Source organism: Haemorhous mexicanus, chromosome 19 (genome assembly GCF_027477595.1).
Source record: "Haemorhous mexicanus isolate bHaeMex1 chromosome 19, bHaeMex1.pri, whole genome shotgun sequence".
Lineage (NCBI taxonomy): Eukaryota > Metazoa > Chordata > Aves > Passeriformes > Fringillidae > Haemorhous > Haemorhous mexicanus.
This window is the reverse complement of record NC_082359.1, coordinates 484-71,723: the sequence shown is the minus strand read 5'-3', so window position 1 is coordinate 71,723 and position 71,240 is coordinate 484. Positions and strand designations below refer to the sequence as shown.

The 71,240-nt window shown below is 45.2% G+C and overlaps 3 long non-coding RNA genes across 10 annotated transcripts; all 3 read left to right on the top strand.

Moving 5' to 3' along the window:
- Window positions 1-5,799: 5,799 nt before the first annotated feature.
- On the top strand, window positions 5,800-11,001 carry LOC132336348 (uncharacterized). Of its 2 annotated transcripts, XR_009488859.1 has the most exons (6): window positions 5,800-7,471; window positions 7,666-8,533; window positions 8,692-8,765; window positions 9,161-9,284; window positions 10,015-10,151; window positions 10,261-11,001. It is a non-coding gene; the product is annotated as an uncharacterized LOC132336348 (long non-coding RNA). The 2 variants fall into 2 exon arrangements; XR_009488858.1 differs by having other exon boundaries at window positions 7,666-8,765.
- A 7,926-nt stretch (window positions 11,002-18,927) lies between these two features.
- LOC132336333 (uncharacterized) lies at window positions 18,928-22,888 on the top strand. The gene is made up of 2 exons (XR_009488856.1): window positions 18,928-20,504; window positions 20,588-22,888. It is a non-coding gene; the product is annotated as an uncharacterized LOC132336333 (long non-coding RNA).
- Window positions 22,889-39,661: 16,773 nt separating this feature from the next.
- On the top strand, window positions 39,662-51,450 carry LOC132336278 (uncharacterized). Of its 7 annotated transcripts, none has more exons than XR_009488840.1 (11): window positions 39,662-41,076; window positions 46,383-46,504; window positions 48,060-48,087; window positions 48,196-48,360; window positions 48,444-48,524; window positions 48,602-49,686; window positions 50,276-50,303; window positions 50,393-50,433; window positions 50,535-50,578; window positions 50,661-50,701; window positions 50,783-51,450. It is a non-coding gene; the product is annotated as an uncharacterized LOC132336278 (long non-coding RNA). The 7 variants fall into 7 exon arrangements; XR_009488843.1 differs by adding an exon at window positions 50,028-50,075 and having other exon boundaries at window positions 48,196-48,524; window positions 48,602-49,664; XR_009488842.1 differs by adding an exon at window positions 50,028-50,075 and having other exon boundaries at window positions 48,196-48,524.
- The last annotated feature ends 19,790 nt before the right edge of the window (window positions 51,451-71,240 follow it).

The window sequence follows — 71,240 nt, the reverse complement described above, 5'->3', positions numbered from 1 at the left end:
GTGCAAGCTCTCAGTGCTCCCCAGGTCCCAGTCCAGAGCAGGTTTGAACAGTTCCAAGAAAAGGGAAAGAAAAACAGTCCAGAGAAAACTCGGACTGCCTCAGCTAGCTAAACTAACTAAAAAGCAAAAGGAGTGCTGTGTTCTGCCATGTCTGTGCCCAGACAACAACAGTGGAGTTCTGTGTTCCAGCAGACTGTGGGGGAGAGTGCTGCTGTTAAGAAACTCCATGCTGTTTCTTCTCCCTGCCTGCGCTGTGAGAGCCAGCCTTGAAGGCATAGAATATAACACCCAGCATAAACAGAACACCAGACTGGGATGCAAGCACCATAACGTCACTGCAGGACACTAACAAAACAATTTTCTTGATTAAATTCCTGCAATCTAGATTGCTAAACATTTTTGACCACAATATACTCATTTTGTTTGAGTGAATCTTAGTTCATCACCTGGTGTAACTCTCCAAGGAGCCTCAGGAGCTTTCTTTACTCAAGAGTGGTGAATCCAAGCATTCTGCTCTTGGATCTTAATTACAGTAAAAGTGGTGAGAAGCACTTGGAACTGTCCTTCCCACTGCAGCTCCAAGGTCTTTTCTGCAAGACACTTGATATACACATAATCCCCAGGCTGTATGTCATGCACTGGTCCATCTAGCCCTCTGCTCTGGGTTCCAGCCAGGTTTTTCAATTTCTCTGAGTTGCTTCCTTGGGGCTACCATATAAGCAGTTAGTCTTTCTTCCCCAATTTGGGTGGATACCCCTTTCTGCCCACCATATGTTCTCCCGTAAAGCATTCCCAAGGGGCTCAGCTTTTCTTTAGTCTGGGCTTAGTCAGGAGTTGCAGCAATGCTAGTGGTAGGGACTGTGGCCAAGGCAAATTAACCTCCTGTCCTAATCTCACAGTTTGTTGTTTGATCAAACAACTCGTTTTCTCAACTTGGCTGCTTGACTCGGTATGGTATGGTGTGTGAAATTCCCAGCCTATGCCCAGAAGTTGACTGACCTGCTGCACTACTTTAGAAATAAAATATGGTCCCCTATCTGAGAATATTTTGGCTGGAACTCCAAAGCGTGGTATTATTTCTTGCAACAGCACCTTGGTTTACCTGCCAGGCTTTGGCAGTCCTGGTAGGGAAAGCCTCTGGCCATTCTGAAAAGGTATCTGTTAGTTCCAATAAATATTGATACCCCCCTTTTCTTGGTAATTCTGAAAAATCAATTTGCCACTGCTGACTGGGTCCATGGCCCTTTCCAATTTGGCGCAGGTTTGGTTTAGGGGTATCCTTGGGTTAGTCTTGAGGCAAAGTTCACACTGTTGGGCTGTTGAATGCAGGGTGCCCCTGTCGCAGGGAATGATTGGCATCTGACTCCATTGATTCAGAATGCTGAACAATTGCTTTATTAAACTATACTATATTACATTATACTATACTATATTAAAGAGATACTATACTACAAAGAGATACTAAAGAACACTAAAGAAAAACCTGTGACTGTCTGCCACAGCCAGGACACAGCTTCAAGTGATTGGTTAATTAATATAGACAACCATCACCAGAATCCAATTACCAAATCCCTTCAGGTAAACAATCTTCTGAACACATTCATAAAACACACATGCAAAACACATGTGTTCCGAACACATGCGCAAAACAACAGGAGCAGAGAATAGAGATAAGAATTGTTTTCTCTTTTTCTGAGGTTCCTTGCTGCAACTCCCAGGAAATATCCTTGGGAAGTTGTGCCTGCCTGCTCTCTATGAAGAGAGCTGTGGCTACACCGGGCCACTTGAGTAACAGTGGCATATAAGTTCCTGGCAGTGATTCTTTCAATCAAATAATTATACAAGGCATCAATTCCCCAGTGTATGTTCCACTGTTCCTCTCTTACTAATGGCCATAGTAAATGGGAGGGGATAACCAGTTTCCTTTCTGCTGTAACAGCCCATCCTTCCTGGTTATATGTTCCCTTTTGATCCTCAATTAGTTTTCTATCCTTCTGATTATACACTGGCTTACCTTCTAGGGAGATTTGGCCATCAGGAATTAAGGCTCCTTCTACTGTTACCTCACCTTTTGCTCTCTTTTGCCTCTCTGTCCGCCAGCTCATTTCCCTATTCCAATTCTGAGCTCACTTTCTGATGTGCCTTAATGTGCATGATTGCCACCTTCTCAGGCATTTGGACTGCTTCCAATAGTTGTATTATTTCTTGTGCACGTTTGGTGTTCTTCCCTTGCAAATTTAACAGATCCTTTTCTTTCCAGATAGCCCCATGGGCATCCACTACTCCAAATGTATATCTTGGATATGTATAAATGGTTATTTTCTTTCCTTTTGATAACTCTAATACACAGGTCATGGCAATTATTTCTGCCTTCTGTGCAGAGGTACCTGCTGATAATGGTCCTAATTTGATTAGGTCCCGTGATGTGGTAACTGCATACCCAGCATGTCGTTTTCTATTGATAAAATAGCTGCTTCCATCGGTGAACCAGGTTTCTGCATCACCCAAAGGAGTATCCTTCAGGTCTGAGCAACTGGAATAAGTGGTTTCAATAGTCTCCAGGCAGTCACGAGGCTCTCTTTGGTTCCCACTAAGAAAAGAGGCTGTGTTGACAATGTTAGTTACCACTATCTCTACATCATCCTGTTCTACCATGATAGCTTGATATTTCAGAAGCCATTGTGGGGAGAGGCAGTGGCCACGCTTTGTTTCCAGTACTGAGGATACTGTATGAGACACTAGCACAGTCATTTTCTGGCCTAGGGTGAACTTATGGGCTTCCTGAATGTTCAGTACAACTGCAGCCTCTGAGGCAACCTGGCCATCCTTTGGCTGCTGCATCCAGCTGTTTAGAAAGATAAGCAACTCCCTGCCTGTATGGGCCCAGGCCCTCTGCCAGTATTCCCAGGGCAATTCCCTATTTCTCATGAGAGAAGAGAAATAATGGTTTACTCACATCTGGAAGTCCTAAAGCTGGAGCTGATATGAGGGCCTTTTTCAGTTGACCAAAGGCCTGTGTGGCTTCCTGTGTCCACTGGAGATCTCTCCTTCCATTTGCAATGAGCGAATATAGAGGTTTCATGAGTACTTTGTAGTTGTAAATCCATAGTCTGTACCATCCCATCATGCCCAGGAAGGTTCTCAGTTCTTTTATTGTTTGAGGTTTCGGGGTTTGGCATATTGATTCTATGCATTCTTTCCCTAAAGTCCGTTGTCCAGCACTGACCTCATAACCCAGGTAGATCACATTTTGTTTTACTACCTGAGCCTTTTTCTTTGATACTCTATACGCCTGAAGCCCCGAAAAGTTTAGAAGGCTTACTGTCCAGGCCATGCACCCTTCCTCTGTAGGGGTAGCTCTTAGGATGTCATCTACATACTGCAATATTTTCCCTTCTCCTGGTGGAGCTTCCCAGGATTCCAAATCCTTCACAAGTTGTTATCCAAACAGGGTGGGCAAGTTCTTGGGTCCTTGGGGTAAGACTGTACATGTGAGCTGAGTTTTTTGTCCACTTTTGGAATTTTGCCACTCAAATGCAAAAATTTTATGGCTGGCTTCATGTAGAGGGAAGCAAATGAAGGCATCCTTCAAGTCTAAAGCAGTAAACCAAGTTAATTCAGGTGTTAAACACGTTAGCAAGGTTTACAGGTTAGCCACCACAGGGTAGAGATCCTCAGTTATCTTGTTAACAGCCCATAAATCCTGCACACCCGGGTATGATGCATAGGTTTGCGGACAGGATAGGAGTGTTGAAGTCAGATTGGCACTCCAATAATCCCAGCTGAAAAGAATTTCAATTATTGGGCTAATTCCTTCCTCAAAGAATACTGTTTCATTCTAACCGGTTGTTTTCCTCTCTTAAGCTTAATTTATATTGGTGGTGCATTTTTCACCCTCCCTGGTACATTGGATGCTCATACTCCCAGAAACACTTGATGCAGGATCTCCTCACTAATTTCCTCTTTAGCTTTAATGGCTGTCAAAATTAAACTCAGCACTTCTACATATCTTTGCTCATTCACTTCCAGAGTAACCTCTCAATTTTTAAATGAAATAGTTGCCTCCAACTTCTCCAATAAATCTCTCCCTAGGAACGAATGCAGGGAATTTGGCATTTGGTATGAGAATTTATGGATGCCCCACTGTTTTCCATATTTGTATTTGAGTGGCTTGCAAAAATATGCTATTTCAGATTGGCCAGTTCCTCCCCCTACCCTATCATATTCATTCCCCACTGGCACCAAAGTTTTATTTAAAACTGAAAATGTTGTCCCTGTGTCCACTGTAAGTTCCACCTCTTTTCCCTCCTTCCCCAGTTTCATTTTTATAACCAGTGAATCCCCTGGGGTAAGGTCCCCCGGTCCCCTGCAGTCACTTTTTGTCCAAGCCACCACCACCTCCTTTCCCTGGTTCCCTCTTCCATTTCTTTTTTGTTCAGGGCAGTTGTTTTTCCAGTGTCCAGATTTTCTGCAATTTGCACATTGATCTTTGCCCAGCCAGGGTGGTCCTTGCCTAGGTGGTCCTTGTCTCCACCTTCCTTTGCCTTCCTCTTTTACTGCTGGCATTAACTTTCTCATCCCTTGCTTATAACCTTCTTCTTGATTGTTGAAAACCCTTCATGTCTCATCCAGCAAGGCTTCCAAATTCCTTCCCTCTGATCCCTGGAGCTTCTGAAGTTTCCTCCTGATATCTCCCTAGATTGCCCTAAAAATAAATTTATTAGGTGCTGTAGCCCTATCTTGGATCCAGGATCTTATGGTGTATGGCGATGCATTGCGTCTCTCAGGCGATGTAAAACACAGAAGTTCTGGGTGAACGATTTTGCCTATAAAAACGTGAAGTTCTATTGATGCAGGGCAGCCCCCAACGTGGGAATAATGTGCTCTGACTCCATGATTTCAGAAGGCTGAAGGAAATGCTTTATTAAGCTATTCTATATTACACTGATACTATACTATAACTATACTAAAGAGTTACTCAAGAAAACCCTATGACTCTGCAGACAGCCACAACACAGCTTTGACCCAACTGGCCAATCAATCCAATCAACCATCACCTTTGGTAAACAATCTCCATAAAATGTTCCACATGTGCCAAACAACAGGCGAAGTGAATAGAGATAAAAATTGTTTTCTCTTCTCTGAGCTTCTCACTGCCTTCCCCAGGAAAAATCCTGGGAGAGAGAATTATGTCTCTCTGTTCAGAGAATGTGCATACCACAAAGTTCTAATAAAGTTTGCTCTTCTGCCTTCTGACCATTGAGTCAAATGTTGCTTTCTATCAGCCGTCCCTAACTCAATAGCTACAGAAACACCCTCAGCAAACCAGAGGTGCCACTTCCTAGAGGACCCCTGGAAATGTGTGAGCCAGGATAAAACCCCTTAATCTGTCATATTTCATAGCAAAAAAAAAAAAAAAAAAGCCCATAAAACAGATTCCTCATCATTTTTAATAGATATTACTGATTAATTTCTATTTTTATATGTTTATTTTGGTGATTAGCTATGATTTCCTCTAGGAAGGCAGCCCAGCTCAGCAGCAGTGACACCTCTTGACACCTGGTGACACCTGCAGTGGGCCAGGACAGGCTCTTCCTTCCACAACCCCCCTCCCCCATCTCCAAGGTGCCATCTTTCTGCTGACATCACAATGCACCTCCCCAGTCTACCAGTGACATCACAAGGTGGGACCCCCCCCCCCCCCCCCCCCCCCCATGGTGACAACTGGGGGCTGCTTGGCACTGCCTGTAGCCTCAAGCAGGGTTGGGGGGTTGTTCTGGTGGGTGTGGGAGCTTTAATGGGAGGGCCCTCAGGGACAGGCAGGCAGCGGCTTATCGGAGAGGAATTTGGGGAGTACGATGGAGCGGTGCTGCACCATCAGCATCAGCAAGAAGCAGAGTTACTTGTTCCCCACACTCCTGCGTCTTTCCACCAAAGGTAAGGGTTTTGGGAGCCCCCAGGGGCCAGAAGGAGGGTTGGACAGGGTTGGGGCTGCTTTGAGTGTCCCGTGGGCACAGCATGTCCCCCTACCAGGGCCAGCTTCTGAGCTGTGGGAGCTCTGACCTCTCGAGGTGCTGGCTCTTATTCGAGGTCTGACAGCTCCTACTGGGCTCTCAGGAGCCAGCTGGATCTTGGGTTGCCGTCTCCTTTTAGGGGTTAGATGACCACAGCCCTGGTTCTGAGGCCTTTTCACACCCCCAGTTCCCCCAGTTCTGCCCCAGCCTTGCTTTGGGAGTAGAGAGAACCCAACTCCCTTGGGGAGTAGAACCAGGGGCACAGTCCAGTCCAGGCTTTTTGTCAGCCCCATCTATCACTCCACAGAGCTCCCCAAAATGCCATGAGTGCAACCTGATGCCTCTTTCTGTATTTTCCAGAGGTGGTGGCCATCTGGAATTTTGTGTCTGCCTACATCCTAGAACAGATGAAGCTGGACAAGGTTGGCTGGTGTCTTGGACCCCTGTGGTCCCCCTCCCCAAGCATCGTGGCACCACCCTGGAGAACTCATCTTAGTGTGCCCTGATCGGCCAGGGGTGGAGAGGCCTAGCAGAGAGATACAGGAGGTTCCTGCTGGGTCTATGCCAATGATCATCCCTGGGAATCTTTCCCTGGGTTGGAATGGCTTGGGTTTTTCTTTAGCTGAGGAATTTTTGTGAATATTTTGAAGAGGGAAAGTAAAAAAACGGAGAGCATGGGTTTTCCCCACAGTTTTCACATTTCCTTTTGTCAGAGTCTGGATTATAACAACATCTCAAGACATCTTGCTCTTGTAATGCCACTGTCTGTGTCTGGTGGGAGGGGCAGGCAAAGCTTTGCGTAGTGAAGCAGAGCCCTGTCCCGCCCCCAGCCCCCAGATGGGCTGTCAATCATAGCACCTATCAGCAGTCCCACCTGGGGCACCGGCCCACAAAGGCCCAAGGACTTAAAACAGGCTGACCACAAGGTAGCCAGTATGTGGACTGTGCCTTTTCTGGGACTCTGGGGGAACCTGGGAGCTGGTAGCTATATGTGTATTTTGCTTTACCTTTTCTGTCTCTCCTTCTAGTCCACTTTTCATGAAACCTTTTTGGGTAAATGCTAAGTAATGGGATGATTGATAAGTGGGTTTATGTTGAATTTGTTAGTTTTTTTATTCCTTTGCCAAAATTTCCTTAGTTTTCTATATTTTTGCCTTTTGTGTGATTTTTCACCTCTTGAGAATAGCTGGTGGGGATTTCTCCTTTGCTCCAGCTAGAGTAAAGGAACCTTGAGTTTAAGCCCTGGATTCAAGGGTCTGGGATATGACAGCTATCTCAACTGTTTTGTTTTCTCCCTGAGCAGGGTGTTCTTGTCCCAGGTCTTGGGACCTTTGCCGTGGTCCCTGAGCAAATCAACAGCACAGAAGAGGTGTATGTGGTTCGAAGACCCGTGTTCCAGCTGGACATGGACATGTCCTGTCTACGGGAGCTGGTGTTCCCAACAGTGATGATCCCTGGTGAGAAGGGATCTAGCTCCACATATGGGAGCACTGTGTGCACTCTGCTCTTTGGGGGAGGGGGGAATTGCCTCCAAAGTTGGAGGACAGCTTGAGTTGCCCCCAGACCAAACCTGTCTTTCTGGCATTTTCTGCCATTAATCTCATGTGAAAATTTGCTCAGTTTGGTAGTGACAATACTCTCCTCTTTGCAGGTGACATCATGATCATGCCACTGGATTACTGGTGGCTGTCCCAGACCAATTCCCTCCCACCTGATGTGGTGAGGGGCTGCGTGGAGGAGACCATTCTCTTGTACTCCTTCCAGCTGAGGGACAGGCAGCGCCCCGCATTTGCCTTTGAGAATATTGGCATCCTGTCCTGCCAGGACAATGTCCTGTGCATGCAATTCCACTGCAGCTGCATTGCAGGACTGGAGAGTCAGGACACCTGGGTGGCTCTGCTGCTCACGGTGAGCTGGAATCTGGGGGCATTGAAGTGCTGGAGAGTCCCCAGAGAAGGGCAGAGAGGCTGGGAAAGGGTTTGAAGCCCAAGTCTCATGAGGAGCAGCTGTGGGGGCTGAGCCTGAAGAAAAGGAGGCTCAAGGGGGACCTTTGTTGTTCTCTGCATCTGCATGAAAGGAGGGTGAAGCCAGGTGGGGTCAGTCTGTTCTCCCAGATAACAGAAGACAAATTGCACCAGGAGAGGTGGTGGGATTTTAGAGAAAATTTCTTCATGTAGGAGGCTGTCCACCCCTGACACAGGCTGCCCAGGGCAATGGTGGACTCTTCATCCCTGGAGGGATTTAAGAGACATGTGGATGTGGCCATTGTTGGACTTGTTGGCCTCTAAGGGTTCTTCTAATTGGTTCTTTGATTCCATGATGTTCACGAATGAGATTTGAGAAGAGGAGTTTGGAGAAGTAGCTCCTATAGGAGCAGGAGACCAGTCTGCTTTCTCCGTGGAAATCTTCTGACCCCTCCCTGTCACTCCGCAGAGGCTAAGTATGCCAGGTTCAGGTGTCAACAATGGAGTGACCACTGTTCAGGGTGTGCAGGTTGCACAAGCCCACATGTTCCCCAGGTGAGTGCATTTCCTTGTTGATTTTCTGGTTCCTTCATTGCCTGAAGAGTGTGGGATCTGCCATTCCTCAAGCCTGTGGCATCATTTGCTTCTGGAGTTGGCTTACTTATTCTTGTGGTTCCCTTCCAATTCAGGATATTGTCATTCTGTGATTCCAGGTTTCAGCTCACTGTGTCTGATGCTTTTTCCACCCAACATACAAAGGCTGCAGAGAAACACAGTGTCAGAACAGGTATGGAATGGGTTCCTGCTGCTCCGTCATGCATGGGGTGATCACAGCTGTGATCCACACAACCTCACAGACTGCTTCCAAGAGTTTCCTCCTTTCTCAGGGGAACAAGAGCATCCTGAAAAGTTTTCCCTTGTACTGTCGTACCAGAGGCCAGGCACAAGGCAGCAAGAGCCATTGTCAAAACCGCCTACTAGGTGAAACTCTTGTGGGAATGGTTTGGAGGGATCCTTGCGCCCTGGGTGAAATCCCCCTCTGACACTTGGACTGTGTAGCAAGTCCATGGGAACAACCCTGGCTCCTGACTTCTCCTGAACACCTGTGGAGTTTTGGCCCTGAGGGAAACAGGTTCCCTATCTGCCCCATGCTCATACTGATGACTACTGGTATTTCTGCAGTGTGCTCACCCCATGCCCAGCCAGCTCTCCGAGGATGAGGGAGGCAGGTGGACAGGAGTTAGCTCCTCCAGTCAGGCCTGACATCACACTCCTGGCTTCTGAGAACTGCCAGAGAGCACTGCAGGTATGTGCCAAATGGATCAGACCTGAAGGAAGCCCCTCAAAAGCTGAGCCTAATCATGCCTGACACCTCCAGGAGGTCTGGCATCTGTATGCAGGATGGGAGCATGGGAATTCCCACTGGAGAGAACAGAAGGTGGAATGGGCAGCATGGGAAGCCTGGGCTGCTGGGGAGGACCAACAGATGCCGCAGGTAGGGGCAGAGACCCTCTGTGTCAGGTCACCCTCACTGGACATAGAACCCCTCTGGGACAGTGGCACAGAGGGTAGAATTGGAGGTCAGGAGGGACCACAGAGGACTAATGAGGCATGGGACAGGTCCCTTGGAGAGGGGCTGGATGTTTCTGGAGGGCTTAGGGTGTCCCAGGGGGCTTTTGGGCACTCCTGGGCTAGTTTGGGAGTAGTCCCTAGGGACTGGGGGTGGACTTTTAGGACCCCAGGTCATAGGAGTCCCTGGGGACCCAGATTAAGAGAGGCGTCTCAGATGGAGTTAGGGTGTCCTGAGGCTTCAAGGGGTCTTTTAGGACTCAAAGAGATGGGCATCCCAGGGGTGCAGTTGGGGGTCACCCAGGTGCAGGGCAGGGATTTGCCTATATATCCTGCAAGGGAGAACTCTGGGGGGCAAAAGCAGCCATCAGCCATGGTGGAGTGCCAAGTCTCCTGGCTCCCACATATCTAGGGGTCCTCTGGGAAGTGGCATTTCTGGTTTGCTGAGAGTGTCCCCTCCTTGGCAGGTATTTGGTGTTGGAGGTGCTTGGGCTTCACACCATCCATCCCAGCCCCCAAAAAAAGGGGTCACCGTGAGGCGGGGGATGGCTGGAACCCCCCTCCCCACAGAGAAAATGGCAGAGATATTCCAGCCTGGGACCAGGTGGGTGAATGCAGGACCAGGTGGGTGGATGTGGGACTGCGTGGGCGCAGGGTGGGGTGAGGGGAGAGGCAGTTAGCAGCTCTGGGATGATGATTCCCTGTTGTTGCAGACACCTTTCCCCACGAGCCATCCAGGTGCTCCATGGGCTGGAGCCACATCAGACACGGAGGAACATCTTCATGTTTTTGGCTGAGAACAACCGACGGCGGCAGGAGCAGCACAGGCAGTTCTGCAGGTAATTCCACAGGAATGGAATTTCCTACATTCCTCTGCTGAAGCAGCCCTGGGGGACAGAAGTGGGATCTGGAGGCTGCCTGTGGGCTGGACTCCCCTGGCACCCACTGGACACCCAAAATCGGCTTCCCATGTGGGACAGAAAAGTCCTGGCTGAAGACAGAGGGACCTTGATGGCAGGCTGTCCCCTTCCCAAACGTGAGAGCGTGTCCTTCCCTGCCAGAGTCCTAACCCACAACACCTTGTCCTGAGTGGGGACACCTGTATGGGACACCCAGGGTCTCAGCCCAACCTGGCTTTGCCTCAGCTGCACCAGGGACCTTCTCATGGGTGGGGAAATCACCAGAGGCATCTCCATGGACACCTTAACGTGACCTGATCCCAGGTGCCCTGAGCCAATCCTACAGAAAGTCTTTGCCTTCTGCCCGCCTGTTTGATCGGATGCCTCTCTCTCTCTCCCTCTCACCTCAGCTCCAGGTGCTGGTCTAGCGCATGAAGGGCTGGGGCTGGAGCTGTGTCTGCAACAGAAGCTGCGGGTGATGGGGCTGGGAGGCTGCTCACCTGCTGAGGTCCACCTCAGGTGGTTACAAAATAAATACCTCTGTTCCCACCTGGATTGAGTGGTCTAGGCCTGGTGATGAACCTGTGTAATGGCTGGGACCATGGGGGCTGGGATGGGGAGGGGGGCCTCATGGGGGGACAGGGGCTCTTCAGGAGGGTGAGGAAGTGGGCTTGCCTCTTTGCCTCCTGCTCAGGGTGGGACTGAGCAGCAGAATAGCCTAAGGTAGGTGCCATGTTTGCAGGTACCTGCTCTTCAGGAGGAACAGGTAGGTGAGGCTCCTTCACAAGCCCTGGTCCTCATGGGGGACCTGTGCCAGCCCCCAGGCCCCCCACCCTCCCCTGGTACCTGACAGGAGGAAAATCTAGACATCTGGGAGAGCTCCAGAGTGCATTTCCTGGCACAGGGGATATGGAACCAAGAGAGAGAGGTGCCTGGGGACCAATGATCACTCATGGGACCATTGATGCCTGCTGGGATGTCACTGCCCAGCAAATTGCCACTGTCCAAGTGGAGAGACTGGGGAACACTGGAAGGAGGAGCACTGGAGAACAGAGGCAAATTGGGAGCACTGGAGAGGGCACTGGGAGCAGTGCAGGAGACAGGGAGCAATGGAAAGGGTACTGGGAGCCCTGAGGAGGACCCTGAGAGCACTGGGGAGACTGTGGAGCACTGCAAAAAGCTGTCAGTGGCCTTTACCTCCCCTGGGCCCAATATCTGCCCCACCAACCCTGGGCCTGGGTATTTTCCTCCCCCAGGAAGGGAAGGCACTGTCCTTCTCCTTCATGGGCCCACCTTCCAAATCTGGATACCACCTCCAAAATTTGAACACATCCAGGGATTGCTCCCAAACAAAAGGTGTGAGGTCAGAAAGGTCCTGGCCTTTACCTTCCCTGGGCAGAAAAGGCACCAACACATCTCTGTGCTCTCCAGTCTGGTGTGTTGGTGCCTTTGTGAGAATGAACACCTATCATTGCAGCAAGGCTTATTGCATCCCTAAAACTAAAATCACAGCCAAAAAACTCAAGGGTTTTGTTGCAATTGATACAGACAAGACACCTGTTTCTTTGTGCAGAATAGCCCAATTTTTATTGCACACAGCTCATTTTTATATGGCAGAAGGCATCGTGTTTGAATTTAGTTGGCCAGGAATCCAAAGAAATTCAGTTCATTGGTTGGTAATGGCTAGTGTACATGTCCATCAAACTTTTTTCTTTCTAGATGTGTTTACATTCTTTCTTCATGGATTCTCACTGGATAGACGTCTTATTTTTGCAGGTGCAAACTGTTTTCTCGCAAGAATAGATTGTTAAGCAAACTGATACTCATTCTTAAAATTATTTTCTTATGGGAACTTAGCAGGCTAGCTTAGAATAGCAAGGCTTGAACTATTTTTTACGAGGTCTTTCTTTTATATAGTTTTACCTGTATGTAACAGGGTTTGACAAAAAAGAAATTATTTTTGTCCTCCAAAAATGTCCAGCTTTTATTAGAATCCCAAGACTTACAAAAATTCAGTGCTTCTTGACAGGTTCCAGGGGATTTAACCATTATTCCTGTCATCTGGGATAACACCACACAGGTCTTAAATTTTTGGAAGTGCCGATGTCTGCACTCTCTACACCTTGGGAAACTCCTTCCTTTAAATTTCCACCACCTATCTGATCCACAATTTTAATCTCACCCAAAGATAATAAAAAGCATTCACAATTCTGAGGATAATTGATATTTTCAGATAGTGCTGGTTGTTGCTCCATTGTTGATATTAGGGATCAGATTGTCCTTCTCAAGTCAGAGATGAACCAATTTCATTGGTGTCTAACAGGATTCTTTGTAATAATAGAAATACAACCCCTTCTCTCCTTTAGTAAATCTGCATGTCCTTCCCATAAGGCTGTCCCAGGATTTTCAGAATGAACTTTTTGTCTGTGCTATATCAATTAAAAATCTTGCTGCAAACCTGAGTCATATATTATTGATGGTTTTTCACTACGATTACCTACTAAGCGTAAATTATTCATAACATAGACTGGGTTCAGCTTACAGGATAGAGTGCTGAAAGCATTTTCCCCTTTTTTTGGAATACCTGGAATACCTGTGCTATTCTTCACCCTGCAACAAGCAAGGAAATCCTGGGTCTTTCTGGCTATATATCCTGACCCGTTGTCTCTTAATTTTCTGAGGAAAACCCAAACTGGAACAGGAACTCAACAAGTGTCTACTGACACAATGAGACCAAGCAATATTCAATTAAAACAAATGGATCACAGAAAAGCACACAATACAATCAAACCTGAAGCTAAATCAGTGGCTGTGAGGAAGCCAACAGTGTTGCAATGATGCTTCCATTGCTGCAGGATGGGTTTGGTATTACAGAGAGAAGAGGAATCAATTTTTTTTGTCAGCATGAATTCTTCTTACGGGTAACACCAGCTGTTGTCCTGATCAAGGACATATGAGCCATCCAGCAACATCAGCTTTCCTTCCCTCCAAAGGGCCTGAGGGAAGGAGTAGCAAGGAGCATAAACATCATGAGGAGATCAGGGAGAGCAGAAGAGCAAAAGCTCTCAGTGCTGATGATGGCAGCTGAGCCAATTGATAGTTTGTTTAACCTTTTATCTAACTAATCTGCTCATTAAATGGTCCAACAACAGGCAAAATGGCTACAGCCCCGGCTGCTCTGGAGACAACTCCATCTAAGTAATTCTCTGAGTTGCCACAGGAGGAACTCCAAAGCCAGAACTTACCTACAGGTGGTATTAAGGGCTCTTTCCTTCCTGAAACATCTAAGAGCAACAAGGCCTCAAGATTTCTCCTGTTGGTGGTCACTGAAATTGGCCATGACCAACTTGCCCTTCTCACGCTGCACCCCACTGATAGAAGAGTTTGGAGAACACAGTTCCCCACAGCCCATCATGAGCTTCAGAATTACCTCTGTGCTGAGCATACCCAGGGGTGAGCCCTGTCTAAAAGTGTTGTCCAAGTGCACTCCCTGGTCTGGATTTGGCCTGTGAGAACGTTCTTTTAAATGGATGAAGAGGTCTCAGCTGTAGGACACCGGCTGGGTATGACTGCTTTCCTTCAGTACTCGCCTGCTGTAATTACCGTAGTTGTAACTTTCAGGTGGAGGCAAAAGTTGTATAAAATGTCAAGCAAGCTAATGAATGCAGGTGTTCAGATGTATTGAGTTCTCGTGAATGCAGAGAACCACAGGATGGGAAAAGTTGCAGGAGACCATGGTGGCTCATCACCCAAATACACTCTGGAGTCACAGAGCTGATTCAAAAGTCGCTTTCACCTGCTCAGTCCCTTTTTTGTGACCAATCAATGGCAGGGAGCGAGATGAGAACAGTATGGGCCAGTGCTTGGCAGCCCCAGGAACCAGGCTCTGCCAGCAGTGACCGTTTCGTCAGAGCACAATATATCCACAAAAACCCCACAGCAATGCACAGGGCAACTGGAAAAGCAGAAACATCTTGTTGTCAAAAGCCTTTTTTGGTGCCACTCTTGTGTGCCTAACTGGATAGAGAGAATTGAGAAGACAAATACAGAACAAGCCATTGAGACCATGAAGTCTGCAGCAGCTCTGGCTCCTCAGCTCTTGGCAACTGAAGTGTAGCTCTCCTCAGCTACTCTGACGTGTAGACTGATCTTTGGTAATTTTTCAAGATTTAACTTCTATTTCCCCTCCACCACCACTAACAATAAGCACAGCTGAAACCAGAAGGGCCCATGTCTTTGTTAACCACCTGATACCAATGGGAAGTTTTCTGTTCCAACATTGTTGTTTTTCAGTTTTTAGAGAGCCTTGGTTTTACAAAAAAGGTCTTGCAACTATAAGCACTTATTTTTGAATAATGCCACACAGATTCACGTCTTAGTCATTTTCTTGGATGTCTTACTCCGACTTTAAGGTCACATATTTTTCTCAGGTCTTGTTAGGCCATTTGAAGAGTCCTGGGTCATTCCCTCCCCAAGAGCAATGGCGAAGATGGTTGTGCTCAGAGTTGCTGACACCTCCTTGGCAAGAGCTGGATCTGGCTGCCTGTCCCCCACTGCTCCCAAAGCAGTGAAATATTGCAAGCACTTCTGCGCCAAAGTTAAAAACCTGTCATAAAGTGTCAAGGCTGAAATACAAGTCTAAAGAGACAACTTTCCATTCAGAGCTGCCAACCTGCTGTGGGTGCCATAAAGAGGGATAGTTGGCATCTGACCCATTGCAAAAAGGGTTCATTGCCTATGGCTGGGCTTTCCCCCTCCTATTGTTGGAGGAATGCACCTGAAAAAGGACCTAAAAAACCAGTTGGGAATTTAGAGAAATGGTATTTTTTAAAATTGTAACCATTACTTTTCTTGGCTCTAGAAAATTTTTCCATTAACCTCAGAGTTGGGTGAGCACCAGGATATGATTTCCATCCATCTCCATTTAAAAAAAAATAGAAAAAGCAAAGAACCCTCAGATTCTTTATTACAGGTAAAAAATTCCCATAAAACAACTTATACATTTCCCACTCCTAAAATATTGTTGCCCAAGCCAAGATCCCTTAGTATTTGGGAAAGGTGGAAGCAAATATTTAGTGCACACTTGTTACAAAAAGAAGTTTGGCAAAGGTGTTACTCAGAGAAGCTGTGGCTGCCCCATCCCTGGAAGTGTGCGAGACCCAGTGAACAGGCTCTGAGTAGCGTGTTCTAGAGGAATATGTTCCTATCCATGGAAGAGGATCAGAAGATGAATTTTAAGGTTCCCTTCTGACCTACACCATTCCATGAATCAATAAGACCATGAATACTCAGTTTAAATATTTTGGGGGTCTTTCATGGGATGGCCAATTCCATGAAAGAGGGCAAGGCTATGGACATTAAAAAATGTAAAAGTGAAAGATAAATGAAGAATCCAGGTTAATGCATTTGTTCTGTATGTGCAGTTACACAAAAAGTGGTTTACTTAAATTTAATTTGTACATACTTAGAGCCGCTGCCAATACAAAAGAATGGCTGCAAACAAGGGGGAGAGTCGATTTCTATCCAGCTCCAAAGGACAAATGCTGTAAACAGGACATTACAGTTGAGTGGTAAACTGCTTCAAATTGCAGCTCAGAGTTTTTAAACCAGCATGTCTAACTGTCAAGTAGTGCTCTCCCCAGGCACTGAGCCCTGTCCCACTCAATGCCACATTTTAAAGGTAGAAGGGGTTTGTGCTAATAAATGCTTGCAGCTGGAGTGTCTCATTTTCCAGCACAAGGGAATCATGCAGGATGCACCTTTGGGAAGCAAAACAGCATGAAAAGTGTCGGAGGAGTGATGCTTCGAAAAGGCAATGAGTTATTGCAGAAGAAACAAAACTCAGATGACTGGTCCAGCAAAAACCCAGAGGAAGCAGCACCTCAGGCTTTCTATGATGCTCCCTGGTTATGCCATCAGCAGCTGAATGCAACTTCTGGTGAAGCTCTGGCATTAGTGCCGTGTTCTGCAGCAGTCTAGTGGGATGATCAGCACAGGGCCTTTGATATCGTGTGTTAATTCTCCTTCCCAAGTTACCCGGTATTATACTACTGAAAGCAAAGCCAAAAGAATGGTGCTTAGCTGTGAACTCACCTGCTGCCTCCATTTTGGTCCTACTTTAGGTTCTCCAAGCCAAGGGCTCTCATCTGCGCCTTTCAAAGGCTGCTGGAAGAAATGGCCCCTTTCTTCCTAGAGGAAAGTCGCTGGGACAAGAGGTTCTGAGCCACCACACAGCCTCTCAGTCCAGATTCTCCCACGAACACAGAGTCCTAGCAGCCTTTCCAGAGGGCAAGCCTTTCTCTAGTAGGGTGTGGAGATTCCAAATGAAGAAAAAACGTGAACTCTTTGGAGTGGATGCATGCAAGTCAGGAATGAATAATCTGGAAAAATTGAGAAACCCCTCCAGAGAGTAATTAAAGACTAACAACAGCGGTCTGATGCCAGAAACAGTAAATTTTGGAGGGAGCAGTTTTCCTCCATCCCACAGTAGCAGGTGTTTTTTCTGACTTATTGTTTGAGCACAGACAGAATCATGCACTTCTTAAGGGTAACACGATTCTAACTTTGATAAGAAGGGAATTGCGGAGATCAAGCAAAAAAGCAATTGCTTTTTCTGGTCTCCTTCACTGTAGTGTATTTACAGGAAAACACGTCACAGCCCTGGTGAAATACTACAGATCTTACCATTCCCACTGTGTGAAAATTTCTCCTCATTACAATGGTGAAAAGAGTAACAGTGAAACTACAAGCAGCATCCGCATCAAATTACCTGCTACACTCATGGACAAGTGCCTCAAAAGAAAGCTTGATAGTAAGAAAGACAGAAGCAGAGAGAAGAAAACACTGTTGTTGACAGAATTCTCTCATTTTTCAAAGAGTCAACAGCAGATCATGAAATAAAAGGAAGTGCTGCAGATAGAATTACACGTAGCTGTGTCAAAACTGGAGGAAACCAATGCTTTTATTATTGTTTGAGATTGGCAAAAGTTCCAGAGAGCGGAAAAAGTGTATTCGTGTAGAACGTGTCACTCCGGTGGCAGAGGTAGGCCTCACTGCACTGCTTCTGCCGAAAGAGTTTCACATCAGGCTCTTATCTTCGGAGTCCTCCGTTGCGCCACATTTGGCGTCAACTGGTGCCTGCATCTCAGTGAAAACCTTTTTTACTGTCTCGCAAGGAGAAACTCTGCCAGGACAGCACCCTGACCCCAATACTGCCTCCGAGAACTGTAGTTGTGCTACATTCAAGGACCACGCCTCATTCTGAGGAGACTTGCCATCTGCTGTCAGAGTGCCATGCTTTCTGCCAGTTCCTCCCCAGCTTGAATACCAGTGAGCATTTTCCAGACACAGAAATGCATAAGATCCCAAAAGTTTTCTTTTTGTCCATTTGTGGATGGACACAAGATGTTTGGAACTGTGCAGTTATTCTGCAGCCCTTTGACTTTTGTCCTAACTTTCTTTCAGATGCAGAAGGATAAAATCCATGGCAAAGCACCCTAATCTGGGTGACGGGCTTCCCTGGAGCAGGTCAGTAACCATTTTTCTCTGCAGTGGAACTGTAAATGGTGACTGTTACAGCAATGTTCTTTTTAGGAAGTAAAGCTGGATATAAGCAGCCAAGGTTAGGTGGACAATGTGAGCAGTGGCCAGTGGAGAGAAGTAGTTGTTATTGTTGAGGTCTCAATTTCTGGTGCAACACTAAACATCTATTCTCGTTTGGGTGCTTTAGGCAATCCATTAGGTGTATTCCAAGCTCCCGTCACCAACTCGCTGATGGACTGGGTTTGCTGCGCTTGTGAGCCCTGTGGAAGTAGTCCAGGACTCGGTAATGAAGCCTTCACCTTTTCTATTTAAAAGTTTCACCCTCATAGCCTTTAGCCATGGCCGAAGATTTGCAGTGAGTTGGGGAAGTAGGGACGGTCCCCTCAGGTTTCAGCAAATTCACATCTCCTTACTTCCTCTTAACTCAGGCGCACCCTGCAACAACAGAATTGGCTTCTGAGCATGGCCAAGGAGTGCTGTCCAAACACCTAGGCAATATTAGGAGACGAATGGAGAGTACCAGAATTGCAGGGTATTGGAAAAATTACCAATTTAGCCAGACGGGACGTGTCTGGGCTTGACTGGCCCTTGCTGCTTGACCAAAAGGCAGCAACTGTGGTGTTTTCACCTCAGAGGCACCTTTGGCTATCTGGATGCTGCAGCTGGGCGCTAGAGACAAGCCCAGACATGCAGGAGCTCCGGTTTACCTCTGGCGGAGAAGCTTCAAGGCAAGGTGAAGGAAAAGGAGTCGGGTTCTGCTAGAGGGTTTCGATCCAGAGCTTTATTCTGGCCCACAGGCCTCTGAATCCTGTAACAGCTCTAACAGAACCTTTCCGAACCGCATGGTTGCTGGCTCTTTTAATCCCGGGGAGAGGGGAGGGAAGGGGTAGGGATCCCACCAACCAGGTAGAGGTGGGGAAGTCTCTGGGGACAAATGACACCTGGATGGCCCAATGTCCCTCCAGGGGTGTAAGGCATCTTTTGAACTCTGCCAATCACTCAGCGCCCTTCTAAAATGCCAGGATTGACAGAGAGTGCTCAGCAGGGGTGGGGAAAAGGAGAGGTGATTGACACATCTGGGGAAGAAGGGAGAAACCCAAAGTATCTGAGGCAAACCATGACATCACACCGCAACAGTAGGTTTTTGGCCCATGTTCTGCCAAGTTCATGCATTGATGCTTGGTTTTCTTTAATGTAGCCTACTAAGAGACAACAGCCTTGTGGCAGAGGAATTTCACACATGGTAAGGTGGTCTTCTTTTGCACCTTACATGGACTGGCATCCCCAGGTTTCTGACAGATAAATTGAGGGCTCTGACCTATAGAGGAGATGCAAGTGGAGTGCTGGGTTGGGACCCACCAGGAGGATTTTGTGAATCTGCTTTGGAGATGGGGGTGTTGATGAAGTGGCCCCTTAGGCCCCATAAAGGCCAAGTGTCACATTTGATGACAGAGCTGAGGTGAGCCGGGCAGAGCATTCTCAATGTGTATCGTGTCACTTGTCTATCGTGCATTCGGTGTGTTTGGGTATCTCATGTCTTTTACCTTAGCCCTTTGAGAGGTCATCAGAAACCCTGGCATCATTCTTAGCATCCATGATCTCTGCGGTCCTTGGCCTGACACCAATGCCACAGAACTTTTGACTCAGGAGCTCAGCCAGTTGTCAGAATTGCATCACTCTTTGGAAACATCCAGTCAGATGTCTTTTCAGGTCTTGCTCTGAGCTGTATGGACAGTTGCCCCCTGCAAGGATCCATTATGGTGGTTTAGGACTTGTAAAAATATGAGGTTAGGTAGAGGATTCTGACCATAGGGTTTTTGGGCATCCATCTTTGCAGTTCTTGGAATAAATCATTCAGTTAGCATCTTCTTCCTCCTGGGTTCCCTGAGCCTCATCAGCTTGCCGTCGGTCTTACCTCACTCATCTCATTTTGCAGTCTTTCACTCCTTGCAGTCATTTTCCTTGCCAAGGGATTTCTGTCTGTGTTGTGTCCTCATTGTTGGTCATGTCCAGTCGTGTGTCACGAGTCTTTGCACATATTTATGCTGGAGATGCTCCACCCTGCTGCATAGCCTGGTGCAATAAGACCAGTCCCAGGACTTGACATTTTTTAATGTAGGCTGTAGTTGGACTCAAGATGTTTGGAGCTGTGAAGTTATTCTGCAGCTCATTGAGTTTTGTCCTTTCTTTCAAAAGCAGATGGATAAAATCCATGGCAGAGCATCCCGTCCAAGGTGAGGGGCTTCCCACGAACAGGTCAGTCACCATTTGTATCTGTAGAGGAAGCACAAATTGTGACTATATGTTACAGCTCTGGTCTTTGTCTTTTTATTCAGGAAGTCAAGGCCGAGTGGGCATGGTGAGCGTTGAGTAATGTGTAGAAGCGGTTGTTATTGCTGAGGTTTCAGTTTCTGGTGCAGCTTTAAGCATCTCTTTTTGCTTCTTTTATTTTAGGTGGTCCATTTGCTAGATATGCTGGCTGAGGCTACCCCATGCCTGGTGGATGCATGCTTCAGGTACAGGTGTGGCATATTATAAGATTAGGGAGGTTGTGTTTTCACAGTATCTCAGCATTCTATTTTGCTTTGTTCCTTTGCAGACGCTGTCACTACCCTAGGTATGCCAAGGAACAAAGGAGAGAGGGTAAGTAGGATTTGAAGCAGGGTGACTCATAGCAGCAACATGCTAAGTATGTACCTTTTCTTTGGCAGGTATCTTCCGGGCAGCTTCTGGATTTGAATCAAGATTTGAGGTGAGCTGGGGCAGTGATGCGGAGAAGTCCCGGGGTTTACTCTTTTTGGGGGCGATAGTCACATTTTCTCTCTTCTCTTAAGTAGTGTGAGGAGGTTTGGAGCCAAAGTTTGGAAACAGCAGCACCGAGACACATGTGGAGAATGTCTTGATATACATATAAAACTGACGATGGATTTTGTCTGCTCCAAAAGCTAAGTGTTGGGGCCAGTAGTTGAGAGAAGAGGAAAAACCTTTACTATCACAAGAGCAATTTGATGTCAGCTTAGCAGAGAGGTCTGTAGTGGGACAGGCTATCTGGAAGTAAAGGGAGATGGTTTCTTCTCAGCTTCAGCAGAGCCTTTGCCGGGCAGGGCAGTTCCGACCCATCTCCCTTTTCTCATGAGCTTTGCGTTGTCAGCCTTCTTTGACCCTTGACGTCGTTGTGAATCTTTACCTCGAGGACCTCGCCTTCAGGTCCAACTTATAGCCATTGTCACCCGGCAGTTTTTGCTACTTCTGTAGCCCTACTGGGCCTCTTTAGCATCATCTTAACTTCTTTGGTACTAACTTCTTTCAAGGAGTTACATTTCATCATCACATGCTGTTGTCACAGGGCTTTCTTTCTTTGGCATCATCAGCCTCTGGCTCATGTTGCGTTAGGAATCTTGGGTCCATAAGGTGAAAGTGCCAGGCGGTTTCCACTTGTGTCTGTGTTACGTCATCTGTGTCTATGTTATGTCATCTATGTTATGTTGTCCGTGTCTGTGTTAAGTAGCTTGTGTACATTGTCTTCTGTGTCATAGACCTTTGTAACATCTTGATGATATATCGGCATCAGTCTGCATCATATCAGCCATATTTTACTCGCGTTCCTCTCTGGATATTGCTTATTCCGACATCTTTACATTTTTACTCATTGAGACAGGAAGAAGTACACAAAATATTCTCATCCATCTTCCTTCTCAGCTTTGGTAGTGCCTTTTTTTTTCCTGTGCCATTCTCTTGGACTTCTATAAGGAGTGCATTACTCCCTCCTCATTTGACTGCAGTAGATTTGTAGGTTCCATCTTCTCAAAGGGTATAGGGCTCAAGAATTAATCTTCCAGAGAGCTATCTCAAGTCCTGGCTTATATTGTAGGTGCTTATATTTTATGTACCTATGTGTACTTATAGTGTATGTACTTATATTGTATGTACCTATGTTGGTTTATATTTTATGTAATTATGTTGGCTTATATTGTATGTTGTTATATTGTATGTAATTATGTTGGTTTATATTTTACATACCTATATTGTATCTAATTATGTTGGCTTATATCGTGTACTTATACTGTATATACCTGTGTTGGCTTATATCGTGTGTACTTATATTGTGCCACTTATGATTGGAGCTGCCCTGCCCTGACACATAGTCACAGTTAGGTAGAACAGTTATAGAAACTTTACCATTCACTTCTCTTCTATGAGATTTTGGGTAGAAAATTTGTTGGCCCAGAGTGGAGACAAGCCCTAGCTCTCAGATAACTACTTGTTGACCTCTTCCTGTCGTCTCACATGTTCCCAAGGCTACTGATTTTCCCGGAATCGACCATTTGACATCAAGGAGTGGCAGCCAGAAGATGTGTCAAAGCAGGTTCTTCAGTGTTTCAAGTAAGGGCTGCAGTGAGTGTGTAATTTGAAGAGTATGTGAGAGCCTGTGACTATCTGTGTCTGTCCACATCTGCTTGTCTTTGCATGTGCTGATGTATGCTGACCAGTTTTAACCTTATGTATATGACTTTTTCCTTTCAGGTTCTTAAACTCATTTTTAAATTTAGAATAAAAACTCCCCAGCTGGGTTTTTTTTTCCCCCCACCTGTTTTTTTTCCTCAGTCCCGGCCGAGGAAAAAAACATCGCGAGGTGATGTTCATCGCCAAAATTTGGGTACCGACCGTCCTGGGACTGGAGATTTGTCAGGCAGGATGATTTTTTTGGAGGCTCCTGGGAACAATGTTCCTGAGGAGTGATGATGGTCGGGGTGTAATTGAGCAGTTGAAATGAGAGCGATGGTGTATTTGTGTATAATGTGAAGAAGTTGCTTATGGTGAATAAGTGTTGTTTTCAGTGTGCTGATTCTGTTTTGAGTTTCCTGTAACAATAAACTAAAATGTAATGAAAATAGAAAAATTGGTTATCTTGTGTTAATGTGTGTTTTGTGGTCTATTGCCCGGTATTTTTCTGTATTTACAATAGCTGTTGCATTTCCATGTATTGCTCAGTATGTAAATTGGACTTTTACCAGCATGTCCATGGATTGTATCTGTACTTGCATTTGCATAAGTTGTTTCCATGTGTTTTGCTGAAGTGAAAATTAAAAAAAATTCATTCAATAAAGTTGAAACAACCCTAATAAAATTACCCCCTGCCCCTCCCCCCACCTTGGCTCCTGTCTTTCTTTGCCTTGGTTTTGTAATTTTTTTCAACTGCATTTCTTCCTTTTGCTTCTCACTTTACTTTTCTGTATCTAACTTCTTTTTTGTCTGTCTCTAACTCTCTGTTCCTGTTTATCACTGTTTCTGTGTTTCTGCTTCTGTAACTGTTTCCCTAGATTTATTATTCTCTTTTTCTCCATTTCACTGTTTCTCTCCAACTCTGTTTTTCTCTCTTTAGTTTATACTTTGCACCTTTATTTCTTTTTCTGTCTAGCTTTAACTCTAACTCTTGTTTCTATGGTGCCCCCTGCCAACACAAGCCTGCCTGCACAGCGCCCCCTCCCGACACAAACAGCACCTGCACAGCGCCCCCCGCTGACACACGCTAAGCCCACACAGAGCATCCCACTTCACATGACATTCATCATTCATTTTTAAATGTTTGAGATTGTTATATATTTCCCAATAATACCCGGAGGTTTAGAGCTGTAATTCAGAGAGAAAAGAATGCTATTTGAATAAATGCTATTAAATCATCTCGTCTGCACTCTTGCCTCTTGGTTTTCACTTCTGAAACTCTGTATGAAAGGCATAGAGTTCTACATTCATTCTTTTTAACAGTTTCCCCTGTAATTCTTCTTTTAAGGCAAACTTATAAAAATGCACTCTTTCTGACCCCACCACTTCTAAAATTCTATTGAGAAGCAAAAAAACCCCCATCAAACAACTAAATCTCTGCTCCAATTTGTATTAAAAAAGTAGTCAATTAACTGCTTTCTTAGCAGATTCTTTATCTTGTATTAATATGGCTACTTTTTCTTGCTTTCATGGATTAGAACCAAATTCTTAAAGCTATAAGGAAACACAGGTTTACTGTATCTGTTTCTGAGATCCAGAAGTCCAGCAAGGAGTTCAGACATCGAAAGAAGTGTCTGTACAACAAGATTCAGCACAACGTTGAGACATATTAGCTATTTTCCACGAAAACTGAAATTTCAGTTTCAGCCAAACTGAAACTTTTTAGACTTCTATACTATCCTGGATGCCTGCTTCTAGAACCTGACCTAAGTTGCTGGAAACTAGCTGCAATATTACTGTAAACGATGCTGTGAATGTAGGACATTGTAATTATTCTCTTCCATTGAAAACCACAAGTGGAGTCCTGTAACTTTTGTTCAAAATTCTGTATTTTTTTGAAAACTGGTAAAATAATGATAAATAAAATGTTCCATTCATATAGTTTAAATCTAATAATGTTCAAAATGAAAAAAAAGTCCATTCAGATGTGATCTGCAGTAATACAGCAGAGAGAAGATGAACCAGTCTGGCCTACAAAATAAAGTGAAGCAGAATTTGGGAATTTGGAGCACCTTAAGATGTAATATTTAAAGGAAAAAAAAAAAAAAATCTACCCAAACTCAATCAGTGATGCACAGACAGAGAAAAAGAACTGATTACTACTAATATTTCTTTCAGTCTCAGACAAAACGTTAAATGATCCTCTTGAATGCATGGAAGATTGCTGGAAAAGATGGCAGCCTTCTCTTTACAACATATTCCTCAGAACTCCAGAAGACAAATCAATAGAGGTATGAGGATCTTACTTTCTGTAAAACTCCCAAAGCATAGCCAATATTATATTTCTTTAGAGATCCTCGCTGCCCTGGGTGAGTAGTGGATAGTCTACAGCCCCAGTACATCAGCCAGACACTCTGCCTTATTTAATATGGCTACTGCAGCAAGGACATCATCTACACTGGCTTTCTATCCAAAACATATGCAAGTCACAACAAAGAATATAGCCAAAACCTTGAGCACAGCTTATGGCCTTCAAAACAAAAGTCTCAGGATGGCAATACTGGATCTTATGATCCAACCAATCAGGAAATATTTCTTTAGAGGTGAAAAAAACTTCTGTGTATTGTACAAAAAATAGTTATGTAAACCAGAGTTGCATGATCCAATATTTCTATTGAACTGGAATTATTTTTATCAATATTATTGATCCATTTCTTTTCAGTGCATTTGGTAAAAAATGTAAAGTATCATTTAAAAGAAATTATTGGATGAGTACTATGTACTACAGATTATTTAAAGTGTTGGTTTTGCATGGCTTGGTTTTTGGTGGGGAGGGAAGAAGCCAGCCACAGAAATGATTTTTTGTGAAAAACTCCCAGAAGATTCCTCCATGTCTGTGAATCCCTGATTGGCACTAAGAACAGACATGCTGCTAGGCCAATTACAGAAACTTGTAGTGCCTCCATGATATATTTAAGAAGGAAATCAACACTGCAGCCAGTTCACTTTTATGTTTGCAAATTTTTAGGTTGACACCTCTTCTGGTGCTAAAACAAAACCAGTGAGACACTCCAAGTCAGAAATACAATTTATTAAGAAGAGGGGAAAAAACCAAATTACATATATTAATACAAATGAAAAACCACTGACAGAGTCAGAATACAACCTGACACCCTGCTAGTTAGGGGGCTGCTAGCAGTCCAGATGAAGTGGTCTTGTTGAAGTGGTGATTCCGTAGAAACCACCTGATAGCTCTTGTCCTCTGGAAAACAAGTGGCTAAGGGTGGCTGTTCCTATGGAAATCCTGTGGAAAGACTGCTTGTTGTGTCCCAAAACCCAGATTATATCTAGGTGGGGATGCTTAGCTCCTACCCCCTGGGTGGAGCATCTTACAATAGGCTGATATTGTTCTGAGTTATGTAGTGGGTCCTTGATTACCCATTAAACAGAAATGGCTCCTGGAGGGAGTTATCTCTGAGTCAGGTGGCAAGACATTGATGGGCCCGTTAATAGGAGATAAGGAAAAAACTATGCCACTCCTGGTTTCAGCACCTCTTGAGGATGGGAATAGAATACATTTTTATATTGTAAGCTTGGACAATACAGGATGCAGGTTTTTGCATTTGCAGAAAGTTTGTATGGATTTGAAAATTATCTTCATACCAGAGGCACAAAAGTATTCTCATACACTTTTTCATCATTTTCAAACGAAGCACTTCTCACAAAAAACTAAGCATGAATGACTTGCAAGTGAGTTGAAGAAACATGCCAAAGATAAGTAGTGTTCAAATGCAGAGAATAGAATTGTTTAGGGACATGTCCTAGGTTGACTATATGATGCTTTTATCCCCAATTGTCTTGTTCCGTTTATGCTGAATAGTAAGTTTTGCACCTTTAAGACTTGCTCCAAGGATTGGGGGGGGAGAGGAGGCGCGCAGTTTGTTTTCAGACATTGAACTCAATCCTACACATTCCTGCTCCTGGACTGCGTTGTCTGCGGATGAACAGACAGCAGGACAGGGCTCTCTTTTTTTTTTTTTGCTTTTAGTTAGTTTAGCTAGCTGAGGCAAAGAAGTTCCCTGGACTGTGGGTTTTTTTCCTTTTTTTTCCCTTTTCTTTGGACCTGTTCACCCCTGCTCTGGACTGAACAACCATAAGAGCACCAGCAGCTCGCATTGGTGGCCACCGGGCCGGGGCTTGGGCCACAGCATTTCCAGTGCCAGAGGGACTGATAAGGGACTGAGTGAGCTGAACTGGAATCTGGGGAGGGGACTTTCTGGGTTTGTCATCTCTTTTGGAGCAGCAAGGGGTTTTATTGTTTAATATTGTTTAGGTTTTCTTGTTTAATAAACAGTTTTTTCCCACTTTTCTCCAAGGAGGTATTTTCTCCCAGACCGGTTGGGAGAGGGGCGATAGAATCCGATCTCCTAGAGGAGCCTTTTGGGGGTTCTCTCCCAAATTTGCCCTGAACCAGGACAGGACACCATACCCTAATATTTTAAATCAGGAAGCATGGGTGGACCACTTTTTTTTCTTTAGTTGACTTTAGAACCAGCGGTCCTTTGCAGGAAGGTGTTTGGATTAGAGATTACAATGGCAAATAAGAGCATGGCTACATAGAAGGTGCTGCCTTTAGACCAGAACATTCTACTACTTAAAGGCAGATAGGAGAATAGCTGAATAGTGACAGCTCTGACAGGAAGAGTCTGCAGCTCACCCCTTGGGAACAGTAGTAGCACATTTCAATTTTAGAAAACCATTCATTTCAGAGGACCGAGCATCAGTAAAAATAAAAGGTCAAGTGAAGACATTCTAGTGCTCTTATCAGAAGTATGTTCCTCCATATGAGAGCATTTAGGAAAGGACAGTTCATTCATAAAGAAAGGTGTGCCAGTTTCAAAACCTGTAGAACAAGGCAAGACAAACTTACACAATATACATCCTCAAATGCAAAATGAATAAATAACCATTTCAAGAGCCATCAAGTAGGTGCTGTCATCTGTTAGGGAAATACCCAGCCAGTATATTACTGTGTAGTTAGGAGGCAATAATTTTGGAAATAATTTTTTGTATTGCATGTGAATAAAAATAAAATATTTTATTACTGTGTAAGGTAAAATCATGTCTTCTGTATCCTTTCTGAGAGGAAGGTTATCTGAATCTAAAGCTTCTCAGCTCCATGATAGGATGCTTTGTCCTAAAAGGGAACTCTAGTCTTCATCCTTTTGGATTGCTTCCATAGCTTTTCACTCACTCTTCAGATACCTATTAATATGTCCTATATATCCCATGCAAATTTTTATGGGCATAGTAACTAAATTGATAAGTATTCCATTAAGACCACAGGCCCTGCTGAGATGGATGCACAGGTCTCAAGGGTTAGCAGATGTTATTCTGAGGCCAGTCCTGATCATGTTTGATGGATCATGGTGCCTGAGGAAAGTGCCCAAAGTTTGGAGGAAAGCAAATGTCACCCATCTTCAAAAAAGGCAACCAGGAGGACTCAGAAAAGTACATGCCAGCCAGCCTCATTTTTACCCCCAGGAAGTGGATGGAGTAGCTATTCCTGGAAAGCATTGCCAGGCACACGAAGGAGGACAAAATAATATAGTCAGCATGGATTTACCAGGGGAAATTCATGCTTGACAACTTTTTAAACTTCTCTGATGAATCAATTTGCCTGGTAGACGAAGGGAATATTGTCTCCCTGGGCTTCAAGGAGGTTTTTGACATTTATCTACATGGCAGAACACATACATACCAGAAGGAATAGTGCAAAGAGAAGGGAACCAGTGTCTTTTCAATGATGCTCAGTGAAAAGACAAGAGGCAATGGGCACACACTGAAATACAACAGATTGTCACTGAACATCACAAAATGGTTTTTTGCTCGGATGGTGACTGAACCATGGCACAGAGTTCCCAGAAAGATTGTGGAGTCTGGATTTTTGAAGATGTTAAAAGGATGCCCAGATATGATCCTGGGCAACAGGCTCTAGGTATCCTGGTTTAAGCAGGGGGTTTGGACCTGGTGAGCCCCACAGACCCCTTCCACCTTCATTCATTCTGTGCTAGTGAATTCTCTTAGAGATGCATTTCAAGGACTGGCATGACAAAGCTCTGTGCAGAGTGAGATCCAAATGGACATGGGATTCAAGTTCCTTAAGTAGTGTTCACGAGAAATGTAAAACTCCGGGATAACTGTCTCTTCCATAACTGAATCTCTTTCATGGGAAAATTCCCCAGCTGTAGAGAGATCTTCTGATATACATGCTTAACTGACACTGGCTGAGCACATTTCTCCCTATGTATGTCTAAGACCAGTTAGGATCTTCACTGATAGTGTTGTCAACCTAGTCACAGAAGGTCTATTGTTAAAAAGCGACAACTTACATCAGAATGGCAAATATCGGTCCACAAAATGTATTAATGGATGGGAATTATCTACTTGGGTTCAAAATAAAAATAAAGACTTGGTCTTTATTTAGCAATTTCATTGCAATATTCATAAGGGAATGAAAAGACCTAAGTCCTTGTCCTGGTTCAGGGCAAATTTGGGAGAGAACCCCCCTAGGAAATCGGATTCTACCACCCCTACCCCAACCGGTCCAGGAGAAAATACTTCCTTGGAGAAAAGTGGGAAAAAACTGTTTATTAAACAAGAAAACTTAATATTAAACAATAAAACCCCTTGCTACTCCAAAGGAGATGACAAACCCAGAAAGTCCCCTCCCCAGATTCCAGTTCAGCTCACTCAGTCCCTCATCAGTCCCTCTGGCACTGGAAATGCCGTGGCCCAGGCCCGGCCTGGCCCACTGATGTGAGCTGCTGGTGCTCTTATGGTTGTTCAGTCCAGAGCAGGTGTGAACAGGTCCAGAGAAAGGGGAAAAAAAGGAAAAAAAACGCAGTCCAGGGAACTTCTTTGCCTCAGCTAGCTAAACTAACTAAAAAGCAAGGAAAAAAAAGAGCCCTGTCCCGCCGTCTGATCATCCGCAGAAACACACAGTCCAGAAGCAGGAATGTGTAGGATTGAGTTCAATGTCTGAAAACAAACTGCGCGCCTCCTCTCCCCCCCTCAATCTTTGAAGCAAGTCTTAAAGGTGCAAAACTTACTATTCAGCATAAACGGAATGAGACAATTGGGGATAAAAGCATCATATAATCAACCTAGGACAGTCCTTAACTTTCTTAACTCTAACAAAGATTTAAAAGATTCCTTGTAAAAGTGAATCTTAATTGTTGGAAAATGAAAAATTTCAGTCGGGAAAAAGTTGTAAAATTGTGTATATAGTGGCAAAGAAACCAAGAAAATAGGAAAGAAACAAAAACAGAGAAAAAGAGTCAGCTTGAGTCTGCTAGCTAGTTCTAGAAGTAGTCTGCTAGAAAAAGGAATATCCAGTTAAATTTCAAATGTATTCATGCACTTGATTCAGTAACTGGTCAATGCAAAAACCAATCCTTTTGTACAACTTCTCCCAGTAACAAAAACTCCAACAGGTTGAAACCACCATTATGCTTGTCCCAGATGTATTTAAAAAAGAAATGATGATTTTCTGGAAAATCTATTTGCATAAAAGTTGCACAACATTGGAGTGACTCACCACATTCTCATTCCTCCACATGGCTTGAAAGTATATTTGACAAAGTATGCAACAAAGCATATGATTTATAAGGAAGAGTAAAATGAATGATTTGGGAATTGATCTCTTTTGGATATGAAACTTCATATCCACTCTCTGGGAAGTTTCTAAAAATAGAATCATGGTGCTGAGGCATGAATCTGCCACTACGAGTGTTAAGCAAACATACACACTCCCCCTTCCACACACACCTAGGCACACACAGAGATCAGCATAACAGATCGTGAACACTTTGGAAATACCACTCTTTGTGGGCAAAATAGCTGGTACAATAATTCAAATATCTGATACAAAAATTCTGTGTAATATCTACCTCATATTTAAAACACAGCTTTTCATTTAATTCTGTTTGCAGAATATTTTCCTTTCATTTTTTTCTTTAAAATTTCTTAGTTCTCACGTGCTGTATGTCTAGGAATATTTTCTTCTAAAAATAGTAAAAATTAGGTTATATATTTTCAGAAGAAAACACTGTTTTTTACAATTTTAAACCATCATGATATGGAAGAATTTATTTGTCCCTCACTAAGGTGGAATAAGTATTTTAATCACGGATCATTTACAGTGAAATACTTTATATTTTTAAGATGCTTTCAATCAATTTTGATCCTCATGCTTCATTGTAAACAGTAATTTTTCAGTGAATGGAAAATATGTGTGGTAAATCTACATTAGTTCAAACACCAGTTCCTACTAATGGCCAGGCTGAACTACAGTAAATAATGTCCTGAATGATAACTTGCCGCCTTCTTTTGCACTTCATGAAATCCTAACATGGCGATGGTTTGAAATACAGAGATTGTCTCTTAAAGAGTGTCCCATGTTGAAACCCATCCCATGTGTTTTATGTTGTAGTTCTTATCTCTTTTAAATATTTGTATCTTCTGCATAGTTTTCATTAACCTTTCTGTTACAGCAGTGAAAATCACAGATAAATGCAATTTTGTACAACTTTGAATTTACCCAAAGAGCTGAGAGAAAACTTGCTCCTATACTTCAATCTGAGTTTCTTCTATATTCAAGCTTTGTTTATCTCCCATCAAGGGTCGCATTCATTGCTTTTCAAAGCCCAATCCAACCTGATCTTGAATACCTTCAGTGACGGGACATTCCACAACTTCTCTGGGCAGCCTGTTCCAGTGTTTCAGAATACCCACTGTTGCCTCTGCTGAGGCGTGACGACCTGGTTCGGGAACGGCACGGCAGCCACCTCAGGCTGCTCAGGCCAATTACTCACAGACACCAATGTGGTGGACGGTAAAATGGTGTTTATTTTAAAGTTGCACGGCAATATATAGCCTCGGGCTATGTCATGTCCGTCTGCTTGCGTAACGAACAGAGGGAAGGGGGACCCTATCTTTCCGTACACCACGCAATCTTCCGACCGCCTGTCCCTATCCTACTACAACCCACAGTAAAAAATGTCTTCTTTTTATGTAATATATATCAGAAATAAGAAATCTAGGCATATAAAGTTTGCGGAAAAGTTTGAAATTCTTTTGATTTGAAACATTTTATATGACTACTAACTTAGAGATTACTAAAATCTGTTGATGGCCATTTGAGCTGGACACTTTTTGAAAAAGTTCATGGAATTTAAAATTGAAACCAGTAAAATTAAAAACTTCTTGCCATTTTCTTTTTCTCTGATATTCAAAATTGCATAATATCTGTGCTTCACACAAATCTTTCAGACACTCTCAGAAAAAAGCTTTTATTTCAGACTAAATTGCAGTTTACGTAGAACACTAATACCAGTGAAAGTTTTTCCAGGCATAGGGGGAACACCTTCTCCTTGGATTTGTGTGCACAATACGTTTTATCCAAAATGGAAAATTCATCCCAGCAGTGTTCTATTCATCATTCTTACTGCATCAGGCCACAAGATTCTGTGAAAAGTATCCTGTGGACCTTGAACATAGCTCATGTTGAGGGAGAGAATAAAGAGCATATGGCGTAGTACAGACACCAGAAAGTACTTTTTCATGTGATCCAGAGCCTGAACAATTGTTTAGCACCATTTAAAGGATGTTTTTGACAAACAGGGTTGAAACAGGTCTTCAAAATAAAATGTAGATAAAAATCCATTGAAGAAAATTACCCCGGCCAGTCAACTTGCTGATGAATTCACCCTCCATACCAGCTGATCAGGCCTAACAATGCTGCTGCAAAAGTATTGTGAAAAAGGTAGACATGTTTTCACAGATGCAGGGGAAAATGCCCTTGGATGATGATTCCAAGGGATAACTTGATGGCGCAAGTTATGTACCCTTTCCTACTGTGCAATATCTAAGTTGGTGAGTTCACCATCTGTCAGCATCACTTTAGAAAACAAATTGATCCACAAAAAAATATTTCATATGTCCTGTCTACCTGCTTCATGTCAGCCAATGAACAGGATACATTCCATCAGCAAAGTGTTTATGGTCATATGTTTCTTTAAACTGTGATGATTCTTTATTTTTTTCTAAATCAGACACTCTCTTTTCATAATATTCAGATGTCCATGGTAGGGGTGTAATTAGGTTTCATGTTCATTGTTAAAAAATATCCTTCTTGTTATCTTTTTATTAAATAATTGACATCTAGCATCAGTCTGAGAGCTGAAAAAACTTCATTTGCTGTTTGCCAAGTATCATCTATGTGATACAAATTCTACTTGATAAATCACACCCATACATTGCCATGTAATACTACTAGTAATGCCTGCAAAACCTTTTCTTCATCATTAGGTATTTTGGTGAAGTGAATGATTAGTACATAAGTAAAGTCATATGTTCAAGATTCTCCAGAAAGAGCTGTGTTGTGTTCTCTGCTGCCTATGTTAGCACTGAGCTGCAAAAAAAGATTCCTAGGAAGAGTGTTACTTTTAGTCTAAATTTGTAAATGATGTTTGGAATACCCTGTTAAATGACAAGATGTTTTCTAAAATATGGCATCTTAAGGGAAAAACTCAGCTTTAAAGAGGCTTTGAGGCAGTTTCTGGAAAAAAATTTGGAGGCATCTAAGGTCTTTAGCCATACCATTTTGAAGATTGATTCAAAACAATGCGGGATTTCCGGAGCCAGCCGGCCACTCCTGCTAACAGGTCCCCGAACACTAACGCCATCCTTTTTTCCTGGGAAACAAACCTCACCTGCCTGGGTACCCTATGGAAGATTGCAGAAGCCACTTGACACTGTCGACGCAGCCCAAGTTAGCACTGGTGTCCGCTTGGGTCTGGGAGGCATCCTGCGCAATGAAGGATTTCAGGAGCCACCCGGCCACTCCGAGCCACAGTCCCCTGAAAAAAAACACCGGCCCATTTCTCTGGGTAAGAAAAGCACTGGCCCGGTTCCTGATGGCAGATGGCAGGAGCCACTTGGCACTATCAAACAAGCCCAAGTTGGCATTGGTGCCAGCATGGGTCTGGGAGGCATCCTGTGCAATGCAGAATGTTAGGAGCCAACCAGCCACTCCGGGACATAGGCTGCTGAACACAAACGTCAGCCCTTTTCCCGGGGAAGCAAAACTCACCTGCCTGGGATCCTGTTGGCAAATTGCAGGAGTCACTTGGCACTGTCAAACCAGCCCGAGTGTAATGTAGAGCCAGCTTGGGTCTAGGAGGTATCCTGGGCAACGCAGAATTTTAGGAGCCAACCAGCCACTCCGGGCCACAGGCCCACAAACACCAACAACGGCCTTTTTCTCTGGGAAACAAATCACACCCAGCCAGGTTCCTGATGGCAGATGGCAGGAGCCATTTGGCGCTCTCTCTCTCTCTCTGACGTACTGTCTCTGCTTTCTGAGATATGCTACCAATGTACCAATGTACCAATGCTACCAAAGTCCTAAAGGCTTTGCAACGATGCTAGGGAACCCTGTCAATGAAGACCCTTGGAAGACTGTCGTGAGTCACCGGGTGATGTGAAAAATGGTCTGAAGTTCCCCTCATTTGCCTCACCACCACCATCAGGACAGACATTGGGACCCTGAGGACCCTGATTGGAATTCTGGCCTGCCGGTGATGGATGAACGCAAGAAATCCTGAGGCCCCTGAGCAGAATTCTGGCCTGCACTTGATTCGCAACAACAGCCCAGGGATTTTCCCACCTCTTGACTAGATGAACTTGCTGAGGCAACTTTGGTAGGCACCCCGTGGAAAATCCTTCATCTGCTCCACTACCACTGTGAGTGACAGAGATTGCAGCCCCCTCTCAAGGACTGAGACTGAGACCCCCGTAATTCTGATCCAGGGGTGCTAGCCTGACTGAAGTAGGATGCCTGCTAAGTGTTGCCTGCAGATGTGTTCACTGGACCCAGAGTGGTTTCTCATAGAAAGCAGTCTTGAAGCAATGGGTCCCACTCACCCATGATATTGACTTATCCTGCTGAGAACATGGAATGTCCGTACCCGTCTTCATTGCCTTTTCCCTCCCCAGCAATTTCAATAGACTTACTATTTATTGTATCTACTCCCCCTCAGCCATTTCAAGATCTGTTTCCCCCCTCAGCAATGGACTACAAAAGAACCTTGAGTTAACCAGGACTTTGAGATCTTCCTGACATGACTAGGCGAACTCCATCGGCTGGACTGCGAGGACTTTGTCTGTCTACGTTTTGTAGCTACAGTCTTCTCTCTTTCTGCCCCTCTTTTCTATTCTTTCCCTCTCCCTAATTCCTTTAACGCATTTGCTGTGGTCATTCTATAAAGGTGTATTTGTTTTGATTGATATTGTAATCCCCTTTCCGTGTTGTCTTTTGCACTCCGAGTTAAAGAACCATCACCAGCCCCGTTGGTATGAGTGGATCATGACAATATGTTCTTTCAAGCTGAAATTGGTTCAAGTCAATAGAAGCATACTGGTAGGTAAAAGTAGGCTATCAAAGATAACATTCAAAATGTATTTCCCTTGTCTTCCCATTAAAGCAAGTGAAGAAAGCAGGCAAGAGATTTTCAGATAACGTGCTATGCAAATTGAAAAGAATCTGTCCTTCTTTGAAGCAACTGAGAAACTCCCACAATGAAATACAGTTCAGGCAGATGAAAGGGTCACATATGATGTCAAATCTATACTTTTCATGTTTGAATGAAAGAAGATTTCTTGAAGTACAATCCTACAAAATGAAGGTGAATTTGCGGAAGCAATTGAACTGGGTCTGTTTTCTAACCACATTGTTTTCTAATTAAACTGAGGATTCAGGAAGGCAACCTTGAAATTCAAAGGATTTAGAACCATACAAATAGCAAGACTGGCAGTTCATAAGCTTTAACAATCTGTCCTGGTTTGAGAGGAAATGAGTTTTCGGGATGCTGTGGTCAAACCAATGGGTGCTCCGATTTGGATATTGGCACCTGGTGTGGCCACTGAGGATATGGGTACGCCTCTGAGAACACAGTGGGGTTAGAAGCTGAGAACGCCCAGGGGGAAGCTCTCTTGGGCTCTATCCGTGAAAGAGGTCAGACCTCCCCTGCCTGGCTCTGGGCCAGGTGGGGGAGGGGAGGCCATTCGGCTGGGTGAGGTAGGCCGGGCCTTGGACAGAGAAGTGAAGTGAAGGCCCCTGCAGGATGGAAGGGTGGAAGAACCCTGAGAGACATCAACCAGCGCCCCCCTTCCCCCGGAGAGACAGAGAGAGAGAGCTGGTGCCTGTGCCACCTTGAAATTTGATAACACGGCCAGCGAGAAAGAGAAGGAGGGGGGGGGGGGGGGGGGGGAGTGAGTAGGTGCCGGGCAAGGCAGAGCCTGAGATTTTTTAACCCTTGTTTGGATGATAGAAACTTTAGAAATGCTAATCCTCCTGGAGTTGAATGAGAAGAGAGAGAGAGATGAGGTAAGAGGAAATAGGTCACGAGAGAAGTTGAAAAGAATCTTAGGTGAGAGGAGGTAATAGAGTGGCCTTTGGCTGGACTTGTATAGCCATGGACAAAACCATTTTTCCTGTGACAGAGAGACTGCATTTAGGGGAGAGACAAAGGCTTGGAGCCAAGAGAGTGCAATGATGTTATGCAAAGGAGTGGCATGAACAGAGACGGTGGGTGAGGAGGGCGGTGGTGGTGCCCTCCATCTTCAGGAAAGAAGAAGAAGAAGAAGATCTCTGTTCTCGAGACCCCTCAGCCCCAGGGGGTGAATTTGGGTTAGGTGAATTTGGGTAGGTGTCCCGAAAAAGAGAGGCTGTGCTTTTTTTAGATCTGGGCAAAGCATCCTTTAAAGAGGAGCCCTAGAAGCAGCTCTGGTCCATGCACAGTGGTGAGAGCACTGGGCATGGAAGGAAGATGTCCAGATGGCAGATGATCACCGGGCAGTGCCACGTGTGACATGGAAACACAAGAGGTTCCAACTGTGATTCCAGGGGAAGCCAATGGTACAAGAGGGACTCCTCTCTTCTTGACCAACTGAGAATTGATTATCTGAAGGGTGGTGCTGGACTGAGAGTTGGTGATTTGAGGGGTGGATGTATTGGAAATTTGGGGGGGGGGGGGGGGGAGGAGGAATGTTTTTGGAAGGTTTTCATTCTGAGTTCTGTATGTGTTTCTCTTCATACATAGTTTTAGGTTAATAAAGTTTTTTTTTTTTTTTTTTTTTTTGCTTTTTTTTCTAAGCTGGAGCCTGCTTTGCTCTATTTCTGATCGCATGTCACAGCAGACACCAAGGAGAAAGTATTTTCATGGAGGCACTGGCATTGCACCAGGCTCAAACCATGACACAATCTCGATAAGATTGATTTTTAACTTTTACTTGTAGTAGGGTTAGGGTTAGGGCTAGGGTTAGGGTTAGGGTTAGGGTTAGGGTTTGGGTTAGGGTTAGGGTTAGGGTTAGGGTTAGGGTTAGGGTTAGGGTTAGGGTTTGGGTTTAGTGTTAGGGTTAGGGTTAGGGTTAGGGTTAGGGTTAGGGTTAGGGTTTGGGTTTAGGGTTAGGGTTAGGGTTAGGGTTAGGGTTAGGGTTAGGGTTAGGGTTAGGGTTTGGGTTTAGGGTTAGGGTTAGGGTTAGGGTTAGGGTTAGGGTTAGGGTTAGGGTTAGGGTTAGGGGTTAGGGTTAGGGTTAGGGTTAGGGTTTAGGGTTAGGGTTTGGGTTAGGGTTAGGGTTAGGGTTAGGGTTAGGGTTAGGGTTAGGGTTAGGGTTAGGGTTTAGGGTTAGGGTTAGGGTTTGGTTTAGGGTTTAGGGTTAGGGTTAGGTGTTGGTTTGTATTTGAGGTAGGATTAATTTCAATAGGTTTCTTTAATTGACTTTTTATATGTATTATTGGGATTTTGTTTTTGTTCATTGGATGTATAAATAGAGATTTGGTAGGGCTAGCTCAGCTGCTGGAGTTTTGGGTCTTAATTTATTAGATGAATTTTTTTAGATGCAGTTTTTAATTTTTAAGTATTTTTTTTAAATGTAGTTTTTAAGCGTTGATTGTATTGTTCTATGTTATTTGTAGCTGGTGTATTGTAAGGGATATGGTGTACTTGAACGTTGTGGTTTTAGTGTTCTTAAGTTTCGATTTATTTCTGGTTCGGTGTTTCTTTTTTAGTTTTATTTTTGGGGACGGGGCATTTATATGGTGGGTTTTTATAGGCAATATTTTTTTAAATTTGGGTATTGATTTATACCCAAATTTAAAAAAATTTGGGTATAAATTTTATATATAAAATTTATATATTTTATATATAAATTTTATTTATATAAAATTTATATATAAAATTTATATATATAAATATATATATTTATTTATATAATATATAAATTATTATATATAATTTTATTAATTATAAATAACCCTATTTTATTAATAGTTTAGATTTTTTATTTTTATGCTTTCAATTAGTATTTTTAGGATAATTTTTATAGATTATTGGTTATTATTTGTGAGTTAGCCTAAAGGTTGAGCTTTGGGGGCTTTTTCTAGTAATGTTTCGGGTCAGTTGCACAGTTTTGAATTTAGTGAGTCAGCTTGATTTTTTTTTTACAGGTTTTTGTTTTTATTAGCAGTTATTTCTTTTTCAATGTGTGTTTGAGTTTTTTGGGTTTCTGAGATAGGGGTTTAGGAGGAAGTTTAGGATTAGAATGTACGGAGGTTTGGGTTATAGTGGGGTTTTTAAATTTATTTCTAGTTGGGTTTATTTGAGTTTTTAATAGGGTGAAATGTAGTGGGATCTTTGTCCTGTTGGTAATAGAAATAGGTTTTGTTTTGATATGCTATGATGGGACGAGCGTGCCCTGCGTGCCGGTGCTGACCAAGGCACAGTATTTTTGTCGTTCTCATGTGTCAGGTTCTCATTTGTATGGTTTAATACACAGGCAAAAATAAAAATAAATGTAAAAAGAAATATTAAATTATAATGGTAAACATAAATATAGAAAACAGATAAATACATAAAACTATAATGCATTGTATATTATTGTAACGTTTTGTGTAGAAATTATAGTCTAATATATATATATATATATATATATATATATATATATACACAAAGATCTATAAATATAGATTGTAAATATAAAAATCTCAAATATGGTTTAAAATAAATTGGGGATTTTTTGGTTTTTATTAGGTTGTAGGCAGGGCTTTTTATAAACAATATAAATAAAATAAAACTATAAATCCAACTCTCCAAATATATAATATCTATACTGATACCTAGAAAAAATTAATCTAAAGAAATATAAATAATAGAAATATATAATATAAAAATATATCTATTCTTATAGTAAAAGGTATTCTCTATAATATATATAATATCTATAAATATAATAAAACTATAAATGTACATGTGAATATAATTATGAAAAATAGAATTATTTTTAAAATTTTTAATATGGTTTAACTAAAGGGGTGTCTTTGGTTTTTATTTGGTTAGAGGCAGGGTTTTTATTTTAAATAATATCAGTATAGATATTATTGGTATATATTTCTAAATATAGAAATAGATAAACAAGATATAAAAATATAGATAGAGAAATATGAAATAGAAATAAATATAAATAATAGGAAGAGGTTATATAGAACACAAATAACACTATACATTAATATACATTTAAAATGTAAATGTGACTATAAATATGAAAAATATAATTTGAAAAATCTAAATACAGTTTAAATGAAGGGGTTCTTTTTTGCTTTGTTTTGGGGGTAGAGACCGGGGTTTCATTTGAAATAATAGAAGTGTTACAGAAGTAAAAATCTTAACCAGAAATAATATAATCAATATGTAAAAATATATTAATAAATCCAAGTAGTAGGAATAGAAGAAATATAGAATATAAATGTATATATAAATAGAAAATTATAAATATAAATTTATAAATCAACATTATACATCAATATACATTATAAATAAATATTGGAATATAACTATGGAAAAATATAAAAATAAAATATATTTAAATATTGTTTAAAAGAAAGGGTTGGGTTGTTTTTTGTTGTTGTTGTTGTTGTTGTTGTTGTTGTTGTTGTTTTCGCCTTGTGGGCAGAGCGCTGTACTGCAGCCCCTCGAGTTTAGCCAGAAATAGCCCAGTGTAGCCGAAGAGCCGATGATCGCCGAGTGTAGATGAAAATAGCCGAGTTGAGCTGAAGATCCGGAAATAGCCGAGTGTAGACGAAAATAGCCGAAGAGCCGATGATAGCCGAGTGTAGACGAAGAACCGAATATGCCCGAGTTTAGACGAACCGTGCCGAGTTCAGCCCAAGAGCCGAAACAAGCCAAATTTAGCCGAGTTTAATGGAACAGAACCGAACGTCGCCGCCTTCGGCCGAATCGAACGAGCTCAGCCGAACCAAGGCGAGTCCAGCCCAGTCTTGCGACCTCGACCGAACCGAGGCGAAGCTTACGAGGCTGGCTGAATAGAAGTGAGCTCAGCCCAAACAAGCCGCCTGCTCTCGTGCCCGCTAATTAGCTCGAGTGCGGTGACAGCCTAATGAGCTCCTGCCCAACCCCGCGCTGCCGTCCGTGTCCGTGCGATGGCCGGGCCACCCGCGGGACACGACAGCAGGAGAGCCCCGAGCCGTGCGAGTTTAACGTGAGGCGGCGCCGCTTTCCCGCACTCAGGGAGCCGAACTGAGCCGCGCCGAACACACAGAGCGGCTCCGAGTTCGGCCGAAGCGAGCCCAGCGTTGCCGAACAGGCGAATCTAGTTGAGTGCAGCCGATAATAGCCGAGTTTAGCAAAAAATAGCTGAATTGAGCTGAAGAGCCGACTCTAGCAGAGTGTCGCCTAACCGAGCCGAGCTCCGCCGAGCGGGTGCCGGGGCTCTGTGAGGCTTCGCCGCCTGTCCCTCTCTCTATGCCTCCTTCCTCCTCCCCTCCTCCTCTTCTCTCTCTCCCTTTCCCCCATTCCCTCGTCCCTGCAAGCCCGGCTCCTTCCTGTCCTGTCCGTACGCTGCTACTCCGTTCCATTCCCCCTCCCTCCTCTGTCCACCCTCCCTCTACCCCCCTCCCGGGCTTTCCCTTCCCCTCCCGCTTTCCTCCACAGCCCGACCTCCCTGCCTGCCCTTTCTCATCCCCTGCTCTCGCTCCTCTCTTCCCGTCCCCCCTTTCCTTCTTTCCCCCGCAGCCGCGGGGCTCGGGGTGCCGGAGAATAAAGCCCAGAGGGCCGGAGCCCGGCGCCCCTCGGCCCCTGCAGGAGTCCCCGCACGGGGCCGGAGGCTCTCGGCGGATCCCCCCGTGCCGGTCAAACACCCCGCCCGACACCGCCGCACCTGCGGCTTTCCCGACATCGCGCAGAGAGCGGCCCCCGCTCTGTGCCGTGCCGTCCCCGCCGTCTCTGTCACTCCCTCTCGTTGCCCCTCTCCCGTGACAGCGAGGCTGGGGAGGAACCTCAGCCCTTCTTGGGGGCTGTCCCCCCTTTCTTGTTGCAGCAGAATCCCCTTCTGGGGGGATGTACAGGTGGAAAGGGCTTGAAGGAAGCGCTGCTGTCCAGGGCAGTTGGACTCGTTCTGTGCCTTCTTTGGGGTTGAGGAAAAGGGGGTGAAGACTTGGGGCTCTGATGCCATTTGAGGCACCCCAAGGTACCTGGGAGAGGGAGCCGCACTGCGGTGGAGAAGCAGGTGGGTGGCGGACGAGGGGGGGTCATGTTGGGTGCCGTCCTCCAGAGGGACCCAAAGCTGCCACCAAATTCACAGGGAGGGCTGGATGTAGAATGCTAAAACCTGTCAAGTTATTAGTTTTTATAGGTAATGGTAAAGAATAGGAATTTGTCTCTAAATTCATTTGGGAAGAAACCCTCTCTCTATCCACTCTCTATCCAGGAATGTAGGAAACTCTGACTAGAGATGGGTAGTAGTTTTAAAATATTGCCATAATGTTTTTATCTAGGAATGAACCAAGCCGTGCCCTGAAACCATAAGAACAGCCGCCGGGGCTGAAGGGAATAGAAAGGGCTCTCTGGCACCTTTTGCCTCCGTTCTCTGCCAGTTCCCAAATCGTGTCGCAGTCCCAGAAGAGGCGTTTGTCATGCAGAATGCCAAAAGGAAGACCTGTAAAATCCTAGCTCTGCCTTGTGTTTCATGTGTTTTTTTTACTTCATATTTATGTCATCACAGAAAGAAAGGAAAAAAGAAATGTGACTGGTTCCCACTATTGCTGTGCAAAGGCTTTTTTTTAAGGCTGGTGTCCTTATATTCTCTTTTTCCACTCCAAGCTTGACTTTTCCCCTACTTTTTCAAGGTCTGCTGCATTGGGTGTCCCAAGGAGGCCTGGGCTCCTCAGCAGGGGTTTTAGGAGTTGGTGCTGATTCTGCTTTTTCTGAAGGTGTATCAAGCTGTGCTACCAGAATGACAGTTCTCTCCACTGGAAAGCTTTCCCTCAATTCCATAAGTGCATGTATGTGTTTTATAATTATATAATTGAAATATATGAATATAATGTATATTAATATAATTAATATTAATATACACTATATTAATATATATTTATTTATATAATGCATCAATAGATCCAAAATATAAATGTGGATTTTTAAATCTAATTTCTTTATTTGAGTAGTTATGCTCTTATTTTTTAGTGGTTTAGATATTTTTTACATCGTCTATTTGTTTGGGTTTTAAACTTAATTTTGTAGAGCATTGGTTTCTCTGAGTTAATGCAGAGGTAGTGTTTTGGTTATTTTTTTTTGTAACATTCAGTGTCTGTTGTACCATTTGGAGTTCAGGAAGTTGGTTTGGTTTATTTTTTCTTATCTGTTTTTCTGGTTCGCTGTGTGGTTTTCTATAGGGTTGTTTTTTATTTTTGTTCTGTTTTTTTGGATGTGATAAGAATTCTTAGTTAGAAGAGCACAGTGTGGTTTTTTTTCCTGGCAGTTGGTTCCATGGTGCAGTTTTTTTCAGTTTGTGTCATTTGTTTAAGGGGTTCTTTTTGTTAATTAGAGGCTAGGTTTTTTGTTAGATATTAAAGTTGTTATTTTGGGGTAATTTGTCATTATTTTCAAGGTTTTACAGTGATATAGATGATTGATATGGGTGTGCTGTAGGATGAGAGTAATTTATTTGTGGAATTGATGGCAGGGTAGTTGACAGTTTTGTATAGAATATGTATTTTAGTCACAGTACTTGGGAGGGTAGGAGGAGTTTTTTTTTAGTGTTTGTTTTTGAGGTGGTTTGGAGTTTTCTTGTCAGCTGGGCTTTTTGTTGGCTGGTGGAGCTATTCTGACTTTCTTATGATATTGGTGGGCATTTGATGCTGTTTCTTTTGTAACTTAATTTTTAGGAATTTGGTCTTTTCAGTAGGCTTTTTGATTTTGCTTTTTTCGATGGTAAATATTTTTTAAGGAGGATTTGGATGAGTTTTTAAAATATTTTTGTTATTCAGAGGTTTTTTTTTTTAGTTCAATTTGGATGAATGTATAGCAGACGGTAGGATTGTGTTTTTATTTTTGGGGTAGTTGGTTATAGGTGTATTGTATGTTTTTTAAGTGAAGGTAAATTGAGGTTTGTGTTCGGTTGTTAGAGGAATGGAGGAAAAGGTATTAGTAATGTTAATAGTGGTGTGTTATTTTGTTGTTTTAAATTTTAGGTTGTGTTGGAGTTTTAATAAGTTTGTTACAGTAGTGTTTAATGGTGGAATTCTTTAAGGTAAGATAGCATATAGTTAATTTTGATTTCTTTTAGATTTGTGTATAGGTTAAATGGCGTTGCTGAAGGCTGAGTGGGCTTTATTGATTACTTTTTGGTGTTTTAGTTAATGGAGTATTTTTCAGATGGGAGTTACAGTATTTTGAGTTGCTTGGCATTGCTGGAGGTGTTTTGTTGAGATGGCAATGGGTATTTGGGTTTTTTTTTAAAGAAGTTTTATTGTAGATGGTCCTAGATAGTTGAGGTTAGGTGTTTAATTGTTTTATGTTCCTTGGCTTGATAGTACTTATTTTAAATGTTTATTTGAGTTTTTTTGGTGTTTAAAATATTTGGTATGGAGGAAGTTAATGTTTAGAATGTATGAATTTTTGGGTCAAAATAGAATTATTAAGTCTTACTTTAAGTGATTTTTTTTTAGGTGTTATTGCTGTTAAATTCTGTAATATTTGGGTTAAGCTAGTAATAGAAATAGGTTTTGTTTTATATGTTGTGATGACGGCAGCAGGGACTGTGTACTGGTGTTCACTAGGGTTGTATTTTTTTGTGGTTAGCATGTGTTGAGTTAATAACTTTATATAGCTTACAAGGCATGGGTTTTTTGTTTCTATTTGGTTAGAGCCATGGAATTTTTAGCTTTAAAGGGATTTAGGGAGAGATTTTAGAGGTTTTATTAAGTAGATGATACATGGGATCCTGCAAACTGACACCAGGAACCTGAGCGGGTGAGTTTTGCTTACCTGGGAAAAGGGCCGGCCTTGGTTTTCAGAGGCCTGTGTCCTGCAGCAGCCGGCTGGCTCCTGAAATTCGGCATTGTGCAGGATGCCTCCCAGACCCAACCTGGCACCAGTGCCAAGTCAGGCTGGTTTGACAGTGCCAAGTACCTCGTGCAAAATGACACCAAGAACCAGGGCTGGTGACTTTTGTTTCCCAGGGAAAAGGGCCAGCGCTAGAGTTTGGGGGCCTGTGGCCTGGAGCTGACTCCTAAAATTCCGCATTGCGCAGGATGCCTCCCAGACCCAAGCTGGCACCAGTGCCAAGTCAGGCTGGTTTAACAGTTGCCATCACCTTCTGCAAACTGCCATCAGAAAGGTGGGTTGGTGAGTTTTGTTTCCCAGGGAAAAGGGCCGTCGTTTGTTTTCGGGAGCCTGTGGTCCAGAGCGTCTGGCTGACTCCTAAAAGTCAGCATTGCACAGGATGCCTCCCAGACCCAAGCTGGCACCACTTGCAGCTCGGGCTGGTTTGAGATTGCCAAGTGGCTCCTGCAATCTGCCATCATGAACCTGAGCTTCTCAGTCTTGCTTACCCGGGAAAAGGGCTGGCATTGGAGTTCAGGGGCCTGTAGCCAGGAGCGGCCAATTGCCTCCTGAAATTCCGCAGTGCGCAGGATCCCTCCCAGACCCAAGCTGGCACCAGTGCCAAGTCAGGCTGGTTTAACAGTTGCCATCACCTTCTGCAAACTGCCATCAGAAAGGTGGGTTGGTGAGTTTTGTTTCCCAGGGAAAAGGGCCATCGTTTGTTTTCGGGAGCCTGTGGCCCAGAGCGTCTGGCTGACTCCTAAAGTTCGGCATTGCGCAGGATGCCTCCCAGACCCAAGCTGGCACCACTTGAAACTTGGGCTGGTTTGAGATTGCCAAGTGGCTCCTGCAATCTGCCATCATGAACCTGAGCTGGTGACTTTTGTTTCCCAAGGAATACGGCTGTCGTTGGAGTTCGGGGGCCTGTGGCCTGGAGTAGGCGTCTGGCTCCTGAAATTCAGCATTGCCCAGGGTGCCTCCTAGTCCCAAGCTGGCACCAGTGCCAAGTCAGGCTGGTTTGACAGTGCCAAGTACCTCCTGCAAATTGACACCAGGAACCTGGGCTGGTAACTTTTGTTTCCCAGGGAAAAGGCTGGTGTTGGTGTTCGAGGGCCTGTGGTCTCGAGCGGCTGGCTGGCTCCTAAAATTCCACATTGCGCAGGATGCCTCCCAGACCCAAGCTGAAACCACTTGCAACTCGGGCTGGTTTGAGAGTGCCAAGTGGCTCCTGCAATCTGCCTTCGTGAACCTGAGCTGGTGACTTTTGATTACCTGGGAAAAAGGCCAGCGTTGGAGTTCAGGGGCCTGGGGCCAGGAGTGGCCGGGTAGCTCCTAAAATTCTGCATTGCGGAGGATATCTCCTAGACCCCAGCTGCCACCACCGCAAAGTCAGGCTGCTTTGTGAGTCCCAAGCACATCTTTCAAACATTCTCGAGTTGCGCATCGTTGTTGAGGGTTTTTATTGAGGGAAAAATTTCTCTTTTTTCATTGCTGATGGGATTTAAATTGAGGAGAACCCTTCTTTTCACAGTATTTTTGGAGGATAAATTAAGGACAGAAGCGGGTTTTTTGCCATTTTACCTGCTTCAGTGGAGGTACCTGCTCAGTTTTTTCATTTTTACAGGTTCACTTGAACGAAGCTCTGGCTTTTTCTGTGTTTTAAGGATTTACTTATTCCTTTCTCAGCACTTCTTTCTGTGTCTTTGGACTAGATATCTCAGAGAAGGGTCAGCCTGGCATGTACTTAACCCTTATGCTGCCCGGGAGGTTTTTTTTTCTTTTTTTTTTATTTATACTGTAGATTGCTCTAATTAGAGGTCCCAAGGAGAGTCAGATTATCCATATCATTAGTAATATTCTCCACTCTGCTTAGTCACATGTGAAGTACTACTTAGTAATCACCAAGGTCTAATTATGTAAGTTAACAGCAGACTACCCAATTTATCTAGCTATGCTACCTAAACACACAGTTTTATTTCTTACCAGTTTTCTGTTCTTCTGCTCCAAGTAGTTGTAGAAAAAAAGAATGTGCTGTTATTTCTCTGAAGAGTTTTCTTCTATAACAAGCCAGTTACTCCCCTTGAATTCAAGTCAGAGGAGCCAAACACCTGCAGCTGCTCTGAGGGCCTTTATACCCAGTGGGATTTGCCCCCTCCCTTTTCCCGGGCATTGTGGGAATGAGAGGCGGGCACAATCAGGGGTATATTAACCCCAGCCTTTGCTCATGGGCTTCATTTCCTCTCTGGGATGTGCTGGGATAAGAGCTCTCCTCTCATTTCAGTGAAGAGGCTTTTTCAGTTTATTTCAGCTTGTTTTCAGCAGGTACTTTTGGGCATCTAAAGCAACAGAGGCTTTGAAGATACTGTGAAGAAAACAGCATTGAACACAGAGAGTATTTAAGTTCATGATTTTGGATTGTGTGTTCAGGAGTGGTAAAGTGCTTTTGTAACTTCTGGTGTTGTTGTTTTGTTGTTTCTATTTTTATTTTAGGAGGAGCACAGCTTCCAGAAATTCCAGGCTGTGTTAAATACAACACTTTTTTCAGCAGATTCATCATGTCACAAAAGGCACCTGCCCGGTGCCAAAGACGATGTTTGGGATTGAGGCTTCAGGTGAGTTGAGTGTTGTGACTAAGAGAGAGAGGATGAGCAGGTATCAGGTTAGGAGTTATTGGGGGGGTGGTTTGAAGGCAGCAGGGTGAGAAATGGTATATATTTGAGGGCCCTCCCCCAAGGCTTTTCACAAGAGTAGCAGAGGCATTCACATGTCTTACAGCACACAAGGTCACCCACTACACTCACAAAAATGCCATGTAACTTTGCCTCTCTATAACCCAGGTGCCACTCACAATAACAGGCACGTTCTTGGAATCAGGATGAAGCTGGAGCCTTGAGGACCCAGGTACATTCTGGAGAGGGCAGGTAGCTGACTTGCTGGGATTTGGCCCAGATAACCCTGAACTCATACATTGCTTTTTGTTTTCTTTATTGTAGCTGACTGAGAGGCTAACAGGCTATCACAGGGCAGACTCATTTCAGGTCCAATGTTGATTCACATCACCGATCACGCAAAAGCTATGTCAGGGGCCACAGCCTGTAGATGGGAGGATAGGAGAGTACCGGGTTGGAAATTCCTGGGACAGATTTAAAAATTAGCAGAGGGTAAAGGGATGTCCTCTAAGAGGCCTCTTAGGACAGCTAAAGGGAGAGGCTCTACTTTTGATTGCAGCTGTAGTTCCGGTCTGTGTCATGTTGTCTGGTGTACTGTGTTACCTAGTGTGTCTTTGGGGTCCTTTGGATCAGATATCTCTGCCTTTTCACCTCGAGGCTCTCACTACAAGCATCAGCCATCATCTCTAGGTTCTCAAATGCTCGTACTTCTTGGCATAATGCGGATATCATTTGTTTTTTCACTGGCGGGCTCAGTCCTGTCAGAGTCACATCTCAGAAGCATCGAATCAGATGTTTTTTGAGGCTTTGTTTTGCGGCGTATCACTATCTATCCTTTCCAGCCTGAGTCATAACACTCAGGGCCTTATAACATTGTATGCTATGGAGAGCATTCGAAATGTAGCATTGTCTCACAGCCATCTCTATCATCGTGACCAACAGCTCTTATTACAGGCCACTCTGTTCCAGTCTTTTCTTCCACTCCTTAGAGGAGCCTCCTCCATCTACCGTCGTCTTAGCATCAGTAATCTCTTTTGGCAAGCTCTCGATCCTTGCCATTATTAATCTTGCCAGGAACTCTTCTCTCATCCTTGTGTCACACTGTTGGTAGCATAATGTGTCGTATTTAACGTCCCCTTGTTAGTCACGTTCTGTGTCATGGGTGTCCGCACATATTTGTGCCGAAGCTGCTCTGCCCCGCCGCATAGCCTGGTGCAAGAGGACAAGTCCTGGGGACTTGGAGTCTGTGGGGTGTTGTTGGAGTCTAGATGATATTCCTAGATTGACACAAGATGTTTGGAGCTGTGAGGTTACCCTGCAGCCCTTTGACTTTTGTCCTCACTTTCTTTCAGATGCAGAAGGATAAAATCCAGGGCAAAATCCATCCACCCATCCCGGGTGAGGAGGTTCCCCCTAGCAGTTCAGTCACCGTTTGTCTCTGCAGGGGGAGTGTAAAGTGTGACTCTGTTACAGCACTGTTCTTTATCTTTCTTTTTAGGAAGTAAAGCTGGATATTAGCAGTCAAGGTGAGGTGGGCAAGGGGAGCATTGAGTGGTGTACAGAAGCAGTTGTTATTGCTTAAGTCTCACTTTCCGGTGCAGCTCTAAGCATCCATTCTCATTTGTGTGCTTTAGGCAATCCACTCGGCGTACGTCCGGCCACTGTCACCGACCGGCAGATGGACCGGGTTTGCTGCTCTTGTGAGCCCGCTGGAAGTATTACAAGACTTGGTGATGAAGCCTCTGCCTTTTCTATTTAAAGGTGTCACCTGGGTAGTCTTTGGCAACGGCTGAGTTGCGGTGAGTTGGGAAAATAGGGAGGAGGAGCAAGGGTCCACTCAGGTTTCAGCAATGCCACATCACCTTGTCTCCCCTTAACCCAGGCGTGCCCCGAGACAACAGCGTCGGCCTCCGAGTGCAGCCGAAGCATGTGGCCTGAGGAGATGGGAGGTCTTAGGAAAATGGTGAGTAGCAGAATTGTTGGGTTTTGGCCAATGTGCTGCCAAGATCACGCATTGATGTTTGGTTTTCTTTAATGTAGCTGACTAAGAAACAACAGGAAGTTGTTGAACAACAGTGCCAGCGGGAACTTCCCAGATGTTGAGGCTGCCTTCTTTTGCACCTGACACGGACCAGCATCCCCAGATGTCTGAGAGATAAGTAGAGGGCTACAACCCTCTACTATAAGTAGAGGGGATGAAAGTGGGGTGCTGGTTTGGGAATTACTGGGAGGGGTTTTTGAGTCCACTTTGGAGGTGGGGGTGTCCATGAAGTGGCCCCTTAGGCCACTTAAAAGGAACATCTCACTTTTGACAACAGTGCTGAGGTGCGCAGGTCAGAGCAGTCCTGGCATGTATCGTGTCACTTGTCTATCGTGCATTCTATGTTGTTTGGGTATCTCATGTCTTTTACCTTAGCCCTTTGAGGGGCATATCAGAAACCCCTGGCATCATTCTTAGCATCTGTGATCTCTGCATTCCTTGGCCTGGCACCCAGGCCATAGAACTTTTGACTCGGGAGCTCAGACAGGTATCAGACTCGCATCTCTCTTTAGAAGCATCCAGTCAGATGTCTTTTCAGGTCTTGTTCTGAGCTGTATGGACAGCCGTGTCCCACAAGGATCCACTATGGCAGATTAGGACTTGTAAGAGTGTGAGGTTAGGTAGAGGATTCTGACCCGAGGATTCCCAGGCATCCATCTTTGCAGTTCTTGGACTAAATCATTCAGTTAGCGTCTTCTTCCTCCTGGGTTCCCTGAGCCTCATCAGCTCACCATCGGTCTCACCTCGGTCATCTCATTTTGAATTTTCTCGGTCCTTGCAGTCATTTTTCTTGCCAAGAGATTTCCGTCTGTGTTGTGTCCCCCTTGTTTGTCATGTCCTGTGTCATGGGTGTTCACACACATTTGTGCTGGAGCCGCTCTTCCCTGCTGCATAGCCTGTTGCAATAGAAGTCCCAGGACCTTGAAGTTTGTACTGTGGGGTGTAGTTTATGGACACAAGAGGTCTGGAGCTCTTAAGTTATCCTGCAACAGTTTGACTATTGACCTAACTTTTTTTTCAGATTCAGATGGATTAAATCTTTGCCAGAGCACCCCATCCCAGGTGAGGGGGTCCCCCCGAGCAGGTGAGGTGTTGTGGTGCGAAGCTCTGCTTCCTCCTTGCCCCCCCCCCCCGCCCTCTTCCTAATGGCTGTCTGTCAAGTTCCACATTCCAGCTAGAGCATTGTGTGATTGGCAGAAGTTCAAAATATGCTTTTTCAGACCTGGAGTCATTGGCCTGTCCAAGTGTCATTGTCCCCTGAAACCCTCCCCCTCCCACCTGGTTGGTGGCTCACCTATCTTCTCCCTCCCACCTCCCTGTGAGTTTAAAAGGCGCTGGAACCATGCGGTCAAGGTCTTTCGGGGATGTACTGAGATTCAGATCTCTGTCACCTTGGAATAAACTCTGGATTTAACTCTCCCGCAGAACCCGCTCTTTTTCTCTTCACCATCGCCTGAACTTTTTCCACTAGAGGTAAACTGAGTTCCTACTTCGTATGGGTCCATTCTGAGGGCCTGGCTGCAACTGCCTGCGAGCTAAATGTGTCTCTGAGGAGAAATATCCCCAGCAGTCATCTCTAGCACAGTGCAATCAATAGTGAGGCACCATTTGTCTCTGCAGCAGAAGTGTAAATGGTGACTCTGTTACAGCACTGTTTTTGTCTTTCTTTTTAGGAAGTAAATCTGGATACCAGCAGTCAAGGTGAGCAGTGGAGAGAAGTAGTTGTTATTGCTGAGGTCTCAATTTCTGGTGCAGCTCTAAGCATCCACTATTGGTTTTTTTAATTTTAGTTGGTCCACTTGCAATCCTGGCCGAGCATGCCCGATGCCAGGTGGGTGCAAACTGAAGGTATCGGTGTGGCATACTTGTCAGATTAGGGAGGTTGTGTTTTCACAGTATCTCAGCATGCTTTTCTGCTTTGTTTCTTTGCAGGTGCTGTCACTGCCCTAGGCATGCCAAGGAACAGAGGAGAGCAGGTGAGTCTGTGTTTAGGCAGGGTGACTCATGGGTGAGTTTTTATGCAGCAGCAAGCTAAGCATGTACCTTTTCTTTTTGCAGGTATCTTCTGGGCAGCCTCTGAAGTCAAATCAAGATTTGAGGTGAGCTGGGGCAGCGGTGTGGAGGAGTCCTGGGGATTATTCTTTTTGAGGGCAATAGTCACCTTTTCTGTTTTGTCTTAGGTACCCTGTTGAGGTTTGTAGCCAAAGTTTGGAAACAGCAGCACCGAAGCACACGCGGAGAACATCTCGACGTCCGTGTCCAACCAACGATGGATTTTGTCCACTCGTTTTCCAAACGCTAAGTGTCGGGTTGTCCTAGGGTGACATTAGGATGCTGTTATCCCCATTCGTGTGTAATTTATGCTGGATATTATGTTCTGTGCCTTTAAGACTAGCTCTGCAGAGTGAAAGTTTTGTTTTGGGCCTCTTATCAGCCACTCGGCGGGACATACAGATAGCACAGTACATAGTGCTGCTTTTTTGCTTTTTGCTTTGCTCTTGCTTCTGCTCTGCTTCTGCTTTGCTTTTGCTTCTCTTGCTTTTTTCCCCTCTTCTCATTAGTTAATTTAGCTAAACAGTCCAAATTCCTTCCTGGACTGGTTCCCCTTTCCTGTTTGGATCTACCGACCTGCTCCGGACTGGACCTGGGAAACACCGAGAGAGAGTTTGCATCTTGTGGCTGCAGCAGCTGCCCCAGTGCTGGAGGGACTGATAACATCGAACAGCCCCAGGAGAGACTTTCTGAATTTGTCATCTTTTTCAGAGCGGTGAAAGAGTGGTGTCATCTGCTGTTGTTCATTTTGTGTGTTGGGGGGTGCTGTGCTTGTCAAATAAACAGGCTCTTTCCACCTCTCTCTGAGGAATTCTTCCCAAACTGGTTGGGGGGAGGGGTCGTGTGGGTTTGCTTTTTGGAGGGGCCCCTTTTTGGGGATTCTCTCCCAAACTGGCCCTAAACCAGGACAAATTTTGGCGCCCAGAGCGTGGGGCTCGAGAGAGAGTGGAAAAACCCTATTTTGAGTGCATTTTGGTTGCCATTACTCTGTGTCAGTATAAAGCAGTTAATAGCCATGCTTTTTGAATTCATAATGTCTATTGGGGTGAAGGCTTGCATGCATTTCTGGTCCCTAGGGCTTTTTGAGATCTTAATACCTCTATGGTCCTTTGGTTTATTTTCTTATCCAGAAATAGCTCTTGTATTGTCCCTAATACATAGCTTTTAAAGCAGAGGGGCAGTGACCAGAATAGCCATCCTGCTGGGCTTGGTGGTAATGGCTTGTAAGAAGTTTATAAACACGCTGGGGTCTGCTCCAGGTGTGAATGGTTTGTGGTTATGGTTATGCATCCAGTTTGTTAGAGGAGGAGCAGGGGGTGAGGCTTTTCAGCCTTTGCTTTCCTTCTTCTCCTCTGAATCTTTTTGTGGAAATACTGCGAGAATCTGTTTTTCTGTGATCCTTCTTGCTGCTTTATCAGCAAAGTGATTTCCCAGCTCTAGAGTGGTTTTCCCTTTTTGGTGACCTTTACCATTTTGGTGACCTTTTTACCATTTGGTGACCATGATAGTGACTTCTGTAGGTTTCTTAATGCCCTCTAAGAGGGTGAGTATTTGTTCAGCATGTTTGATTTGATTACCTTGAGTGTTCAGGAATCCTCTTTTGTTCCAGATGGCTCCATGGGCACAGACAACACTAAATGCATATTTAGAGTCAGTCCATATATTTACCTTCTTTTCTTCACTCAGACTTAGTGCTCTCGTCAGTGCAATCAGTTCAGCTTTCTGTGATGATACATCTGCTGGCAAGGCCTTTGCCTTGATGCCCTTGTGCTGTGTAGTCACTTCATAGCCTGTCATCCTTTTGCCATTTTTCATTAAGCTGCTCTCATCTGTAAAAAGTTCCCAATCTGGATTCTCCAGGGGCACATCTTTCAGGTCTGATTGGCTGGAATAGACTTCTTCGATAGTCTGTAAACAATCCTGTTCAGGCTCATGATCAATTAAGGTGGAGGGCAGAAACATGACAAGGTTAACAACAGAAGTGGTTTTCAAGGCAGCATCGTCCTGCTCTAATAACAGTGATTGGTATTTAAGCATCTGGTTACCAGTTAACCAATGTCCCCCCCTTTGTTCAAGTACAGCAGTTACTGCATGGGGTACATACGCTTCAATGTGTCACCCCAGGGTGAGTTTTCAGGCCTCCTGGATCACAATGACAGTGGCTGCCACAGCCTTCAGGTACCCTGGCAAGCCTTGGGCTACATTGTCTAGCTGTTTAGAACATTAGCCCCAGCCCACCGTTGATTACCAAGGCGCCATGCTAGTACCCCCAAAGTCCTATTCAGTCTCTCATATGTAAAAAGTTCAAAAGGTTCAGTTAAGTCTGGCAGTCCCAATGCTGGAGCTGACATCAGAGAGTGTTTCAGCTGTTTAAAAGCTGCTCTGGTGTTTTCGGTCCATATGTTAATTCCTCTCTTAGCTGCTTTTAATGCTCTATGTAGGGATTTTACCCACAGTCCATAATCTGCTATCCTCAAGCGACACCACCCTACCATTCCCAGGAAAGCTTTCATCTCTCTCATGGTATGGGGCTCTGAGAGTTGACAGACGGCTTCTTTCCATTCTTTGCCGAGCTGTCGGTGTCCATGTAAGATCTCAAGCCCCAAGTAAACTACTGCTTCCTTAGCAATCTGTGCTTTGTCTTTAGAAACTCTGTACCCACCTAGTCCTAAGAAGTTTAATAAACTTACAGTAAGTTGTACACAGTCGTCTCTGGTTCTGGCTGCAATCAGGATGTCATCCATGTCCTTAAGAACAACTCCTTCTGGCCTGTCTTCTCCAGTCTTCTGATTCCTTTGCTAGCTGGTTTCCAAATATTGTGAGGCTGTTTTTGAACCCTTGTGGTAAAACTGCCCATGTGAGTTGACTCCTTCTCCCTGTCTTGGGATTTTCTGAATCAAAAGCAAAAACCTCTTGGCTGTCTTCATGACTGGAATGCAGAAAAAGGAATCCTTCAGGTCTACAACACTAAACCACCCTAATTCATCTGTCAGTGTGGTCAAAAGGGCATAGAGATTGGCTACCATTTGGTGTATGTCTTCTGTAATTTTGTTAATTGCTCTTAAATCTTGTACTAATCAATAATTCTTACCATCTGCTTTTTTAACAGCTAATATGAGGGTGTTGAACTTGGACTCCACATTGTACTAATAAACCATCTTGTAGGAATTCTTCAGTTACAGATACCAGTTCCTTATTGTTCTGTAATTTCAAAGGGTATTCTTTTTTGCCTTACTGGTGTAGTTCCTGGTTTGAGTGTAATACTCACTGGTTCTGCTCATTTGGATCTTCCTAGGATATCACTGGCCCACACTATTGGATTTACCACATTTTCAACTTCAGCAGGGATTTCACTGCAATTTTCCTGTATAAAACATGCAGCAACTTGGACAAATTTAGATTCAGGAATTACAACTTGTACACCCTTCCCTTTTTAAAATTTAATTTTAAATTTTTTTTCTCCTTCCAATTTTTTTAGCAAGTCCCTCTACAGCACTGGTTTAGAGGAGTTTGGCATATAGAGGAATTGATGGGAAACCCAATGCTTCCCCAGATTAAATTTTAAAGGTTGGAAGATTCTAGGTTGAATACCTTCTAAGGTATTCAACACAGAATATGCTGCTCCAGTGTCTACAAAAACTCAATGTCACCTTTCCCCAGTTTAGCTAAAACCAAGGGCTCTGCTGCCACGGGTAGCCCTTGGTCCCTATCACTCAGAGCCTGAGCTGCTTGAGGTTTGTACTACTGGGAGTTGGGGAACTGATGGTTTTTCTCTTAGCACTGGAGAGTCCTTTTTCCAATGCCCCCATTTCTTACAGTATGCACACTGGTTCTTCTTTATAGGGGAAGCTTTCTTGGATAACTTTTCCTGAGTTGTCTTCTTACTAGGTTTGGATTTACCTCTTTCAGTTGGACCCCTATCTTGAAGCACCTTCCAGGCAACCTCTAGCAGTTTATCCATATCTCAAACTCTCTCTGTCTTTTACAGCTTTCTTCTTTGTCTCGGTTTGGAAAGACAGGTGCCTGCTAAGAAGACAGGAGCCTCCCCTGAAATGGAGAATGCAAACCCTCCCCACCCCTCGAAATTGCTGTAAATTTTAAATTAAGGGGCTCTCAGGCAAAAAATATGGGAGCAGGAAATAACAGTTCTTTAATAGGGAAGAAAATAAAAGGATAAAATAAACAATGCAGTACACTAGAACAACCTTGACAGAGTCAGAACTCAACCTGACACCATTGGTCAGGGTGTTGGTAGCAGTCCAGTTGGAAAGGTGGCTGCAGTCCTCCTGAAGTGTCAGGTGTGGTTCTGCTGGAGCAGGGATCCTGTACGAAAAGGGAGATCCAGTGGAATAAGAAGCAGCTGCTGTTCCTCTTGGAAATGCAGTGGAGAAGCTGTGCAGTTATTCCAGAATCTTCAGATTATAGCTGGGTAGCAATGCTTGGCTCCTCCTCCTGGGCGGAGCAACTCACACCGGGATGCTATAGTTCTTTCCAGTCATTCAGCGACATTCAATAGCCTGTTTTCAGCAGATGTCCCCTCCTGAGGGAGGAGTGATTGTGGAAGAGATAAGGAGAATTGTCCACTTGACACCAGACAACTGCCATACAGATGGTAATAGAATACATCTGGCCTTGCAATCTGGAACATTCTTATATCATTTGAGGCCTGATCCATTTGCAACAAAACCAGATGTGCTTTACCATCAGCTGATTCAGGATCTAGATCAGTATATTTGATGGCAGTTTTTCTTAACCTGTTTAAAAAAATCAGTGGGTGATTTATCATAATTTTGCCTTGCTTCATAAAGCTTTGATGAATTTATAGCTTTAGAGACACCATATTTTCAACCCATATACCATGAGGCTTTGGTATTGTTTAAACCTTGCCATATGTTCTGGTATATTTGGATCCCACCCAGGATTCTCAAGGGGGAATATCTGAATGACAGTGCCTTGAAGCAGTCCACTGGCTGTGCTCCCCTCCACAGATGTTGTGATGGCTTTATTGACCATTCGTCTCTCAGTGGGATCAAGTAATGAGTCTAACATAGAGTTCAGATCAGCCTAGTCAGGATTTTGTGAGTTAATAGCCCATTCTACTAATTTTGCCACTTTATCTGGGTCCTCTTTATATTTCCCACAATAGTTTTCCACTGCTCTAACTCTATAAGGGAGTATGGGAGTATTCACATATATCAGCCCCTGATTGCCAACTGCTTGTCATAATGGGGCTTGCAAAATTGGTTCTCTTTGTTTTTTCCTTTTTCATCTAGTATGGTGGGCAATTGGGCTACGTTCTCTGACGGCTTCTCTTGCTATTTTTCCCCTCCTTCCCTGTTTAGGGAAATAATGATCTCATCCATTTCATCATCCTTTTCTTCATCCTCAGAGTAGTTTGAGCAAGAGCTCTCTGACTCTGTTGCAGCCAGTAGTCTAGTCCCAGTCCTAGAAAGCATCACACAGGACCTACTCTGACACAGCTCCTGGGTTGTGTGTCAGTGATCTTCGATGATGTCATCTCCTGAGGCAGCTCCCAGGCTTTCGGGGTCACCAGATGTCGCTATGGAACACAAAAGAACACAGACGCACACCGCTGCTCCAAGGTGAAGAACAAAAGGGAAGTTTATTTCCTGACTCCATTATTTATAGTTTTCCAAAAGTGACAGTGGATTGGAAGGTGACAGTGCCACCTCTCCAATGCCACTGGGCAAACCAACAGTCTATCAAGTCTCTCCTCCTCCATAAAGGAATGCAAAACAATGTGTTATCTACAGACAGTGTGTGAAAAAGTTCTCCACAAGAATGTAAACATCAGAAGGCTTAGAAAATTCTGGAAAATCAGGGCGACATCTCACCCTTTTCTGTTTAAAAAAGAAAAAGAGAAAAGAAAATGAACAATGTTCAGTGTCCATTTGTGGAGGAATCATCAGAGTGATCACTCACATCATCTGCATCTGAGTCATCACCCGATGATTCACCCACTTGATGCCTTTCAGGTTGGTCACGGTTTCCATGTTGCCCATCAGCCAGATTCTGTCTCTGTGGTCGCAGGTCAGGGCGAACACACTTTGATGGTACCCAGCGTACCCCAGTATCTGTGGATACATAAACATACCCGCGCCCCGAAGCAATAAGGTCATAGGGACCTTCCCACTGTTTGGTGAGTAAATTCCGCACCCGAACCTTTGCTCGAGGCTGATGTGCCTCATCCGCAGCCTGCAACGAGAGATGGTGATTCAAAATGACAGGGTTATTTGAGTTCTGCGGCACAGTGATATGATTGATTGTGCACAAAGCTTTCGCCAACCGACTGTGTGAGGTTTCACCCTGCATTCCCCGTTTTTGTTTTTGAAGAACCTGCTTCAGAGTACCATGAGCACGTTCTACAATCGCTTGACCATTCGGAGAATGTGGTATACCGAACCTGTGTGAGACATCCCACAACTGCAGGAACTGCCGCACCTTTTGGGATGTGTAAGCAGGACCATTGTCGGTTTTCACAGCAGAAGGTATGCCCAGAACAGCAAAGGCCTCCCTCCAGTGGGCAAGGACATCACAGGCTTTCTCCCCAGTGTGAGCCGAAGCCCACATCGCAGAGGAGAACGTGTCCACCGTGACATGCACATACTTGAGCTGGCCAAACTTGGAAATCTGGGTGACATCGGTCTGCCAAAGCTCCAAGGCCCGAAGGCCTCTGGGGTTTACCTCTGCTGGCAAAGGTGGAGAAAGTGTGTGGCAGTCATCACATGACTCAACAATGTCACGAGCCTCAGCTGGCGTCAGCTGAAACTGCTTTTGCAGGGTATGTGCGTTTTGGTGGAAAAACCCATATGATGCCTTGGCCTGCGCGAGTGTATCGGGCTGAGGTGCTACCCATGCTGGGTTAGCTAACTTGTCAAGCCCTCGCATTCCCTTCCACTATAGATCCTGGCAAATTGGTGTGACTCCTCACATGCAGAACAGAGAATGGATGAACCCGGGCCTGAATGGCACACCACAAGGTCTTCAGTAACTGCAACAAGGCAGGATTACTGACCTTCTTCAACACCGAATGACCCAACCGCTGTGCAATGTCGGCCACATAGGCGGAATCCGTGACCAAGTTGAAAGGTTCCTGGGAAAATTTCTCAAATGCCATGACAGCAGCCCTCAACTCAACCAACTGGGCTGACCCATCCTCATGGCCTTCCAGAACCTACCACTCAGATCCGTCCCTCCAAGTAACAATGGCCTTTCCTGTTTTCCCTGAACCGTCAGTGAAGACGGTGGGTCCTTGCACGGGTTCCTGACTATTTTTGGGCCACAAAGAGATTTGTGTGGATTTTACCACATGCAATAGCCTATGGCTGGGCAGATGATAGGTGATCTGCCCTGAAAAGTTTTCCAGAGCACTCTGCAGGGACACACTGTTTGCAAAGCTCCAGTCAAAATCCTCCCGGGGTACCGGGAGTATGATCTTTGCGGGATCCGCACCCATCAACTGCAAACACCATTGTCAGCATTTGATTATCAAGTGAGCAATTAGCTCAAACAATGCAGTTGCCATCTTCTGCGGCTGATGGGGCAGGAAAACCCATTCCAAAATGTGCAAGGCGTCGGACCATTTGTCACTCCATTGGCCAATGATGCCTGTCGGATGTGAATCTGGAGTGGTGATGAACACAGTGACATCAACGGAGGGATCAATGAAATGAACTTGGCAAGCCGAAACAGCTTGCTGAACCACCTGCAGCGCCTCACGCGCCTCAGGGGTCAATGTGTGAGGTGACCTTAGGTCAGAGTCTCCTTTCAACAAATCATACAGTGGAGACAGCTGTGCATCAGTTAGTCCCAAGTACGGACGTAACCAAGTGATGACACCTACCAATTTCTGAGCATCATTCAGTGTCTTCACAGAATGGACAAACTGCACCTCCTGGTGACAGATTGTCCGTTCCAGGATTTTGACCCCAAAATACTTCCAAGGTGGTTGTTGTTGAACCTTTTCTGGAGCCACCTGCAGTCCATGAGCATGCAAAGCATCGAGCAACCGAGGCTGAATCCTCAGCAGCTCATCTTGGGTGGATGCAGCCACCAAAATGTCGTCCATATAATGATACAGACGTGCATCAGGAAACTGCTTGCGAACTCCAGACAAGGCATGGGCCACATACCATTGGCATACGGCCAGAGAATTTCGCATGCCCTAGGGCAAAGTCCTCCATTGATATCTCTGTGCGGGCTCAGCGTTGTTGATCTCTGGCACCAAGAAGGCAAACTTCGGTCTGTCATCAGGATGCAAAGGAATTGTAAAGAAACAATCCTTCAGATCCACAATGAGGCCCGGCCAGTCTGCGGGAAGCATGGTAGGTGATGGCATGCCCACCTGCAATGTTCCCATGCTTTCCATCATGGCATTGACCTTTCGGAGGTCTTGCAACAACCTCCATTTCCCAGATTTCTTTTTGATGCAGAAGACAGGAGTGTTCCAGGGACTGGTAGAAGGTTCCAGATGACCCTGGTGCAACTGCTCCTGCACCAAATTTCGAAGGGCAACTAATTTTTCATCAGGGAGGGGCCACTGGTTCTCCCAAACAGGCTTGTCCACCAGCCACCGTATAGGAGGCGTAGGACACCCTGCGCCCTTCATCGCAGAGGCCCCCATCAAAAATCTGTCCCGATACGCAGCCCCCAGGCGGACAGAACATCCCTCCCCCAGAGGTTGGCAGGAGTAGAAGTAACATGAGGCCTAATCCAGATCTGTTGTCCCTCCGGGTTCACAACCAGCACGGGCCGCTGGCTCACGTAGCACTGCGCTGTCCCTCCCAGTCCTGCAACCGACTTCTCCACCGGATTCAGGGGCCACTCCAGGGGCCAGGTGTCGAGGGAGAGAACCGTGACATCAGCACCACTGTCAAGAAGCCCGCGGAGGCTGATCTCTGACGGTGTCACACCAGGGATGAACATGGTGCACAGCATCTCGGGACGGTCCCTGGTCAGGACAGCGGTCCAGTGAACTTGAGGCAGCCCAGTGGATCCGAAGCCGCCAGCTCCACGTGACCTGTCAGCTGTCCTGCAAACATAGGACTTAAAAGGCACAAGTTGAGCAAGTCGCATCCCTTTTGGGATCGTGACGGGGGGGCGGGTGTGGAGACCATGGCGCAAACCTGCCCCGTGAAATCTGCATCAATGAGCCCCAGGTGCACAATGATGCCCTGAAGGGTGGCACTAGACCTCCCCATCAGGAGAGCACTCATGCCCCCACCCAGGGCACCAAAGGCATCCAGGGGAACCTTGTGTATCTTACAAGATTCAAAAACAACTGTTGCTGCGGTGCAGACATCCACACCTGCTGATCCGTGGGTACTGGCTGCAAGCCGGCAAAGCAGACCTGCATTGGCTCTGGGGTCTGGGGAGAGGTTTCTGTCTGGGCGTGTCCCCCCTTCGCGCTCGGATTAACATTTCCCGAGCTCGGTAAAGCCTGGCCATTACCATGAATAGTCGCCTTGCAGACATTGGACATATGATTCGGCCTATCATTCCGACCACATAAGAACATGGGAAATTTGACCTTCTGTGCCTTCTTCCCCCCTTCTTGCCAGCCTGCGCATTCCCCTGCTGTGGCCATCTGCCCTGTGGTGCTGCCCAAACTGGCTGCACCATGGTAGGCACAACAGCCAACTTCTGACCCCCGGGGACGAGGTTTGCACAGGCCTCTGCCATCTCAGAGATGGTAGGAAAACCAGGCAGAGCCATTATGACCCTCTGACAATCATCATTGCAATTACACCTCACAAGGTTTGCAGTCACAATCCTCCTTGCCATAGGATCCAGCACCTGCCTTTCCACAGATGCAGTCAGCTTTGCTGCAAATGTCATGAAAGGCTCATCGGGCCCCTGGACAATGGTTGCAAATGGCTGCTTCGGAGCAATCATCTCCAGAGTCTGAACAATCGCTGCCATGCCCAGCGTGTGGCACTGGTCAAGCACAAGGGGATCGAATCCAGCCTGCCCCTGAGGGGCTTCATAAGGTCCCATGCCCAACAACATTTCAGCCACAGCCACATGCCTGGGATCCTGCTGCCCCAGCCCGGCATTCTGTGCCATTGCAGTGGCCACCAAACGAGCCCACTTGGTCTCAAAAACACCATACTGTACAGGTTCAAAAAGGGAATGCGCCATGCCACGGAGACCATGAGGCGTCAGCACGTCCTTAGCAACCCTCCAGAGAATCTGCATAACTTGGGCAGACCCCACACCATGCTGAGTAACTGCATCACGAATTTCCTTCTCTAGCTTATAAGGAACAGGTTGATGGGTGCTATGAGTGACACCCCCGATCACAGGGAAAGCCCGGAGACCCCCTGGCAAAGCCGCAGCACCTGCCGTGCCCCGTTCCGTGGGCCCCACAGGGACAAGAGCAGATGCCCGACTGGGAGCTGGCCGAAAACCACTCGTCCCTGTGCCCCGTGCAGCACCAGCAGAGCCGGAGGAGCCCCCCTCCGCGACCCCGCGGATGCCGCAGAGAGGCAGGCTCACACATCTCGTCGGACTTAGTTTTGGCCTCAAACCAGAAGCGGCCGGGGTCCTTCGGACGCACGGTCACCTGGCACGGGGGGAGCGTCCACAAGTTCGACAGGGAGGAGAAACGGCCTGGGGAACCCACCGGCCTCCCGCTGGCCGTGCCAGCAGTCGCGCTAAAGGTGAATACCTCAGCGCCCTGTCGTGCCGCAGCCCCGGCAGGGGGTGCCGTGGCAGACGCAGGCGCCGGCACGGCCCGCAAAGCCGGCGCGGACCGGGACGAGATCGGCTCGGGGTCCCCGTCCCCGGATGGGGGGGGTTGGGCGGGGCGTCGAGAGAGGCACGGTCGGCGGAGACCCATCACCGCGGAGCGGCACCATGAAGCCCGGCACGCACCCGATGAGCGCCCGATCCGAGGCGCAAGACTCCACAGCGGGCACTGCCCCGGCCGAAAGCAGAGAGGCGGGAGGTCCGTCCCCCGGGGCGGGCTCCGACGGAGTACCGACTGACTCCCCGTCCCCGGCTGCTTCCACCGATTGCGCATGCCCAGCAGGCTGCGCAGGCCCAGAAACGGGCGAAACCGCCCCCCCCACTACCGGCGAGTCCAGCTCGGAGCCGGGCGTTCCCGCCCCCACCGCGCCCAGGGGGAACTTCGTGGAAACACCGCAATTCGGACAAAGAGTCGTCACCGAACTAGAAACCTGTTTCACCTGCAGGACATCCCTCCAAATGTCCAAAACGAAAGAGTCCTCCTTGAAAGTCACAGAGGGAGCCATCACCACAAGAACAGCAGGCAAAGCGCCAAGGTGGGGGGTGGGAAAACGGGACGACCTCACCGCAATCGGAATCCGTGTCTCAGCCTAGGCTGCAGTACACTTCGGCGGTCACCAGATGTCGCTATGGAACACGAAAGAACACAGACGCACACAGCTGCTCCAAGGTGAAGAACAAAATGGAAGTTTATTTCCTGACTCCAATATTTATAGTTTTCCAAAAGTGACAGTGGATTGGAGGGTGACAGTGCCACCTCTCCAATGCCACTGGGCAAACCAACAGTCCATCAAGTCTCTCCTCCTCCATAAAGGAATGCAAAACAATGTGTTATCTACAGACAGTGTGTGAGAAAGTTCTCCACAAGAATGTAAACATCAGAAGGCTTAGAAAATCCTAGAAAATCAGGGTGATACTGGAGTAACTCAGAGGACTGAGAACAGAGGAGGCACCACTCCCTCTATGGGAGGTTCCCTCTCCGATCTCCTTGTAAAAGGCCCTGGCCCCTGGCTCTCCTCTTGGAGTGGTGAAGGAGGTGGTGGTAGCATCTGTTGCTGCAAGGCCTGTGTCTTGGTTTGAAAAGACTGGTGTCTGTCAAGGAAGGCAGGAGCCTCCCCTGAAATGGAAAATGTAAACCCCCTACCTCCGAATTGTTATAATTTTGAAATTAAGGGTTTCTCAGGCAAAGATATGGGAGTAGGAATAACAGTCTTTTATTAGAAAAAATAAACTAAAACTAAAACTAAAACTAAAAATGCAGTAATACAAAACAACACTGACAGAGTCAGAATAAAACCTGACCCCCGGTGGGTCAGAGTGTTGGTAGCAGTCCTATTAAATGGTGGCTGCAGTCCTCCTGCAGTGACAGGTGTGGTTCTGTTGAAGCAGCGATCCTGTAGAAGGGTGTAGTTTTCCTCTCGTGGTCCACTGGTGGTGTAGATGGACCTGGTTTTCCTGTGGAAATCCAGTGGAGAAGACAGCTGCTCCTCTGGGAATCCAGTGGAGAAGGCTGCCCTGGTGTCCCAAAATCTCAGAGTATATATAGGAAGGAATGCTTGGCTCCTCCCCCTGGGCAAAGCATCTCAAATGGGATGATGTAATTTTTATCAGTCATGCAGTGAGAGTCCATGCCCAATTAACAGGAGATATTTCCCAGAGGAGGATAGGTTTGTGGAAGAGATAAAGAAACCTGCCCAATTAACAGAAGAAAACTGTCAAACCTCTTGTTCCAGATTGCAAGGCAAGATGTAGTCTATTACCATCTGTATGACAGATGTCTGGTGTCAAGTGGGCAATTCTCCTTATCTCTCTCCCTGAGTGATCATAATCCCTCCTCCCTCGGCAGGTGACATCTACTGATAGCAAGCTATTGAATGTCACCACATGACTTATAAGAACTATACCATCCCATTGTGAGATGCTCTGCCCAGAAGGAGGAGCTAAGCATTGCTACCCAGATATAATCTGGAGGTTCTGACACACCGGCATGGTGTTCTCTACTAGATTCCCCAGAGGAACAGCAGCTGTTTCTACTTCCGCAGATCTGCGGAGAAAGAATACACCCTTTTCTACAGTACCCCCTGCTCCAATAGAACCACACCTGACACTTCAGGAGGACTGCAGCCACCTTTCCAACTGGACTGCTACCAACAGGGTGTCAGGTTGAGTTCTGACTCTGTCAGTGTTGTTCTAGTGTATTGCATTGTTTTATTTTATCCTTTTGTTTTCTACCCTTCCCTATTAAAGAACTGTTATTTCCTGCTCCCATATTTTTTGCCTGAGAGCCCCTTAATTTAAAATTCACAGCAATTCGGTGGGGGGGGGAGGGTTTGCATTCTCCATTTCAGGGGAGGATCCTGCCTTCTTTAGCAGGCACCTGTCTTTCCAAACCAAGACACCTCTAAGAGATGGTAAATAGAATAGACACTTATCTTGCAATCCGGGAGCGAGAATTCCCAAGTGCATGAGGTGCGGGAAGCACCGGAGGTACCAGGGAGGCCCCGGGGAGGATATAGGAGGTCCCGGGCAGATTTTGGTGGGTTCCGCATTGTGCAGGATGCCTCCCAGACCCAAGCTGGCACCAGTGCCAAGTCAGGCTGGTTTGACAGTGCCACGTACCTCCTGCAAACTGACACCAAGAACCAGGGCTGGTGACTTTTTTTTTCCCAGGGAAAAGGGCCGGCATTGTTGTTCAGGAGCCAGTGGCCCAGAGTGGCCGGCTGGTTCCTAAAATTTGGCATTGCGCAGGATGCCTCCCAGACCCAAGCTGGCACCTGTGCCAAGTCAGGCTGCTTTGAGATTGCCCAACACCTCCTACAAACTGCCATCAGGAACCTGGGTTGGTGAGTATTGTTTGCAAGGGAAAGGGGCTGGCTTTGGTGTTTGGGAGACTGTGGCTCGGAGTGGCCGGCTGGCTCCTAAAATTCTGCATTGCGCAGGATGCCTCCCAGACCCAAGGTGGCAGCAGTACCAAGTCAGGCTGGTTTGAGAGTGCCAAGTACCTCCATCAAACTGACACCAGGAACCTGGGCTGGTGAGTTTTGTTTGCCAGGGAAAAGGGCTGGCGTTGGTGTTCCAGGCCCAGTGGCCCGGAGCAGCTGGCTGGCTTCTAAAATTTCGCATTGCATAGGATGCCTCCCAGACCCAATCTGGTACCACTTGAAACTTGGTTGGTTTGAGGGTGCCAAGTGCCTCCTGCAATCTGCAATCAGGAACCTGAGCTGGTGAGTTTTGCTTACCTGGGAAATGGGCCGGTGTTGGAGTTCAGAGGCCTGTGGCCTGGAGAGGCCGGCTGGCTCCTGAAATTCCACATTGCGCAGGATGCCTCCCAGACCCAAGCTGGCAGCAGTGCCAAGTCAGGCTGCTTTGGAAGTGCCACAACCTCCTGCAAACTGACACCAGGAACCTGGGCTGCTGACTGTTGTTTGCCAGGGAAAAGGCCCAGCATTTATGTTTGGGGCCCTGTGGCCCAGAGTGGTCGGATGGCTCCTGAAATTTGGCATTGCACAAGATGCCTCCTAGACCCAAGCTGGCACCACTTGCAACTCAGGCTGATTTGAGAGTGCCAAGTGGTTTCTGCAATTTGCTGTGATGAACCTGGGCGGTAAGTTTTTCATACCTGGGAGAGGTGCTGGTGTTGGAGTTCGGGGACCCATGCCCCAGAGTGGCCGGCTGCCTCCTGAAATTCCACATTGCGCAGGATGCCTCCCAGACCCAAGCTGGCACCAGTGGCAAGTCAGGCTGGTTTGACAGTGCCAAGTACCTCCTGCAAACTGACACCAAGAACCTGGCCTTGTGACTTTTGTTTGCCAGGGAAGAGGGCCGGTGTTGTAGTTTGGGGGCCTGTGGCCCGGAGGGCCCGGCTGCCTCCCAAAATTCGGCATTGCATAGGATGCCTCCCAGACCCAAGCTGGCGCCAGTGCGAAGTCAGGCTGCTTTGAGAGTGCCCAACACCTCCTGCAAACTGACACCAAGAACCTGGCCTTGTGACTTTTGTTTGCCAGGAAAAAGGGCCGGCGTTGGTGTTTAGGAGCCTGTGGCCCGGAGTGGCCGGCTAATTCCTGAAATTCCGCATTGCTCAGGATGCCTCCCGGACCCAAGCTGGCACTGTTAGCATTCAGAAACGCATAATCACGAGAAATGATTATATGCAGGTGCTTTTATTGAAGAACTCTGGGTGTCAGGGTTACAAACTGAAATCTGACTCCGAAGTTGGTTCGGGATGAACATGTTTTTATATTCTATCGTTATATAACTTTCATGTGAATTATTAAACTTATATTGTTCTATTGTATACATAGATTTCAGCCAAGCATAGGCCCCCTTAGATTTCCAACATAGTTTCTCATGATTCTTCTTATGATTATACAATAATTATATTTAATTACTAAACAATAATCACATCTAACAATTATATCATTTATCATACTACTTACGCAGGTGCAAAACAAAGCCTAACATTTCAGAGTCTATTTTAACATTTTCCCAGGGCCCCACTAACATTCTCCTCCCTTTGAAAGCAATGTCACTTCACTATATGTGTAAATGTTTTCACTTGATACAGTCCTTTACTTCTCAATTTATATTTGATGTTCTTCAAATCCAGGGTTGATGTAAACGTTGTCGTGGATGCTCTCACGAACTAGAGAACCAGAAGATAGATGGTGTGAATCTCGTGTGAGTGCTTTTGTTATTTTCTGGTTCCAGGATGTTTTCTTCTGTATCTCTCCCTTTAAGATGCTGTAAACTAACAAAATTTCTAAGAATACAATTAGTAAGATTATCACACTCTCAATGATAGATTTAATCCATGAACTCACATTCCAATCTAACCAGAGTTAGATTTTTTCTAACCAGCTTGTAGTCGAATCTTTTTGCTCTTCTTGTGCTTCATGCTCTATTTGTTTCAACTGATTGATGTCATATTCTACATCTGCAGTTACATTTGGGATGCGAACGCCACAATGATCAACTCATCTCTTTAAAAATCCATATACTCCATGTTCTTGCAGGAGTAACAAATCTAAGGCTAAACGATTTTGTAAAGTCATTTTTATGGTAGCTTGTAATTGTACCTTTAATTCTTTAAATCCTTCCCAGGTGACTCTTGCCAGTCTATCTACCTGACCTGTAAGTTTGTACAGCATCTCTCTACTCTGATAGTTTGCTATAGGACCAAGCAAAGACTCTAGGGCTCTCCCAAATTTCACTCCACTAGAGGGTTCTTGCCAAGTGTCATCTGGATTTTTATTGTCTAGAACTTCTCGTCTTGCTCTTATCTGCAGAAGTTCGTGTTTTCCATTAAATGGGGACTTTTTCCAAATTGGACATAAGGTGGGGAGGCCAAAAGTAATTTCCTTTACTTTCCCGTCTACAGGCAGATGTGTTGTCCAGGTACCATTGCTTGTTGCCCATACAAATTATCCTGGACTTCGGATTGTACTCCTGGTACTTCCTACAACTACTTTATAATTTCTTTTGCCTTGTTTATGTTTGATCCCTCTGCAAGCACAACCAATCTGTAGGGCTATTGCCAGGGGTGGTATCTGTTTTATCTCTGCATCATCAGAAGTGCAGTCATAAGTTTTATTCCATGCCCACCAACTTACTTTGTCTGCCCACGTTCTGCTACTAGTGTCAGTGTATGTTACTGCTGGATCTGTTTCATTCTCAGAGCCTTCCCACTTAATACACCAAAGAGTGTTTGCTATATATTGGAATTTTTGAAGTATACTCACAGACCACGCACTGTCCCAAGGCTCTATCTGATCTTTCTGATCCTTGGCCTCACACTTCCATACCAGAGTAGTTTCTGTAACATTTTCTATGATCTTTTTACAGTGTGGCAAATAGCATTGCCATTGTGTGATGCCTCTCGACTGTCCCATAGGGGCTCCTATTATGCCATCACTTAGAATACAGTCTTTCTGGCTCATAGGTCTCACCCATGTTCCTATTTTCTCCCAAGTTTCCTTGACCACTTGCCTCGACTCGGGTACCTGTTTGCATGCAATTGTTTTGTTCTTTTGTATTTCAGGTAGTTTTGATGTTATGATTCCCCAATTTACTGCGTCTCCTGCTGCCTTAGGTATTGGCAGACAGGCAGTTATTCTACTGGTGTTTTGCATTTTGGCAAAATCTTTGACTAATCCAATCATTACATTCTCAGCCCGAACTGCATTAGAAATTTTTATCACCTGTGTTTCTGCTTGTACCTCTCTCTTCATTCTAGAATGAAGAGTGGTTAATTGATCTTTTTGCATTCCACATCCCAAAGACATTAATGACCATAACATTAGCACAATTACTAATAGCATTCTCAAAGTAATTAAACACATCTTATCTGCAGTCTTGGTTCCACAGTTTACACAGTCTGTGATCCAGGATGGACTTTCTTCACTTGGGTATAGTGAATCCAGGGGTCCACGCCAGCTACTTTGACTGCTGTAAAGGGGTCAGCAGTACCTGATAGGGTCCACTCCACTTTTCTTTCAGCGGTTCTTCGTTCCAGTTTTTAATGTACACCTCGTCTCCTGGATGTATGTTATGAACTGGATTCTTGAGAGTTATTGGTCTATTCCACACGAGGATTTTCTGGAGCTGTGCTAAAGTTTTCCCGAGAGACAGAACATGATTATACACTTCCTGCTTTCCTGTGATGTGTACATTAGTGTTAGGCTCAGGAGATTCATATGGTTTCCCATACAATATCTTATAAGGACTGACTGACATCCCGATCCTAGGTTTTATCCTAATCCTCAACAGTGCTATTGGCAAAGCCTGGGGCTACTGCAGCTTGGCTTCTTGGCATATTTTAGTGATTTGCCTTTTTAGTATCTGATTTATCCTCTCTACCTGTCCACTTGACTGGGGTCTCCACGGTGTGTGGAGGTCCCAAGTTATGCCCAGCAACCTACTTGCTTCTTTTACTACTGTAGCTATGAAATGGGGCCTCCTATCTGATGATACCCCTAGGGGTACCCCGAACCTGGGAATAATTTCCTGTAGTAACCACTTAACTGTTTCCTTTGCTTGGTTTGTGTGACAGGGAAGGGCTTCTGGCCATCCAGAAAATGTGTCAACCCCCACTAACAGGTATTTGTATCCTCGAGTTCTTGGCAATTCTACAAAATCTACCTGCCAATAGTCTCCTGGCTCTATTCCTATCCGAATTCTTCCTAGCTGTGCCTGTTGCCTAGCCACTGGGTTGCTTTTCAAGCAGATATCACATTTTGACATGATTGATTTTGCCATTGTTAACATCTGTACCGAAATTAAATTCTGCTTTAGCAATTTTACCAATGCCTCTGCACCCCAATGACATTCATTATGTTTAATTTGTAGAACTTCTCTCATTATCAAAGGGGTGGTACCACTATCTGTCCTTGTGCAGTCACATACCATCCTTCCGAATTCTTTTGTGCATTTAGTAAACGTGCTAGTCTCTCATCTTCTACTGAATATTTTGGTTTTGGAGGCAAATTAAATTGGGATACATTAAGCTTTAAAGGTATCAATGCCACTTTTGTTTGCACCTCTTGAGCAACCTGTTGGGTTGCCCAGTCTGCCTTTTGATTTCCCTCACAGATTTTGGAGTTTCCTGATTGGTGTGCTTTACAGTGTATAATTGCCACTTGTTCAGTGTAGAGAGTTTTGTGGAGACGTGGCTTGAAGAGAAGGGACATGATAAAATACAGCTGGTAAAGTAATAGGCCTTGAGCAAAAGGCCTTGGGCAAGGCCACAGTATCCTTGAGCAAGAAGTTATACGATAATGGGATGCAGAAACAGAAACTAGCTAAGGGGGGAGAAAACACAGGCATCCTGACTATGTGGCAACAAAGGTGGAGCTGACCTTTTACAGTGAACCAATAATGAGCTTTAGTTTTGCAATATGTATGAGCCTTATTATCATTGTTATAAGAGCACGCATGTTAAATCAATAAACTGAGACTAGTTGATCATCGTCGGATGTGCTTGTCTCCCGTCGACTCTGTCAGTTCAGGTTTTTGAACTGCTTTTATCAATTGCAGGACTGCATCTTGGTGTTTAATGTGCGTACCTCGAGAAGACAATAATCCTCTTTCTTTCCACAGTGCTCCATGTACATGCCCCACTCCAAAAGTATATTTTGAGTCAGTCCATATATTTACCTTTTTTCCCTCACCTAATTCTAGTGCCCTGGTTAAAGCAACCAGTTCTGCCTTCTGGGCAGATCTATTTGGTGGTAATGCCTTTGCTTCCACTACTGTACTGACTGTTGTTACCGCATATCCAGCGTATCTGGTTCCGTTTTCCACGAAGCTGCTCCCATCTGTAAATAGCTCCCACTCCGGCTGCTCTAGCGGGACGTCTTTCAAGTCTTCTCTTGCTGAATAGGTGTACTCTATTACCTCTACACAGTCGTGCTCTAATGGGCCTTCTTCAGTTGTGGTACCTAGGAACAAAGCTGGATTCAAAAGGTTAGTTGTTTTTAATGTGACATCATCCTGCTCAGTCAGGACTACCTGGAATTTTATCATCCTGCTTGGAGATAGCCAATGGCCCTCCTTCTGTTCTAAGACAGTGGTTACCATGTGTGGCACATAGACATCTATGTTCTTTCCCATAGTATCACAGTGGCTTCTTGTATCAGTATCAAGAAGCTTCTTGTATCAGTATCACAGTGGCTGTGACTGCCCCCAGACATGGAGGCCGGCACCTGGCACTTATGTAGTCAAGTTGTTTGGAAAGGTAGCCCACCGGCCTTTTCCAGCTTCCCAGACGTTGGGTCAGGACTCCTAGTGCTAGGCGCAGCCTTTCATGTACAAACAGCTGAAAATCTTTGGACAGATCAAGTAACCCTAATGCTGGAGCAGTTGTCAGTGCTTCCTTTAGTTTTTAGGAAGGCTTCTTTCTGTGGCTTGCCCCAGGTGAATGGCTGCGTCTTCTGAGCTTCATACAGGGGTTTCGCAATCAGTCCATAGTCCATGATCCACAAGCAACACCATCCTGCCATCTCAAGGAAGACTCGCAGCTCATGTAAGTTCTGGGGCTCTGCAATAGCACAGATAGCTTGGATACGGTTAGTACCTAGTTTTTGTTGCCCTTGTGAAATTTCACATCCCAGGTAGATCATGGTCTGTTGGGCAATTTGTGCCTTTCCTCTGGATACTTTGTAACCTCCCATTCCCAGTGAATTTAAAATCTCAATGGTTACCTTTATACAGGTTGCTTTTTCTTCTGTAGCTGTTAGTATATCATCAACATACTGCAACAATAGGTATTGGTCTCTTGATACTTGCCCATTTTCGGTCCAAATCTCCAGTTGGTTTCTGAATAGGGTCGATGAGATCTTGTCCCCTTGTGGAAATTGTGTGCAGGTGAGCTGGGTCTTTCTTCCGTTCCCTGGATTTTCCCACTCAAAGGCAAACAGTTATTTATTTCTTTGTCAACGGGGATGCAGAAAAAGGCATCTTTTAAATCAATTACAGTAAATTATTTATATATCTCCTTTACGGATGTCAGCAATGCGTAGGGATTTGTTACTACTGGATAAATGTCCTTTGTTATTTTTTTATTGCTCTCAAATCTTGCACTAATCTTTATTCACCATTTGGTTTCTTTAGTGGAAATATTATGTCCTAACTGTAGATTTATAACAGGTTCTTGAACCTGTTTTACAGGTTCTACGTCTAGTCAGCTGCTATATTCTCCCAACACCATCGCCTTGGTAACGTTTTCCTGCTGGAACTGCTTGCCCTGGTGAAACCTGTCTGGGCACTTTCATTTCCAATGCCCCTCCTGCTTGCAATACGCACATTGATTTAGGCTTAACC